Source organism: Pterocles gutturalis, unplaced genomic scaffold (assembly GCF_000699245.1).
Source record: "Pterocles gutturalis isolate BGI_N339 unplaced genomic scaffold, ASM69924v1 scaffold33054, whole genome shotgun sequence".
Taxonomy (NCBI): domain Eukaryota; kingdom Metazoa; phylum Chordata; class Aves; order Pterocliformes; family Pteroclidae; genus Pterocles; species Pterocles gutturalis.
Window position 1 is genome coordinate 1 of NW_010137004.1, and position 58034 is coordinate 58034.

Here is a 58034-nt window from a genome sequence, read left to right on the forward strand (position 1 = left end):
CAAGCTGATTTTCTAACCGACTCTTACACTTATACAGCCAGATGATTAAGCAATCAGTTATTTTTACAAACACAACTCAATCCCCTTTCAGTGCTCACTGCCATGTTATCCACCTTAGCAAAAATCCAACTGATGTTTTGTTAGACTGTAAGAGAAAAATATTTGGAGACAGCACAAGAAATCTCTTATTAAAGTGGAAGGTGAACTGTTCACACATGGAAACTAGAGGAGATATTTGAGTTTCTCATGTGAGATGCAGTTATCTCCAAAAAGAAACCAATAGCCTACATGGCATAGCTGGCACAGCCAGCTACAGCAAGGAATGTCAGTAGGTGTAAACACTGTCTTGACACTTCTGTTTGTATTGGAAATGTATTGGAATGTATTAGAAATGTGTGGTCAGCTACAGTTTATTCAGTGCTATTTGAAGTAGCACAAATAATATATTATGTTGAATATAATAGGTGAAAAAGATGTATCTCTTCAAAATTGGGAACATTGTAGTGAATATAGTCATTCTGTTGAATGAATTTTGAGGTAAAACTAGGAGAAAGCATTTATCCTATTATAAAGTAAGGTTACTTTATACCACCAAGTTACTCCCATTAAGTTCCCTCTGTCCCAGGAAATCCACACTATGGACTGATACAGCATGATCAGCCTCTCTGAAAAGGATAAGTACTCAATGGTAGCAAACCAGAACCATAAATAAATAGTTTCAATCTGAAGAAGTAATGCCTAGCAATCAGTTGTGGCTAAACCCTCCGAATCATTTTTCCCTATACTTCTACTGTGAGCTTAAAGTTGTATTTCCTTGGGTAGTCTAGGAGTCATCTGTAACAAACCAATGAGACAAATCTCAAGCCTTAGTAGTTTTATGCTGAAATTGCATGACTAGGCAATACTTAGTGCTCAACATCATTCAGGAAAAGCTGTATAGCAATTTTATGCTGCACATCTTTCTTCCTAGTCCAGTTCAGAGACCATTAGTCAATCACAGGAAGCCACTAGGCTATTATCTTGGGGAGAAGCATATGAGATACTACCCTTGACTGACAGTCAGTCCTGGTGGTCAAGCCAGCAGCACTGTTGCATCAAGGCTGCATTGGTCAGATAAAGTGGGCTCCTGATCTTGTTCAGTCATTTCACATGTTCCCAGGCAACTGGCAGATAAAGGTATATGCAGCCCCTGAAATATTTGTCATAGGGTTGTTTTTCCCTGTGTTTGACACACAGGGTGCTGCAGAATGGGAATATGATGCCTAATTGGAGCACTCAGCTGCTAGTATAAATATTTAGCATAACAAAAATGGTCTGCCAAATATTCCCACACATATTATCAAGGTTCCCAGACTTCCTCTTTCCACTCAGCAGTCTGAGTATGACATTGTTGCCCATTCTTGCTCTCCTTCCACATTAGGTCAGTTCCAAACAGCAATTCTCACTTTCTGGGTTTTAGGTGCGCATATCAAATAGTCCAAACACTCTGGGGATGAGGTCCAAGTTCTCATGAGTCCTTTTACCTTCTGACATGGTTCTCACCCATACAAAATTTACACTGGAGAAAGAACCTACTGTAAGCAGTTTACAGAGCAAACAAGGGAGGCAAGCAGGCTAGTATCTCAAAGTCTGCCATTGTGTGCTTGTAAAGAGAAGTCTAGGTGCAACCTCTGTAATCATGTGACCTGTTCCAGTAGAGTTCATTCAGGCACTTCTTGTGTGCTCAGTTTGACCAATCTTAGCAAGAAGTTATGCAAAGACATGGGTTTTCTTTTTCTGATGATACTGCTTTCTCATTTCCAAAGAGATGTTAAAGAAACAGGTATTAACTTTTTGGTATACAAACATCCAGCTATTGCTAACACTTGCAGTATATCTCATCTTGTAGAAATCAAATTTCTGGGTGGCAGTTTGTATTATTTCAACAATATAAGGAATCTGGTTAAGATAACTAGAGTAGGTTGACTGTAGCATTCATTTATAAAAGCTATTCCGAAGACAAATAGCAGCTTTAGCGGGCTTTACTGTGGGCCAGATCACCAAAAGCAAGGCAAAGTAGTGTCTCCCATGGAGCTACATCCTCAAAACCACAGTTTGCCAAACTTCTCCAGAGTACAAATCTTTTTTGGCTTATTTGTCTTCATATGACTTCTTGCTGATCTAATAGCAGGCAGAACTTCAAGGTGGAAGAACAAGAGTCATATTCACTTCTGTATTTGAACTTAACACCTTTAAGTTCTTTCATGACTGTGCTAAGGAGCAAAAAATTAGAGAAGCATTTTTTTTAGATTATAAATGTGTAGCCTCCAAAATGGCTGCCCTTGCTCACAATATTGTCATTGAAACACAGCACAAAGAAAATAAAGAACAAATAAAGCACATACTATTGCCAGCTATAATTATTATAGAACTGTTTTTCAGAGTGTCCAGCAAGCTATGTGCTTCTTAGAAGATCTTTTGGTAACTTTAATACATACATAGACATCCATATTGAAGTTTCAACAAGACTACAGAGCTGAAAAGACTCATCAGAACCAATTTAATTTTTGTCTAACAAGACACTACTTTGTGTATTTTTGCACATATATATCATTTAGGTTTTTTGGTTTTTTACTTAGTACTTTTCCTTTACTCTCCCCAGCAGAATAGCTGAGTCCCCTTGTTTGTACACCTCACAAAAAGAGTTCACTTGTAGAAATATTTTCTATTTTAGAATTGTTTTAGTGATTCTTTGAGCACACTTCTACGCTTTTAAAATCTTTTGGTCACCACCTTCCAGTATTTTCACTATATCATCAAATACTAGGGGGAAACCACAAAAGTACCTTAGAATAATCCTGCTGTTCTGTACTGAGTTCTACAAGCTTTGCTTTCACAGGGAATTATATTTCACCCCTCAAGAGGGCAGGACTGGCTTAGGCTCTCAGAAACCATTGCAGAAAAACCTGACTTCATAAACTTGAAAATAAACAACAGGTGGCTTGTGGAATAGTGCAATTCTCTTTATTTTCCAGAGCATTTACTTGTAAAATCAGGACTCTAATCAGTTCTATGACAGAGAACCATGGCATGCATTAGCATTTCTGAAACATTCAAAGACAGAAGTTGAATGCCTATTTCTAGTCATTCATTAATTATCATTAGGAAATATGGTTTCTACGTACAGTGACTACTTTGTGTATATAACCATTAAAAAAGGAGATTTTTGTCTTCACAAACAGCAAAAACTCTTTTATGTTTCAAAAATCAACGCTTTGTAGCGTATAGTTTGATCAAATAATTTCTTCATTTCTCATTTGTAGAAAAAAAGAAGGCAGAACACCTCAAAAATTAATCACAATCAGGTCTCATATCTGCACCAGGATTTTGTGGTACGCATTTCCTTCATCTTGACTTCTTGACCATACAGTAATTGCTCATATTCTTCACTGTACTTCAGATATAAAAAAGTCCATGTTATCAAGTATCTAGTCCAGATATGTTAAGGAACATACCAGATCAATCTTCCATTTTTAAAAAAGATACTGGACTTCCAAGAGTGAGATATCTATTATGTCTATCAGTAAAAGCAACAGGTTTGACTTTGACAGTGTAATAAAGTGTTCAAATGACCTTTATATGGAAAACTACATGAACTGATTAATAAAAAATGAGAGGTTTAATGACACATTTGTGCAACTGTAAGAAAGAAAATACTGTAACTTTTCTGTATGACTTAAAATTACTTTTAAAAACCTTGTGGGATCTGTCTTTGAAGACAAGTTGAACAGTGTTGATGTCTGCGGATTTTTTATTCAAAATTTGATAATTTAAAAGAGGCTCCCGTGCAGACCTAGTGGATTCATTTTAAACCAATCCTAAGTATTGCACATTTCTCCAGGATAGATGACTCCAGTTCCAATGACTCAAAGCAAACTCCACCAAAACAAGTCTGCATTGTGATAGAGATTTTTCTAATCTCTACCATTACCTTAGATTTGTCTTTCTACTAGTTATTTCAATATTAGCCAGTTCCGCTGTTTAGTTACTACAGAATCACGGAATCACAAAATGGCTGGGCCTAGAAGGGACCTCTGGAGGTCATCTTGTCTAACCCCCTGCTCAAGCAGGGTCACCTAGAGTCACTTGCCCAGGAAAATGTCTAGACAGCTCTTGAATATCTTCAAGGATGGAGACTCCACAACCTTTCTGGGCAACTTGTGTTACCCTCACAGTGGAAAAGCGTCTCCTGATGTTCACCTGGAACCTCCTTTGTTTCAGTTTGTGTCCATTGCTTCCTGTTCTGTCACTGGATACCACCCAAAAGAGCCTGGCTGCATCCTCTTTGCACCCTCCGTTGGGGTATTTATACACATTGTAGCATCTCCTCTGACTCTTCTCCAGGCTGAACAGTTCCAACTCTCTCAGTCTCTCCTCATATGAGAGATGCTTCGGTCCCTTAATCAGCTTCATGACCCTTTACTGGACTGTCTCTGTTAGCTCCTTATTGCTTTCGTACTGGGGAACCTGGAACTAGACACAGCACTATAGGTGTGGCTTACCAGTGGAGAGTAGAGGGGAAGGATCACCTTCCTCAGCCTGTTGGCAGCAATCCTCCTAATGCAGCCCAGGACACTGGTGGACTTATTTGCTGCAAGGGTACATTATTGGCTCATATTCAACTTGGTGTCCACCAGGACCCCCAGGTCCTTTTCTGCAAAGCTGCTTTCCAGCTGGGTCAACCCAGCACATATATTGGTGCATGGGGTTGTTCCTCCCCATGTGAAGGAATTTCCACTTCCCCTTATTGAACTTCATAAGGTTTCTGGCAGCCCATTTATCCAGCCTGTTGAGGACCCTCTGGATGACAGCACAACCCTCCGGTGTATCAGGCAGTCCTCCCAGTTTTGTGTTATCAGCAAACTTGGTGAGGGTATACTCTGCCTCATCATCTAGACCATTAATGAAGATGTTAAACAGGATCTGACCCAGGTTTGACCCCTTGGGTACACCACTCATTACTGGCCTCCAAACAGACTTTGTGGTGCTGATCACCACCATCACGGGCCTGGCTGTTCAGCCAGTTTTCAGTCCACTGCACTGTTTGCTCATCCACTCAATTTTTTTATTGATTAAGTAAATCTACAGTTTATTACTCTCCTTCAGTCACTCTAAAGTTTCTCATTCTGCTTGTTTGCCAGTAACTTTAAACAACGTGGCACAGATTTTTGCATCTCGTAAGTTTCAAATGTAATTCTGTGCTTCACAGAAACTTTACAGAAAAGCTTATAGTAATAAACATTGCAGGAGTCTATTATTTGTGAAATAGGTTGGAATATATCCCCAAAGGAAAATTTTGGACAACCTTCGTTTTGTTGCTTTTGGTTGGTTTTTAAAAAGACATTCAGTACTTTAGGAAAGAGCCACAAAAATACTTTTGGATGCAAGTCTTCCTTTTACATAACCTTTGCACATTGTCACATTTCTTATGAAAATTCCTATTTTCCTCTTTACGTTATTCACTTCCTCATTAAGGAGATCTCCATAAAGAAATGTACATGTATTGCATGCCCCTCAAGGCCCATTGCCTCCTCATTTTCTCTCACATTAAAAGTGACTGATCTTATTTTTCACAGCAATATTTTCCTGTCTTGGGAGGTTTTCCTTATGGGAACATGATTTTCATCAGGACTATCTGTCTATTGTAAGATCTAGCCAGTCAGTGTTTAGATATCATCAAAAAGACTCTGACTCAGCCAGACCGATAATAACAATTTGAATAAATTACATACAAAAGAGCTGTCAAAGTATAATCTGTTTAATGGTAGACTATTTGAAAACCAAACATTTGCTGGGTAAATATGCTTAAACATGGTTGAATTTTCAGCACCTCTGATAGTACCTTATTTACAGATTGTTGTTTTTATTATAACAATATTTGTGTACTATTAATGTTTAATGAAGTGTATCACCTTAGGCATCATAGATTTTATTTCACTACCACTCTTGAGATGTTGAAAGGTTGCAAAAATATAATTTTTCAAAACTGAGCAAGATCTACCATATTTCTAGAATTTTAAGAGATTGTGCACTTCATTGTGGTTTTAACTATATTGTTAACAAATGAGATCACACTTTCAGAATGGTTTTGTGGGTCAAACTGCATGGTCTAGATTACACTTCAGCCTGGATTCTTGCTCCTACCACTCCTTTGTATGAAAATTCCTTCATATGGGAGAAATCCTGTCTGGACCTTTTTCTCCTTTCTTCCTCCGTACTTTGCTAACATGGTGGAGTGTTTTCAGTAGATCAGAGTGATCCTTGCAAACTCAGCAAGAGGAAGAAATGTAATGGTTACACTAGACACAGTCTGGATGTTAATTTGAACCAGTAGTCAAAGTAGGTTTCCTTTAAGCATCTTGCTTCCAGCACTAGATATCAACATCTGAGTACGTTAACTGAAACATTTAATTACATGTAGTGTTGTTAGTTGTCGTATCTATCTACTGATCTATAAAACTGCTTAACAATTAATGTTAATTGCCTACTTAATTATATTTGCAGTCCCTTAAGGTCATGAGTATTTACTCACAACTTATATTGTGCATCTGTAAAAGATAACTGCCAAGAAAAACAGTGGTCTGCTTGTAGAGGGACAGCTTAAAAAAGTGATTTTACAACTCCAGTCTTTGGAGTCAACACATTCTCACTGTTCAGTTAAAATGGCTGATCTTGCTTATAGAGCACTAGAAATTTTCAGGATGTTATTTGGTTAAGATTTTTACTTAAAATCTTAAGGCTAGAGGGGAACCGCAGTCTTGGTGGTGTTTGGGTTTTGGTTTTTTGTTTTTGTTTTGTGTTGCTTTGTTTTTTAATTATTTAATGCAGTTCCTACTTCCAAAATTTCTCTTCATTGTTTTATTTATAACTTTTTCTGCACTGACTCAATCCTGAAACAATAAGATCAGTTCCATGAGCAGACTACATAGCTCAAACTCTGCTTTGATTTTCCTCCTGCTCAATCACTTTGAGGCCTGGGCACTATGTATGTGGCTCAGGAGAAGCTTAATGCAGAGTGTTTGTATATAACTGTTTATCACTCTTTTCAGAAGACCAGATACTATCAACTTTCCAGAAAAGAAGTAAAGGCCAGTAGATTTCTTTCTTTATTTTTTTTAATGCCTAAAAAGGAGCAAAACAGTGCAGAACATTAATTTTAGTTAGAAAAGCAGTTCAAGTGATAAAAATCTCCCAGACAAGACCAGTCTATTCTGGAGAGATCATCTTGAAATTCTTTAGTGTCTTTCAAATTTCTAGTTTTGGACAGTATCTTCAAGCTGGGACAAATTTTTTGAAATCATGATTTGTCTATGAATAGCTGTCTATTGAATCACAGGTCTAAGACTAAAGTAATTTCATCTATGTGTTATACCCGACTATAAAAGCATGATACAAAGCATCTCAGACAGTAAACATAATCATGTTTATCTGATTAAAAATAGCACAGGTATTAGACTTATTGTCCTGTTAGCACAAGGAATTCCATAGTAAATCCTTATGGTATTTATTCATGGTATTTATTCCAGAAAGACAAAATACATGTTTCTGACAATGAAAGTGTCTCCTCTTTGTCAGTAGGGATGTCAGAGTATTCATAAACCCAAAATGAATTTTAGATTTCTCTAGTTGAGTGTTATAATCATACTGCCAAATGCAAAACAGGCAAAAGAATTCTGAATGGATCTGTCAATATATCCTCTTACACTAGACTGATGTAGTAAAATATCATGTGTTTAGCTGTGCAATGTTCTTGCTACTTAGTGCATGGAAATATTTTTGAATTCACTCTTCTGAAAGAAAAAGATAGAGAAAAGCAGAATTTCATAACAGAAAAAAAAAAGAGCTCTGTACAATAGTATCAATAACCTCTGCACTAATAATTAGTGTGTTGACATAGTTTTGAAATATATCTCATTTCCAATAAATAAATGTATAAACATATCACTGAAGTGCATTGTCAAATTTTAGCACATTGACATTATAATCCAAATATTGAACAAAACTGATTTTCTCTTTCTTGTTTTTTAAGATCCGGATTTTAAGGACCTTGGCGTTTTGAAACCCTTGCCAGGTTGGTATGTTGTTTTTTTTTTTTTTTAACTTGGAGGCCTGTGCACTCTGCTGTAGTAAATATTTTTGTTTGCTGTTCAGGTTTCATTTTTTCTGGTATTTTGTTATTCAGTTTGTGAGTTTGAGATGGGAGGACCTGAAGGAATTGTGGAATCAATACAAATTATCAAAGAAGGAAAAGCTTCTGAAACTGAAGCAGTAGACTGTAAATGGTACATCCGAGCACCACCCCAGTCCAAGGTCAGTCCTTCTTCCACTTGCTGATTTCCCATTTATTTTAAGAAATTGACTTTTTAAACATGTTGTGCATTTCTTAGTACAGTCAGATCTTGTTTAATAGCTTTACAGCTTGAACCTGTAAACTATTTTTTTCCTTCTGCTGTCACCTCAGAAAAAATAATCTTCTTTCTCTATAAATAATGATGTGGGCAGTGTCAATGTGCTTTTTGTGCAGTAAGTAATTTTCTCAATTTAATCTTTAATTTTGCTCATATTTTTTAGGAAACAATGTGTTTTCTTAAGCAGGAAGTAATCTTATGACTTTAATTTTTAATATATTTCAAATACCTAATATAGAGACTACTAAGGGGACACTGCTGTCTCCCTAAGGTCATCATTATTTCTCATCTGGGAACTGTGAAAATGGAGCCAAGGTAAATTCATGTTCCTCTGTATGACGCCTTTAGTTCCTTTGGTTTAGAGTCACAGACAAAAAGAGACAGTGTTCTCATTTCTTCCATCACAGTCAGAAAGCCATGGTTTTGTGAAAAACAGGAGAGGGCTGCAATGAATTTAACAATTTTTTTTCTCGGATACTGTTTGAGTTCCTCTCTTATCAATGGCTTATCAGTTATTATATGGATTAATTGTTGCTGGCTACACTATCATTTCTCCTCGCTTTGCAATTGGAATGGCTTTGTGCCTCCCACCTACTTCCATTCACTGTGTTAAAGACAACTCCACTTTATATTTTTTCTAGCTGTCTTTTATTGGATGAGAATGGTTTTACAATGTAGAATTTATGTCCACTAATCTCTGCCATCTTTAAACAGATAAGGGTTTTTTTGTATAATCTCAGAGCAGACTGTACTGAGTATATCTAACTGTTCCAGCATTTGGTATTGAATAAGCAGGAGGAAGGGTTTCCAGAAGAGAAAAACTCATTAGTATCAGCATTTTTCTACTGTGAAAGTTTAGGAGAGGAGTTGAATAGTTGGCTCATAAAGACTACAGAAAAAATATTTCCAGAATATACTTTAATCTCTCTCTCTCTCTTTTTTTTTTTTTTTTTTTTTTTTTTTGGATAAAGTCAGTATTCACAGAGGTTTTCAATTAAGTAGGTGAGCTTCCCACTTTGCTACAGTAAGTAGCTATAGACATGAAATGACTGGACTCATGCATGATTATTGCATAGTCTATATACTTAGGTATTAGTAGAAAGAAAATGGGTAAACACAAAATTAGAATTGTGCTTACTAGAATCAGCACAACTAAATAAATTAATAAAATTTTCCTGTAGTCTTAGTTTCAGTTTATGCTTGGTTAGTAGATAATGTCATTGTGATAGTCTCACTTGATCTGACTCTAAAGTTCTATATGATTTGAAGTTCTGCTAGAAATCCCGTATTTACTTACTCGTAGGATTCATCCACACTTCAGTCCTGACGTAACAATACAAATTGTGTTGCTACATAACCATAAGCTCGGTGTGTAACAGAAGAATGTCACACTACCATTGTCAACAGAGGATTAAAGATTGTTTCTTCATGAACTTCTATATCTGCATTTAGTTATCTTGCATTTCAAAAAGTGTATACCAGCCGAAGCTCATCTGGAAGACAGAACAGAGAGAGAGTTCTAGAAAACCTGACTAGAAGTTATTTAATGTGATCTAGAATATTTTGTGAAGGAGTATGATACCAGATAGTACAAGGCTTTTACAATGAGGAAGGAATGCTCTGATGTCCATGTCTGTAGGATAAGTCATGGTCCTGCACTCTGAAAGAAAGATTCAGGTTAGATACTAGGGAAGAGAATTTCAAGCAACAAGAAGGGTAATATGAATGATTGGTTAAGGAAGTTTGTTCAACCAGCATTGCTAGTTGTCTTAAAGTGCAGGTTAGGTAACATCCTATGAATAGTGAGAGAAACATTACTAATCCTACCTTTAGGCACAGGGAAGGGCTGGGTCATCTCTTGTCCAATCTTGCTGCTTCCATATTACAGAATTCTCTGGATAGAGAGATAGGACAATATAAAAGCATATAAGCCAGTGTTTCCTAACGTGACGTTGAAAGCTTTTTCAGCAAGCTAGGAAAAAACAGTTTCCAAGCTCTATTCATCTTAGAGGGGTAAGTCCAATTTATCACTGGACCTTTCTTAGTGTGGTTTTCACATATATATATATATGTAAACACAAAAATACATAAATGTATGTGCACACACACACATGCTATCACCATACTGAGACAAGATGAAAAAATTTCAGATATTAAGGAAGGAATTAGTGGATAAAATTTTAGAAAACCTTGTACGGAGTAAGATTTATGGTAAAATGGTTTATGGGCCTGATTCAATTGAACTGGATTCTATTGTCCATATTTTCAGTCAGTTTCCTTTGTGCATATCTAACCTTGAATTAATGACATATTCAGTACAATAATTCAGTGATATCATTCTAATTTATGGCAGCTTGCACCTATGAAAACAGGCTCTCCTGCTAAGAACAGTAAGAACTCGGCAGACGTCTTTAAATCCACATGTTCCTGTACTCTGGGCTGCACAGTTTGTTACTGGGAACTATGCCTAAAAGGCCAGAGTTTCTCAGACAGAGTTTGTGTTGGATCTTTACATCTTTAGTTTCTTAATTAAACTGTGCCAGAGTGTGGGCTGCTTGCAATTTAATTTGGCTTAAGCTCATCCAGTCTACACTGTCTGCAGAAGCAAGATGCAAGTCCTTGCCTTGGTTTGCAATTCCAGATTCAAGCCAAGTCTGAGCTCAACGTATGAGCAATGAGATCAGTCAGGGCATATGGACTTGATATCTCTAAGCCTGAGCTTCAAACTGACAGTCTGCATGTAACATTGTTGCTATGCTCAGAAAGCTGGAATGGGACAGAGAACAGCTAATTTCTTGCACAATCTTAAAATAGAGCCATCACTGAGTATCCTGTAGAACCAAAAGTAAAATGCTGAAAATTCATGCAGAACTGAAGCTTTCTGGAAATGCGGAAGACAACAGAAGGCAGTTTAAACACAACTTCAATCTACAGGCAGACCTGGAGCCTTATATTTGACAGTGACTGGTTGCAAAGTGTGCCTTTCTTGTAATCACTCAAAAGTCAGCTCCTGACGAGTGTGATAGCTATGAATCTGGAGTTCAGAAAGCCTGGGGTTCTGCACTTTGTATAGAAACAGACTTTAATCAGTAGAGATCAAGAATGGAAAATGCAGAAGAGAGCTGCTGACCAAACGTGCCAACCTACGCAAAAAATAGTAAAGAGCTGGAGGAACCTCCCCATCCCAAATTCTTCTCTGTAGAACAAAGCCCAATGGAGGAAGTGGATAAGCTTATTGCAGCGGGGTTTGAAAAATTTCAGAGATATCATTTGTTACAGCAGTGGATAAGCAAAGAATCCTCTCTTTATGAACAGAAAATAAGAAAATTAAAAGAATCATAGTATTTTCTCACTTTTTGTTAAGGGTGAAACATTAGAGAATAATATTGACAGCAAGGGGTTTTCTATTTTGGATTTGTCAGCAGAGTTTAATAAGGAACCCCAGGAAGATGATGCATGTTTGTGCTCAGGTAGCACTCCCTTTGGTGGGTAACTTTCCCAGCAAGGTACTGTTGTACCATGCTTTATCCTTGAGAGGTTTTGTAAGGAAAAAAGGGACAGCAGAAATTAATGATAGAAGTATGATGTTCTGATGGTGTCAAAAAACAGTAAGCAGTGCTTATAATCAGAAGCTCTGGTCAGCTCAGGAAAGAGCATCCAAACTACAGATAGAGAAGCATTAATTTGAAACCAGTCCAGTGGAATCCAGTCATTTAGACTGGACAACTAGTCTAGACATGCCACAAGAAATAAAATGAAGTTGTAGGCCAGTTAGGCAATGTCCAATTTTCCCACCCCACCTGAGCACACTACTGGGCAAAGAAATCTTTACAGGTTATAGGATGCAAGACTTAATAAAAATCTTAAGAAACTGAAAGAATTCATTAACGAGTATCTTTTTTTTGACAAATGATTGCAGTATGTGGTATCCTTAAATCTGAGCTTCCTATGGGTGGTGACGTTTGTTTCAAACAGAGCTGTTGGGGACCAGTGGGAGAGGGATGTGCAGTGAGGGCAGCGTGAGGGTGGCCATAGGGCCAGGACATGGCTGATGAGGAGAGCTGGGCAGGCCTAGCCATGGTGGGTGGGGCATGGCCCTGGATGGGCTCATCCATGGCCATGGGGCCAGCCATATCTTGAGCTGTGGTGACAGCTCGGAGAGGCAGGGCTGGGGCAGTGAAGCTTGAGGTTGGATGTGGACCAAAAGCCCAGTGGAACCAAGTCACTTGCATATTTACAGAGAATAGGTATGGCTACCTGGTAGAGGTTCTAGATCACTTATTACTGTTTTCATGGTGGACCTTGTATCCATGTACCTGATCAGAGAAATGATGCTTTCGGTTCCAGGCACTTGACTTCCAGACTGAATGTGGTCTGGAGAGCGAAAGGGCCGTTGCACACACTTTTCTGAGACAGTTAGGAAGAAACATGTGGTGAAGCAAATTGCAGAGCTACAAGTCTGTATAAACCTGTCTAACTACCGCAAAACATTTTCTGATCTCAGATGTGAAGTGGAAACTCATGCTCTCAGATGACATCTGCAAGAAAAAATTAAGCTGTCGGCACTAATGGACTAGCATTTCCCTAATTTTTTGAGGCTTCTTAATTAGATGAAGAAGAGAAGCTTTAAGTAGCACACTAAAATTTGGTAGGAGGCATTTGAGTTGTAATTCCTGAAATGTTACAGAAAAATGAAATTTAGAGACTGAAAAACCTAATAGCCAGAGACACTTTTACAGGCTTCAGATGAGCTCCATCTCTGAAGAAGCTCTGAAGCTTGCTAACATACAGATAATGCACATAATATTATGATGAAAAAAAAGCCAACACATCTATATCACGTCCCTGGAACAAGGTGAACATACCACATTTAAACAAGTAGAAAATACTGTTTACCTATGTTAAAATCATGTATTTGACAGGTTTTTTTAGATGAAGATGCAAAACAAGCATGTGTGTAGAATTGTGTGTGTAGAATCTCTTCTAGCAGGCATGGCAACACACATGCCAGAGTAACACTAACAAAAAACCCCCCAGTTTAAAGTTAGCATGAATCTGTTACATTCAGGTATAGAAATATAACAAAACTCAGCACCCTCAAACCCAATAATTGTTAGGAAATGCAATAAAAAAACCTATGAAAGTAATAAACGTCTGCCAAAGAGAACAGCAGAATCAGGATATGATGTATAGTCTTCAGTGTTAAAAAGCAGAACAGCACCAAGGAGCTGTAAAGATTGTCACTTTCGAGCATTTTCCCACTGTACAAGAGGATGACTTGACAGTTAGAATGTCAGTTACTGGGGACTCACAGAAGTCTGAACAAACAAATAGGACAAAGCAAAGAAATCTGAAGAGCTTCACTTGTCCAGGAAAATGGTATTCTGATGTCTGAGCCTGGCTGTGAATCACAGGGTGTTAGAAGAAGTATGATAGAAGGTTGTCACCTTTGAGAGTATTCTCCAAACCCCAGCAGAGAGGAAAATATAAGATATGGAGTTCTCTGTTTGCACAGCATGGTCCTGGACTGGTAACAGGAGGCCCAAAAATGTAAAAAAACCCCAAACAATCAAAAAACCAAACAGAACAGGTATTGTTAGTGCTTTCGGGCTGAAGTAATGTTGATTTTCAAAAAAACAAGTATAGGATTCAAGCAACAGGACAGGCTGCTTTAGAAGACAAATTCAGCATTGTTAGTAACATGCTTTTCAGGCTAGTATGCCTGTCATCGTTTGCCTTGAAGGAGATTAATTAGTGTTGCACAATCTGCTTTAAAAAACTGGGCTTCCCAGGCCTAAATACTGGAAGTATCATCTTGAAAACTCACATAGAGCTGAACAGGATGCAGAACAAAGCAAACACTGTAACTGATCACTGAGCAATGGGGAAGAACGTTGGACCATTTAACCCAGTCCTGTGCTTACAAGAGAATTCACTGAAACTAGAAGCCAAATATGCAAAATATGGACATCAGTCCCTGATGAAGAGGAGATTTTTGTCTTACATTTAAATTACTTTTGACAGTTGAATGATGGCTTTTTGTTTGTTTAGTTTGGGTTGTGTTGATGCATTATAAAGGACTGAATGTCTGTGCACATATATTAAGTCTGATATGCTGGGATACGGTTTGAAGCTTTTCCTGACTGGCCTGATCAATCATGTTGTCAGCTCTAACCTTCAGTGATTGATTAAAAAGCAGAACTCATCAAAAGTGATTCACTATGAAGAGATTATAATCTGACCATTTTACTAAAGTGATATATTATTCATAGTTTACAACTGTACTCTTTTTTTCTAATATATGCAGAGATTTCTGTTTTCAAATTTAAATTAAAAAAATAGTAAAACTTATCCAGCATTTTATTTTTCATTACTATGATGACAATACAAACCTTAAAGGTGACAAGACAATTATTTAAATTATAATGTGACTGAGTGTAAATTATACATGCCACAGTTGCACTGAGGCTTTATCAGTTTTGTTGCTAATGGCATTGGCATTTGCAGTGACATCTCAAAGCTCAGTGAAAGCTAATACTTGTGCACTAGGAGTCTGTTCTTTTAAGTAATGTGGAACTGATGATTTGTGGAAAGTGTCTTATTAAAATTTTACAACAAAAATGTGAACAAAGAAGATATGGCAGTTATACTGCTTCTTTCAAATAAGTTATTCTCTTCAACAAGAATGTTCTTATTATGTTAATATAACGTTAACAATTACCTGCAGAAATGTTATCATTCTAAAATCTACCATTAGTATCAATAAAAAAGGTCTATTGAAGGAAGATGGTGGCATTTGAGTTTGTGACCATTGTTTTGTTTGTTTTCTTTTGGGAGAGCAAAATTTCTTATCCACTGCTGGTAGAAGTAATGACTAAGATCTCAGGAAATGAAATAACCAGAAATATTGATAATTTTTCTCTCACTTTCTGCTTAACTTCTTTTAGCAAGACCCGCATCAGTGAAAGTAATGACAATATTGTTACTGATTTCAGAAAACTATATATCAGGAACATTTTGCATTAGATAAGAGTTTGCCATGTAATCAGTTCTATTCTTTCCTTGGGGAACTCAATTTATTAGTCATTTTCTTCTGCCAATGTTGATCTTACAGACAGTGACAGGAACAATAGCAAATATATAGTAATAAAACCATAAAAATTGGCAGAGGTGTGCCAATGCAATTAAATTATTCCAGCTCTTTAAAATAAAATCTGATTCAATATCAGGTTGTCAGTTTGTGTAATCCATTTCCAGTTTTTAAAAATGCACTGCAGTCTTAATCCATAGGTCTGATCCAAATAAACTTAAGTAAATTGAAAGATACCCACTGATTTCAGTGAGCTTTGGATCAGGTCCTCATTACTTTATATAAAGTTCTGGGAATAGACATCTCCAAAGGAGACTATGAGAATGAAACTCCAACTCACCTCAGAATATCAGGAATTTATTTTCTCTTATTTATGAAACTTCATGCCATTGGAGAAGGTGTCATCTTTCTTCTAAAGGATGGACATAGATTTTAAAGCCAAATATTTCTTCCCAGTGGTTCCAGTACCTATCAAGTCTATATGTGTTACGATCTTAGCTGAACTTAAAACACAGAGAAACGAACCAGTTTGATTGACAGCAGAATTCAGGCTTGGGAAGATCTGAAAGTGTTGGCTTCTTCACTGAAATATTCAAAGTGAAATGATAAGTTATTGTTCTCTTGATTCCCCCTCAGCATTTTTAACTGCTACTTTAAGAAATATTTTACTATTTCATGAGGCTAGCACGCCACCAGAAACTAGAGAGTGTCAAATGATGGACTATGGACTATGTCAGCAACTAGCTTCACAGAAGAAGCTGGGTGCCAGGGCTTCACAGTGCCTATGACGCTCTTGTTTGAGCAGGAGTGGCTGGTTTCTAGGACACAGAAGCAGCTCTCCGGTGTGTCCCAGCTATGTCCAGTTGCTGTGCGTGGGTATCAATAGCTCTGCCTCTTCCCATGCTTCCCTGCCTCACACATGATCTTGCTCGGTCAGGACAACGCCATGCCTGTGCCAGCTTGACCCCAGGAGCTGCTAATACAAGAGGGTCTTATCAAACCATGGGAGTGAGGAGTAAGAGCCCATCTCACACTGCCCATCCCAGTTCTGCATGGCTGCCTTCATCACTGACTGGTCCAAAATTCTTGCCTGCAGCTCTCTCATTAGCCTTTCACTGCTCAGTTTTGCTTGGTTCCAGTTAATTTCTGCACATTCTCATACACTTCCTATCAGAGGTGTAACAGTTTCTAGGAAGTATCTGGCAGCAAGGGTCAACCATCTGCCTGGTGACTGTGGAAGTAGCTGATGCTATATGAATAGAAAAGAGCACGAGCCACACTGAAGACTAAGAACAACTGAGGGGCTCAACTAGTCAGGCATCAGCAAGACAGAAATGTTCAAATAGCTGAAGAACACCAAGAACAAGGATTTGGAGTACAAGAAGGAGTAAAGGGTCAGGTGCCTGAGCAGCTGGGAAAGGGCAGAAGAGAGCAGAGAATGAGAGACTTGTAAAGGCATGTAGCCAGTGCAGAGGAACTTCAGAAATGCATTTTCTGCACTCAACAAAACTTCAGAATTCAAAACAAGCTTTTAAGTATGACTTCATCAAGGAAGTAGATGACCTGTTTTAATGGGAATGGAAACTGCATGTCCTCCAGTAGGAGAGGAAATGGCAAGATATTTCAAAATAACACATTTATAAGAAAAGGGGGATACTGTGAGAAAATTTCAGCAATGCCCAGTGACTTAACTCTACCAATTTTTCATGCCATTGCAGGGGTGGAGCAACCAGTAAAATAAATTAAAAACACTTAAAGTATTCCTTGATAGAAGATATTGCCATTATTTTGTGTATTACTGTTAACTGTTCTATATTGTAGAGACCAATACGAGAAACCTCCTTAATTTATAGTATTTAAAAAACCAAGATACGTGGTGAAAGTAGAATTCCCCTAACTATAATTTAATTGAAAAATATTCCTCTGAGCTCTTCTGGAGGATAGGAATACTGGAACATAAGTAAGGATTATTGTAAGAAATAAAATACTAGAAAAATGTTAGGCAAGAGAAATGAAACTTAACATACCAAGTTTCATATACTAGTAAAAATAATTTTACAAATATTCTTTTCAGAAAGACCAGTTGCAAAGCATAACAAGGAATGAAAATGTACCATAATACACTACCTGAAAAGGCTCATTTAAAAATCTGAGCTATTATTAAACAGCAGCAGACTGCTTATAGCACATAATTCTCAAACCATAAGAGCATTAATATATAATGAGGTAAAGTGGTGAGTCCTGTTGTTGCTAGGATATGTTGTGTTTGTGTACTTTATGCAAATCCAGAGAAGCTTTTTAAGCAATTGTTCTGTGCACGTAAAAAACTACTTGAAGTCAATAAGATTGTTTGTAAAGAAGTATATCTCATGTCTAATACTGTGGAGTTTCTTTTTGGTTATTTTTTCAAGTAAAGATGCATATAGCTGGATGCTGGATATATTGACTGGTTTTTTATTCTATTTCTACCTTATTTCACTTTTCTGTATCATTCTCCTGAAGTCTGGGTATTCTTGGCAGTTTGATTATGTATCATGTGTCTATTGAAAACATTACTTAGCGTCTTTGTTACTGGAATATTTGATGTTGCTTGTATTAGGAATTCCTTTTAAAATGAGTGGTTTTCCCTATTAGAAAATATAGGAAAAAAATTAGTCCATATAGAGTTGAATATCAAACGATACATTTTCTCCTCACCCCTGCTTCTTTTCAGGTAGATATAAAGAGTTCTTTGCAAAGGGCAAGATATCTAATTACATTTATGAGAGAACTCAGCTGGTATGTGAGAGACATTTCCTGAAAAACTTTCTGGGTTTCTAGCAGTTTCCACAAAATACACTTTATTTCAACCCTGTTAAATTATGAAGATATATACTATAAGGCTTTGTTTAGAGAAGTTGACGGTGGCCAAATTCCTTTAAGAAACATAAAGAGATTAATGATTGAATTCTGCCTGGCTCCCAGATTCTCACTTCCTGAATCAGTGTAGCTGAGACATGTCACAAAGATGACACATATTGACTCTGGGGAGGGAGTAGCAATTATTTGCCTTATTATTTTCTATGTCAGGCAAGTAATAGAACAATATTGTGCCAGCCAGTGAAAGAAGAAATTTATAGCTTCTCTGTGTTTCATCTTGAAAGACTGTTGTACATACTTCTCAAACACAGGCATATATTTGGAAATTAGGACCTTACTGCAAAGAAGAACAAACATGTCTAGATCTTCCAATGGATTCTACTTTGAAGCAAGACAAAATACCGGGAAATATAAACAGTACTCAGTTTCCATATTAATGCCCTTCCAGGGATATGGTCTATGGATCACCAACTCCATAAAGATTATTTTGATGGTGGTGGGTGTTGTTGTCTAGGCTTTCTCCCACAAGGTAGATCAAAGGTGTTTAATGTTTGTTTAGTCATTCTCAAATGTCTGTACCTGTTGCCTTTGCTGTTTGTTTGTTTGTTTCATAGATCTATTTGAGATTCTTGGACTATGAGATGCAGAATTCCAATGAATGCAAAAGGAATTTTGTAGCTGTCTATGATGGAAGTAGCTCCGTGGAGGATTTGAAAGCAAAGTTTTGCAGCACTGTTGCTAATGACGTAATGCTACGGACAGGTCTCGGTGTAATCCGCATGTGGGCAGATGAAGGCAGTCGAAGCAGCCGGTTCCAGATGCTCTTCACGTCTTTCCAAGAACGTAAGACCCTAATTGCTGTGTCCATCTTCCAGTTTGTTAGATGATACAAGTCCCAAAAAGCATTAATGTTTTCTTCATTTAGAGAAGTCACTGAAGAATGTTCCCAAACAAGCTATAAAAACATTCAAAACAGTTTTTATTCCATTTATAGTGTGCAATAGTTTCTAACACAGTAGGTACAGCACAGGATTCAGAGACAGGAAGACAGGAGTAGTCACAACCTGTCCAGTCATATGACCACGACTTTTATGTGATTCCCAAACTACTGGGCTGCTATGTCTCAGTTTTCCCTTACACAACATGGAAATTAATAGACCTCTGAAGGTTTTCATCAAGGCAGATCCTTTTTTGTGAAATTGATCTTTTAGATTTCATTATGACAGGCATTTGAAAAACACCTTATGATTACTTTATCACAGGTGATGGGTGTGTCTATGCATATTGCAGAATGCATATACCAATAAATATATATGTCATATGTTGTTAAGCAAAGAATTTAGTTATTTTTTGTAGTAACAGAAGTCTCCTAAAAGCTTTACATGATATTTTGGTTAATATTCTCTCTATGCACCTTGCCTGCATTCATCTGTTTACACCATTTCTGGACTCAGATAATAAGCAAAACAGACTTTGAAAGAAACAAAAGGTAGTTCTAGACAGTTTAAACAAAAACAGAAGTTTCCTAAAAGCTTTACATGATGGTTAATATTCTCTCTATGCACCTTGCCTGCATTCATCTGTTTACATCATTTCTGGACTCAGATAATAAGCAAAACAGACTTTGAAAGAAACAAAAGGTAGTTCTAGACAGTTTAAACAAACAAACAAACAAAGAAACAATGAGAAACATTTAACGAAACCCAATAATCCCCTTCACTGAAAATGATTGACTGAGGTAATCACCTGTGAAAGATATCGATTTGTTTTCTTTGATGAAAATAATACACATTTGATCCCTTGAGGAAGGAGTACATGCATTTATTTTCACATGCTGATTCATGTTCATTTTTAAAGTATTTTTTGGTTTGTGCATCACATGTCTGACAGGAAGACTTCTGTGTGGCTGTCAGTGGTTGGAATGAAGGTGCAATCCTACAAAACACATTCTTCATCTGTATTCTCTGTGTGTGTGTACCCTGCAATGAGGCAATGAGACTCTGTTGAGAACAGCCTCCGTAATTCATTAATTATGGCTCTGATTAAAAATTTCTGACAGTCTACATGCCTGAAATGGCATAAACCACTGTACTCTCACACTGCAGCTTTAGGGTGGATTGTTTTTTTCTTGTCTGTAAATTAGGCCAGGGTCTAAAAGATGTTGAGAATTCTTAGTTGAGACGATACTGCCCTTTTCTCATTTCTGCAACTGGAGACGTCCTGAATATTCAAGATCTGATGCATTTTTTTCACAAGGCATCCTGATCTGTTACCTTAGAAACAACTGCATAGACACTGGAGGTTTACAGTATATAAAGAACTGGAGAGTGAAGCACTGTGATGGCTAACTTGAAATGAAGGTTTGAATAAATGTGTGTTTGCAAGACTTTCATATTTTAAAGGAAAATAAGAGAAAATGTAGTTTTTCTCTTAGAGTATTCCTAATATGTTTACCTGATATGCTGAATCTTATAAACTACTCCATTCTCGTAAACAAACGATATTTTACACTGCATGGTATTCTGACTGGGAAATTGAAAATATTAGCATGATGTGTTTTCTGTAAATTTATTCCAATCAGTCACTGCTAGCTAAAAGCTGAAAATTTATTAAGGGCTAAATTGTGCTTTGAGATATGTTTACACAGCCTGCTCATAAATAGTAGAAGAAACTGCATTTGTGTTTCTAATGCTTGAAATTGACTTTGAAGATTTAAAGGTGATGCAGATTGCCCTTTCTGTGCCATGTCTGTTGTCTGTTAGTGCTGCTGCCCTATGTCGCAGAATGGTGCTGGCTGCCAGAAGTCAACTAAAGCAGATGTCCAGTGTGTGCATTGCGAGATACAGCACATAGCATGGAAACTGCAATATCTTTCAGCAGCGTGTGGGAATAATTAGATCATCTGCATGGAAGAGAAGGAATGTCAGGCCTCATTCTGGGAGATGTGCATCAGGGAACAGCCACCGTGTCTCTACTCAGGGACAAAGAAAGAGGAATAAAGCTATTTTGTTCACCTAGAGCTGAGAAAACAACAAAGTAGAAGATGACATTTATGTTGTGGTTATGTGCTAAGAAAGAGAGACAAAGTAAAATTCCAGTATTTACTGTTGCTGTGGGAATGACCAGGAGATCTGTAACTCCCCAAGTTCCTCTCCTTGGTGTGCAGTTAAGTTGTTGAGATTGTGAGTCTTCCCTTACACAAGGCTCTGTGAACTGGAAGTGTTTTTTTGTAGAAACAGGCTACCTAGACTGAGGAATGTTTTCTTTTTTTGCAAGTCTATTCAGTGTTAATTCTTGTTATAGAGCCATTTTCTGGGATTTGACATTTGTGTAGAACAGAGAAATCTGAAAGAGATTTCTTATACATTTTTCATAGAATGGTTAGAGTTGGAAATGACCTTAAAGACCATCGAGTTCCAACACCCCTACCATGGGCAGGAACACCCTCCACTAGACCAAGTTGCTCAAAGCCTCATCCAGCCTGGCCTTGAACACCTCCAGGGATGGGGCATCCACAGCTTCTCTGGGCAACCTGTTCCAGTGCCTCACCACCCTCACAGGAAAAAATTTCTTCCTAATATCTAATCTAAATCTACCCTCTTTCAGTTTATAACAGTTACCTCTTGTCCTCTCACTACACTCCCTGATAAAGAGTGCCTCCCCATCTCTCCTGTAGGCCCCCTTCAGGTGCTGGAAGGCTGCTATAAGGTCTCTTCGGAGCCTTTTCTCCAGGCTGAACAACCCCAACTCTGTCCTCATAGGGGAGGTGCTCCAGCCCTCCAACCATCTTCATGACTCTCCTCTGGACTCACTCCAATAGGTCCACGTCTTTTTTATGTCGGGGCCCCCACATCTGAACACAGTACTGCACGTGGGGTCTCACAAGAGCAGAGTAGAGGGGGAGAATCACCTCCTTCTACCTGCTGCTAATGCTTCTTTTGATGCATACGGTTTAATCCGTGTGCTCCAATTATGTTTGAAATAAGTATGTCTTTTTTTGTTGGCATCTAAAATGTGGTCTTACAAGTTTCCAACCCTCTACCAGTGGTGATCTGCAGAGCAGCAGTGCTATAAATCCATGTCCTGGTTTCAGCTGGGACAGAGCTAACTTTCTTCGTAGCAGCTAGTGTGAGGTTATGTTTTGGACAACATGTTTGAAGGAAAGGCATGCAATCCAAGGGGTTGTTAAATTTCCTATGCCAGAAAATCAGTAATGATTCTCACATCATCAGAATAGTAGTAGAGCTCTAAGTAACACTTAATAACCAATTAATTCTTAATAGCTGATAATTCAGAGTAGTGATCTGGTATTTTCTCATCAGCATTATTAGCTATTACAACTATCATTATGGGTTTTGTCCGTTTATGTCCTTACCTATTTAATCTTTACTATATCTTCTAAGCATATATACCTAATACTATTTTTGTGTACAATATTCACTGTCTACAGTAGATTTCAAATATTCAATAGATTAATTTAATAATCAGAAAAAGGAAGACAAGAAAGTTGTTATCTTCAAAAGGTGTCTGTTCATTTGGTAAGAAGACTTGAAAAATGAGTCTCTGTTTTTTCATCCGCTGACTAACTGTTCATTTAATTTTCCGTGACTGTGAGAGTCATCTCCAGCCTGATTAATGACAGATGTGCTACACCTACAGTTTCTTCAAAGAGCTGCTCCTGAGCAGACACACCTATGCTTTAACCTAAAAGCAGACTCATAGAACCAGGGCATATGGGATAAGAGAAAATCCCTCTGTATGCACAGCAGGCAAGATGTTTGTTCTCTCACCTCTGACTGCTATTTGGTAGCACTGCTTCCTCCTCCATCCATAACCCTGCATCACAAACCCCAGACCAGAAAAACTTAATTCCTTCTCCCATTTTGTTGCCCCTTTGAGCTGTAAGCCTGTTTTGAAAGCCCTGTCACACCTGGCTTTCTTAAAGGAGCAGAAGTTTTATCATCCTTATTTTATTTTCATTAACAAAACGTTTATTTGGATAGAAATCTAGGGCCATGTTTAGAAGAGTAGTGCACAGCTTTATCGAATAACAGCATTCAAGTACTTGTTTACAGCCAGAATCCCTGAAGATGATCACCCCAGCATGCGCAATTCTCTAGTGGGGAAAAGGCACTGCAGGTATGCAGTACTAATGACTGCGTTTACTGTGTTAATGCAAAGGGAACTACAGAGAAAGGGAACAACAAAGAGATAAGGGCAACACATGTGAAGAGATGTCTTCCCTTTGTAAGAATTTAGGAATATTAATACATTGCAGCTTTGCTGTTTTTTCTCCCTGCTTCCACACTAATATATAAAAAAGAAAACATTGGGATTGCTTCCTCAGTGGTGAGCACTCACCTGTGATTTTCTGCCTCTCTGTGCTATTTGCAGCTATCTCTAGTGAAAAATCCTCACTGGCTAAACATCCCAGTGCCTCTCCGCCCCTTGACAAAATAGGTGTTTGTGGTGCCTAGAGTGTATAAACTGAACACAGACTGGAGCTCTGAGCAGATGCTCCTGAGCTGCCATTCTCTGGTGAGTTCATATTCAAAAAAAAAAAAAAACCACGAAACCTCTCATAAGTGTTTTTTAAAGACCAGATTATCAATGTGTATCTGGTATTAACTATCTGTAAAGGTTACATTTATGTGGAACAGAGCTGTCTGAAGTTGGCTGAGAAAGAAAATTCAATATTAAGCACATTTCATTTTCATGTTTCTAATAGCCATATTTTAATAAGATTTTTTTTCATTAGTGCCAAATGAAAATATAAGTAATTTTACTTTAGGTAATATACTTGTAGTGTACAGCACTAAAACCACCTTTATGATTTTATAATTTCAACAAAGTGAAACAGTCTCTCAGCTTGAGTGATGAACTGTTCCTTGGAGAGGCTGAGAGAAAACTTCTTCCTCCGTTTCAAGGATGATTCAAGGAACATCTGAAGAATTTAATTTTTCTTTCTCTTGTGAAGGAAAGAAAGCTCTATTTTTCAGTAAGGAACAGTGGGAAAATCCAAATGATCTATGCTTAAAGGATTCCTGCACAGAGCATGATGCAATGAGCTATCCTGAGCACGTGAGGAGTAGGTGTGAAATGTCTGATGGCTTCAGTGTAAAATGTTTCTCACATGTAACCATTATTGAGATTTCAGAATTTTCCCATTCACCCTCAGGAGAAAACAAGACCTCTTGAAAATGTTTTGACAAGAAGGGAAGGGAGGAGGAGAGATAAGACTGAAAATGGCAAGTAGGGTAGGGCATTAATCTAAGATTAGGAAGTCCCAGACTGAAACTGCTGTCTTGAAACAGGTTCAAAGGGTAAATCCACATGTTCAGTGAAGTAAACGTAGACAACTCAGCTAGTTTGCTCAGAGCTAGTTCACATCCTAGAAGCAAAGGAGTTTCACTAACTCTTCACAGTGCTACAAAACTGTAAATACACTGGGGAAAGCACTGCACTGAAGTGGAACAGCCAGGCTTCACATCACGTCTGTAACAAGTCAGTTTTGACTTCATTTTGGAAAAATATTTTGACCTGGCCATGTTTGCATTTTATACCAAAAGTATCCTGTAATGCCCAATAAAATGATGCTCAACACACAGAGATAAACTATTTTATTGTTAATGTCATAACATCAGAATAGTATAATAATTATTAGTAAGACATAGAAGACATAGAAAATTTAATTGCTATAGTGCGGTATATTGTTATCTTTATAGTATTTATTTATTTATAGTGCATGTATTACTTGTGATTATTTATTTTACTGACTCAGTGAAAGCAGTATTTATTTTAAATATAAAATATGGCTGGGTTTTTTTTTTTTTTATGTTAGTTTGTAAGCATGGTGTATGGAAGAACTATTAATGCTCTTTATGTTTCTCTGCCTTAGAGCTATTGAGGATTAAAAGAATTTATTATGATTTTGCATTAATAAATGAAAAAGTATAGATTACAGGCTCCATGTGCATTTCAAAAACCTTCCAATAGTAAGAAAATATAGACAACTCTGTTGGCTCAAGTTTTATAAATTTTGAAAGCAGTAACCTTCAAATACTAAAATCAGGCTTTTTTGAGTACTGTGATGGTAACCTTCTGGAAATATGATCATTATAACAATCTCCTAACTTGGACTAGGAACAAGATATATTTATATTTCATATAACAGAAATAGGGTTATTATTATGGATTTTTTAAAGTATAGGTTTCCCAAATCTGAAAAAGACTCTGGGATACTAGAGTCTGTCTATTCCTGTTAACTCACTTGCTTATATATCTTCTAGGATAAGGGCACCATCTTGTGTTCAATATAAATACTTCTTGCAAAGCAGAAGACATTAACATTATAATTCCACAAACATAAAATCTGTTTGTACATTAAGATGCAAAGTATCCCTGCATATAACACCCAAATTTTTACAAAGAAATTATTATTTCATTAGAAATAATGTAGAATGAAAGTGTTTGAAATTTTTTGTTTTGTCCATAATATTTTATAAAAACTATGTAGTTTTACATAAAAATAATTATTGGTTCAAATCCAAACTGGAATGAGTTTAATAATAAATTTTTCTCTTTAATTGATGACTTAATTTAAATTATAGTGTTTTCATGCTGTAAAAATCCAAACATTTATCAAAAACTTAAAGTTATTAAAATACATCAGGTTGAGTTATATGTACAGTTCTAATTTGCTCACTTGTGTTATAATCATTATGAATTGTTCATTGTGCTGAACAGGTTATCTATCTCACTTATTTCTAGGCCAGTACCTTGGCAGAACTTGACTCGAGGCAGCTTTGGGATGCAGGAGAAGTTACATAACTGTGTGTTCCCAACTGTTATTTTAATCTAATTATGAAGCCTTCTTTTTGGAAAGCCACAGAGGAGTTGAGGTTGGAAGGGACTTTGGGATATGGTCTAGTCCAATCCTCCTGCTCAAAGCAGGGTCAGGTACAACAAATTGCTCAGGGCTGTGTCCAGTTGGGTTTTGAATATCTTCAATGATGGAGACACCACAACCTCTCTGGGAAAACAGCTCCTGCACAGTGTTTGACCATCCTCAAAGTAAAAACTTGTTCTTCTGTTTAAGGGGAATTTCCTGTATTTCATTTAGTGCTCATTACCTCTTGTCATGTCACTGGACATTGCGAGAGGAGCTTGTCTCTGTCTTCTTTATTGCCTCCCATCAAGTATTTGTACACACTGATGAGAGCCCCCCCTTCCTTGAGCCTCCTCTTCTCCAGGGTGAACAGTCCCAGCTCTCTCAGCCTCTCCTGATATGTCAGATGATCCAAGCCTTTAACGGTCTTTGTTGTCCTTTGCTGGACTCACTCCAGTATGCCCATGTCTCTCATGTGGTTGGGAGCCCAGAACTGGACAGACCACTGCAGATGTGTCCTCACCAGTGTTGAGTATAGGGGAAGGATCATGACCCTCAACCTGCTGACAATGCTCTTCCTAATGTAGCCCGGAATACTGGTGGCCTTCTTTGCCACAAGGGCACATTGCTGGCTCCTGATCAGCTTATTGCGCACAAGCACCTCTTCTGCAAAATTGCTTTCCAGATGGTCAGTCCCCATCACGTACTGGTGCACAAAGTTATTCCTCCTCAGAATACTTTGCATTTCCTTTTGTTTATATGCTTGAAGTTCCTGTTTCTCAAGCCTGTTGAGGTCCATCTGTACAGCCACCCAACCACTTGGTCTTATCAACCAGTCCTCCCATTTTTGCACTGCCTGCGAACTTGCTGAGGATACACTCTGTCCCATCATCCAGGATATTAATGAAGAGGTTAAAGAGTACCGCCCCAGTACTGATCCCTGGGGTACATCACTAGTGACTGGCCTCAAGCTGGAATGATCACAAATTTTTGAGCTTGACAGTTCAACCAGTTTCAGGGTCACTGAAGCTTAGGAGATGATATATACGATTTTTCCAAAAGTTGAACAGTGAGCAGAAAGAGTTTAGCTGATGAGTCTTCCACCAGCTAAGAGACAGAGCATACATATACTATTATATCTGAGTGGATGGTTGTGTATTTGGGGGTGTGTACAAGTTTTGATGATGTTTATCATTTGTTTAACACACCATGACTGCTCTGAAGAAGACATTATAGTCAGTTATGGATATCTGAACTTCAGCACTTATTGAAAAGTGGATTTCTTGATATGATATATGGAGTCGTTAAGTTCTGCAATATAGATCCTTTGTACTCTCCTTAGTTAGCAAACCACTGAAGCAGTCATCTGCTCTGAACCAGTCTCAGCGTTATGCATATATGTTGTCATAGGAACTGTTTTTAAAGTTGCAGAGAATAAAAACTGCCATGAAGCATCAAATTTTAAGTGTAAATAAAATTAACATCATCATAATTCCTTTCTGGTTTGTTAATAGTCTTAGGTTATTTTTTAACTTTCACCTAAAAAAAAGTATAATAATGCTTTTGGGTTGTTTGAGCTAAAAAAATACATGAACGATACATTTTTACTGACTTAACACTGATAAAGTTTGTAGCTCTTTTTCTAAATGATGAAAAATCTTCTGGATTGATTTTAACAAAATAAATATGAGGAGTAATTTATCTTTACTATAGTATATAGTTTTGGAGTAGTAACTTTAAAACTCGAACACCTAAAGATCTCCCAACACTCAAGTAAGCAGCACAGTTTAGAAGAGTGTACAGTTCCTTCTGATGGCTTCCAAGCTGCTTCTTCACAGTAATAGTACATAGTCTTCAGTAAAGTCTTCATCCTGCAGCTTTAATCTACATGATTCTCCTAGACCACGGGCTTCAGAGACACTGAAGACTGTTGCTTTTTGTTAATTTCACATTTGTTATCGAAGAGGTACTTTTTTACTGTAGCCTTTCTTATGATCATGAGGTTTTAAAAATAATTATATTTCTCTGTGTATATGGGCACTAAAGTACATATCTTCTTTGTATCACACAAGTTTTCTTACAAAACTGGAGTTTCAGCAACAAACTTTAAAGCAAATTATTTCCCATATACCAGGTCTGGCAGGGATATGGTTAACTTTTTTCATAGCAGCCCATAGGGTGCTGTGTTTTGGATCTGTAGCTAAAAGTGTTGATAATACATCAACAGCCCCCTATCAGTGTATGGGAATCCAACCCACTACAGCCATGAGAGTCAGACTATGGGAAAGTCCTAGACAGAATTGAAAATCTCTTGCCATAGAATAATAAACAGTGTGTGACTTGAATCCTCTCAGTGATATGTGTAGAATATTAAATATGCTCAAAGAACTTGTGTTGTATAGCTTTCTCCTATTACAGATTACATGATCACTCCTAGATGTATTTGTTGTGGAGAGCTAAATAATAAAGCTTAATATCAGCTTTTTCTCTTTTGTTTTTAGCCCCTTGTGAAGCCAACACATTCTTTTGCCACAGTAATATGTGTATAAATAATACATTGGTCTGCAATGGACTCCAGAATTGTGTATATCCTTGGGATGAAAACCACTGCAAAGGTAACGTGTAGAATTGGAAATGTCAAGTCACTTAAACTGCGTGGGATACAGCATATTATGTTTAGTTTCTTGTTAAGTATGTGCCAGACGGGTCAAAGCTCAGGAAGAGTAATTCAGGGAGAGCTTACATCAAGCAACAGAGAAAATGAAGAGAGGTAAAAATACAGACGGATTTTACTTTCAGTGTTCACATCTGTTTTGCTTGGTGTTGATTTACGTTGGTTATGTCCTTCTGGTTGGTTATGTTCTTCTGGCAGGCTTTCTGATCACTTGGTCTCTGTTTCCTGTACAATCTAAAATGTAATTAAAAGTCATATTTTGGTCCCTTTGTCACAGTTACCTTTGTAGTGGCATAACATATGGGTAACAGGTGTCTTTTAGCTGTATACCATGCCCATAATAGCCCAGGTGGACTAAAAAGCCAAGGTGAAGTGGAATTAACACTAAGAAAACAACCAAATCGACCTTTAATCAAGTGAAATTGAAAAGCAAGGAACAAGCACAGGAAATCAAGCATGAGGTCTATTTCATAGGTAGGGACTGATGTTCCCAACCAGGTGCTGACAATGATATCTAAATATTTCTCTGTGTTTCTGGGGGAAAAAAAAATCAAATTCCATTCTGTTTTCAGGGAAAAGAGCTTAACTAACTTACATTGCAGGCTAGGGAGACAGTTCCCTCCTGCCCTCCCCTGCTACTGCAGATTTGTTCCTGGAAACATGGGGTATGCCAAATTTAGGAACCAATCAAGAAAAAATTCAGAATGAGGTGGATTAGCAGTCAGCCCATAAATCTGCTGAAGCCTGTAAAATCCTGACAACCAGTGCAATAAGGTAAAACACAAGTGAAAAGATACTTCAAAAGAACACAGCAAAACTGTGACATGGAATAACATTCTTCAAAGAAAGTAAGCATACAGCTGGGAAATAATTATCTGTTCTCTACATCTTGAGCACTGAGGAAAACAGAAAACCTTCCCCTCTCTTTAATTTCCAGAATAATTTTCTTCTTTTGTTTGCCAAGTACTTTTTTATTGGGTCTTGTGTGTTTATCCTCTCTTGTTTTTCTGACTAGAAAAATGAGGTTTGCTGATTCCAGCACAAATGTTGTTTGCTGCTGTGTTGCGTTTTCTAACTCTGCTGCTTCTCCAGAGTCTGAGTCAGAGAAACCCTAGGTGAATCTACAAGAGTGGGCGATGGGGAGTACTGAAAAGTTGATTTTTGATATCTAGGAGATTATGAAGAGATGGATGTTATTGTTTTGGTGACAATAACTTTCATTTCAAAGGCTTTTCATTGAAGTTCTTTGACATGTTTTAGGTTGCCAGGAAAAATTAAACTAAACTGTGGTTGAAACTTAATCACAGTTGTCAAGTCTTACTATGCCTGTGAGTGACTGATATCAATGTTTTCAGCCCTGATTTCTACAAGACTCAGTCACCATCTCGTGTGTCTGCAGCCATTTGAAAGCAAATCACAGAGAAATTATTTTACTGCAGATTTTCTGGTTTGTTTTTCTTTTTCTTTCACAATGCTGAATTTTCTGTTTAACTTTCTAGAGGCTCCTGAGTACAGGATTGTAGGTAGGATCAGCTTTTGGATTTTTACGGGTGTCTAGAAAAGTTCTGGTAATTAATAGGTCAGGAACAAAAGAAATAACTTGCACAGCTTTTCTTTTCCTTTCTTAAACCTCAGTTTGAATAACTTTTCTATTTTCTCCTGATTTACCTTTTTTATTGAGTACTGTCAACAGTCCCCGTTAGCTCATAAATATTAGGACTTCACTGAAGCTCCCAATGCAAACAAGGATTTCTTTTTAAATCCTGTAAAGTCTCACTCTTTCATTGGCCCTAATGTCCTAGTTGCATGTATTTACTGTAAGAGACAGAAAGCAATGAAGAGAACATCTGTAACAGTCTTGGGGGCTTTAGCAGGCAAGTGGAGTTCAGAGGTGACACGAAAGACATCTGCTTGTTATGGTGGTTGCTTTTTATAAAAAATGTAAACAATTTTTTTCATCTAATTAAGCTTGTAATATACCCTGAATAAATCACTTCCCAAGTGAATAGGCACACAGAGGACCTGTGTGTTGTTTATTTGGCTTTCATAAATACGTGATTGCTTCCTTTTTCCTTTTTGTCAGTGAGATTGATTAAGTGAATTCAGACATAGACTAGGCTCAGCTTTGCAGTAATCTGTGAACCCATCCTGGTCGTTTCTATTCTTGAACTCCAATTAACGCTGTGCTTTTTTTTTTTTTTTCTCCTGTCACACAGAAAAAAGAAAAGCTAACCTATTGGACCAACTTACCAATACCAGTGGGACTATAATTGGGGTGACTTCTTGCATTGTGATCATCCTCATTGTTATCTCTGTTATAGTACAGATCAAGCAGCCTCGTAAAAAATTTGTCCAAAGGAAAACAGACTTTGATCAAACGGTGTTCCAGGAGGTGTTTGAGCCTCCTCATTATGAGTTGTGCACCCTCAGAGGGACAGGGCCTACAGCTGACCTTGCCGATGTTGCAGATGACTTTGAAAATTATCATAAACTGCGGAGATCATCTTCAAAATGCATTCATGACCATCACTGTGGATCACAAGTGTCTAGCATTAAGGGCAGCCGTAGTAACCTCAGCACAAGAGATGCTTCTGTCTTGACAGAAATACAACCCCAGCCTGTAAAACCACTCATTCAACCCATGAACAGGAGAAATATCCTTGTCATGAAGCATAGCTACTCACAAGATGCTGCAGATGCGTGTGAGATAGACGAAATTGAAGAGGTACCAACCACAAGTCACAGGCTGTCCAGACATGATAAAGCTGTTCAGCGGTCAGTATCAATAGATTTTTGATGAAGACTATTGTGTAAAGACTTGATTGCCCAAACATATTCACTCTTCATTCAGTAAAGACAGATTTTCTTTCTTCTTTATTTGTTGTTTAAATTTCTGCTTCCTGATAGCACATACCATTATATTACCTCTCTCTCCCTGTCTCTCTCATCTCCACTCCTGTTTCCTGAAGGATCCTGTATCTCAGTTTTACCTTTCTACTTTATATTTTTCTTTTTCTTTTACTATTTTACACATATACACATGCATACACACACAGGTCAACAGAGAACAAGTAAAATTTTTAAAAACCAAAGATTTGATGTGAATCTAGTTTTTGAACGAGCCACTGGCATGTGGTTTCTTGTAACTAAGAGGTGGCCTTGAGTATCGTCCCATGCTGGTCTAACATCTCTAAATCAATACAACAATAAATGAAAAATACATATATCAATTTTGATGCACGGCACAATAACGAGAAACACAAAACTGGGGTAAGGAAACCCCTTCTCTCACAAAACATTATCTTCTGTGTAATGAATGACAATATTTGCAAAAATTTACTGTTTCTGTTTCATTATTAATCATAGTATCTTGACTTGTCATATTAACACATACATATATTGATCAGAACATGAGACAGCATAGTGAATAGCGAATACTTATGTATTTACATGTAAGGATATAGTTAAAAGGAATCTTTCTAATCAATAAAAAAGTAAAGGTAAAGTCACGCATGATATTTTTAATGAAAGAGCTATTTCTACTGTATATTGCATTTTGAATGACTGTAAATATAAATGATTAATTGTTTACAAGTAAAAGAAAAAGAAAAACAGAAACATTTATGAACCATTTATTTGAAAAAGAACACAGAAACTTTTTATATGTATTCGTGTTTTCTCTTGCATGCATTCTTTATGCACTTCTTATGACTGTTTACATGCCCTCCATACTTTCTTTGCACATTAAGGCATTTCTGTCTCTTAAAAAAAAAGTGATTTTAATATTTTAATCTAATTGCATGCTAAGGTAAATTATTTCATGAATATTGATGAGATTATCAAGGTGTACTGTTCGTTAAGTATCTATATGCATATTTTTTTTTCTATGTAAACATTATTATTTTGAATGAAATAGCCATAACATTCCAGGTTCTGCCTCATTGGGTCTCTAAGCAAACATGAGTCTGAGTACAACACAACTAGGGTCTAAGAGACAAACTTGAGGTAAGTAAACATACCTATATAGCAATTGAAACATGTGTCGCTTTCCATTTTATTTGTAATATTGCTAAAATGCCTAATTCTCAGGATATATGTTTCTTGTATGGGGAGAGCCAGCTTTGAATACTGAAAGACAGATGACAATTTTAACATTGTAAACTAAGGAAAATCTATTAATTCCTTATTTTTGACAGCATTATAATCATTTCCTAGCTAAAGATAATCTTAATTCTAAAAACATTATAAAGATGGATGCTTTGCGTGGCTCTGGTGTTTCGTTTATTTTTTGACTTATGAAAATAAAATTTAGAGTCCCAGCATGTGAAATAGCATGTAAAACTTGGCAATCTAACTGAAGCCAGGAAGATGTGGAACTAGCTGCTTTCAGTTTATTTTATTCATTCAACCTTGTGAAGTGTCGGGGGAAGGGTATGTGGTAGTACTGATAAATGTAGAGATTCTGTGGCACTAATCTTAATGTTTGCAAATTAAACTTCCTCTTTTTTGAGTCTTCTCCTAGGCTTTTAGTTTTGTCTAATTTGTTACCAACACTTAATCTGAATAAACATAATCACAGATGTTTATAATGAAGTCATAGATAGCTACTAGTCTGTCAATTTATGTATGTAGGTGTATATATATATAAACATAGATATGTGTATACACATGTTTATATGTACATATATATATACAGTAATTTTACTGAAAAAGGATCCATTAATGCTTTTATTGCTTCTAGATAGTCTAGGTAAATATTTGCCTGTATTTTTCCTCATAAATAGAATATATTTAACTCTGTTTTGCTTTCAGACAACTCATCATGCAGTCATGCACACTCTGAATGGAAAAACCTATAGTGAATTATTTCAGATGTCTGAAAAAAGAGTGGACATGTTTCTAATTTAATTTAATTGCCTTTCTCTAAACCTAAGAAGTACATACATGTCTTGCTTCCTTAGCAAGATATTCCCATTGCACAATAATACGTTTCTTTTGTCATTTGGTTTCTGGCCACCAAGTGCTCCTTAGTTTTTAAATACATTTGGAGATTTTCTGCAAACTTGAAGAAGAAATTATCTCCTAACTGAGACTGTCCCCTTTTTCTTTTTTTTTTTTTAAATCTTAGTTTTGCTTCAGTTGATATGTTATATGTCTGTTATTTATTTGTATGTTGTGTGATATGTGGAAGAAGATTTACATTGAACTTTTGCTATATGTACGTTGTTTTCATTATGTAGACTGCTTGAGAATAGCACGCTCCTGGGTGATTTTGAACATGCTACAATGAAATGTGAAACTATCGACCTTGGAAACACCAGCTAGAGGTTTTATGGACTACCTGACCAGCTATTCTCATATCATAACAAAATTCAGCAGTGTTGAGTAAATTACTAGAAGGCAATAAGACTTTGGATATTATGCTTATTGGTCATTTCACTTTTTCTTTTTCTGTCTTCTTTTCGTTGCAAGTTAAATTCCCAATTTCAGGAACAATTTATTGAAATCAGGTATTTAGCCATTCATAATCACTTCAATAGAAATGTTTGTTGGATAAGCATCTAGCAATATGACTGAATTTGCATTGAGAAAATAATCTGCATGTATGTTACTGAGTATTTGAGTTGGAAAAAAATCCCTTTACTAGACACATTGTAAAAAGCATGCATTCACAATTATTGCTGTTACTGTCCCATTTCTGTGTCATATGCTTGCTACTTGTAACTTTTTTATATAAAGATACATAAAACAATGTATAATAATTTCTTACCTTGAGTTTAATGGTAATGTTTTCTTTTACTAAATTTACAAATCTTGTGCAATTCAGGAGATTGAGCTCAAAATGTAGCTTCTAGGAATGTAAAACCCAGATACATCAGAGAATCAGCTGTCTTTCATCCCTCACCTATTGAAAAGGAAAATACATTCATTTCTTAAGATTTAAATGAATTCATAATACACAAAGTTCATCACCTAATTTCAGTTAAAAGGTTTGTGATAAATTTTGGGTTCAACTATGTATTTATTTTAACTCTTAACTATTTTATTTCCACTGCAATTATTAGGAAGTTTGCTTCAGTGTAGCAGAGTAGCAGATTTTTATCAGCTTTACAAATGTTACAGCTGGGCTCCAGTTTTAGAGATACAGATATAAACTACTTCTTCATGCAAACTGATATTCATAATTCAAACTATAAACATTTGTAATCAACACCAAAATCAAACCTGAGATGTTAAGTTATTAAGGAACTATTGTTGGTTGAAAGGCCACAATTATGTAAAGTTGCAAAGCCCTCCATAAGCATACATAAAATCATAGTTTCATTATCTATTTAAAGCGTTATATTCCAAACTCTGTTTCAAAACAAACCACAGTTATTTCTTAAACATATTGTGTCAATTATGGTTGTTAGGTTTTTCTGTGAGAAGAATTCCATGGATCTTCCCAAAATATAAATTGATGAGAAAAGAGAAAACCTGAAAGGCTGACATAAAAAATAAGGTGAGCTGTATCACCTATTTAAATATATAGTATATAATTTACATCATTAAAAATACAGGAAATCTGACTTCTGCAGAACATTTTCTACAAGATGTGATTTAAAAATGACATGAAAAGAAAAAAGGTTTCAAGTATTTTGCCCCCTTTTTTGTACACTATATTTGCAATATATTTTACATGATTTGATTTTAGCTTGGTTAATTTGTTTGTTATAATATATTAGCTGCAAAAAACTGTCCTCCCTCCTCTGCAGTCACTGTGATTCATTGGGTCATCTCTCAGTTACATGGATTTTTCACATGCAATAGTAGTTCATTTGCAGATCAGTATCTTTTTACAAGTTCATATACTTTACCGCTGTATTTTTCCTTAGTCTTTCCCAGTCCTATCTCATGATCCTTTCTTAACTATATTATGCTAAGGTATTTGCCACACCTATGCTTAAAATGGATGCATTCATGCATCCATTATAAAATCAAGGAAGAAGGAAAGACTTGCTGAAGGAAATGCATATACATGCACACATACTTATGTATATTTATAAATATTTGCTAACGGAGAGAGTGTATAAATAAATAAATATATAAAGAGAAATCTAAAAATGGGAATTTAGCTTTGAATTAATTATATTGGTCACCTAGAGAAAACCTGAAGCCTTGGATTTCGAGCAAGATTTTTGCTGTATCTTTAAGTGCCTATATCCCACTGAAATATAGAGTTGGTCTAGTCCCTCCTAGACATGCACACAGTGAAATCCATGCTATAATTTTTCCAGTGAAGTAAGTGTTGTCTTAGCATAACTGGAGAAGACTTGGGTATCAATAATTATGTTACATGCACATCCTTTCTTTCTGGAAAAAAAAAAAAAAAACCAACCAACAAACAAAAAACCAAAAAAAACAAAAAACAAAACACCCTAATTGTGTCAGGGAAAATTAATGAGAAACATAAAAAACTATGTAAATAAAGCAGGTCAAGCAAAGTGAGAATCATAATGCTTGCTTGATCCTGGAAACTCCTTTACAAGCTTGTTTTCTAATAGCTAGGCATACCTTTAAGCAAAAACACCATTGTAAGTGACAAAATATGTATATACTTGGAGAACAGGGTCAAATTATAAAATCACCTATTAAAAAAATAAACAACAATAAATTCAAACCCAATCAAAATATTATAATTGAAATATTTTGTTTTAAGTAATTATATTCTATATATAAGTGTAAATATTACCTTAGGTCACTACACTGCAAACACTAAAAACTTTTGCTTGGTATCACACAATAGTAGGGTATCTTAATGTAACCTATAAAACTCAAAATATTAAAATAAAAGGGGTTGTTACTGAAAGTAAAAAGTTTGGCTTTCCTATGAGTATTTTTTATTATTCTGAAACCACTTTTTTAAAACCAGAAAGCAGTTCAAGCAAGCTAGTTCAAGGAACTTCAAGGTCATGCAAATTTGATTAGCTATAAAGATAATACCCAAAACTGGTATTTGACCACATAAGTGAAGTTTAACCTATTCTCTTACACCTTTTCCATTGTATGGAAAGAAAGTTTGTTTTGTTAAATTAACACAGCTACATTTATCCTATGTGACAACTTATTAAATTACTTTGGATTAGCTGAGTTGTTAGTGTTAGCTTCATGCATTTTATCTCATTTGCCTTAAGCTGAAACTAAGACTGGTAGTTACTAGACCATTTTGGTTTGACTGGTGCAATGTGTGTGATGTATAGACATGTTGACAATATGCTCATTTCTTATATAATTTTAAAGATGAGCTTTTGTTATCACAGTGCATTGCCATGTTGTTCATAGTTATGCTTTTTTTTTTTTCTTTCTCCCGTGGATACGGTGTTATGTATATACTTTTCTTTCTGGATAACAGTGTGAACAACCACTCCCAACCATTTTTTCTCTGCTCCAGGAAATACGGCCTTTTCAGTTTGTGAAGTCTTCTCTGCAGCATCATTTAAAAATCTCAAGAAGTCAATGTTTTAAAAATCCCAGTGTAAACCTTTTCTGTCTTCCCAATTATAAAAACAGCTTGAAGAAAAAAAAAAAAAAGTTGTAAGAAATGTTAGTACTAGTACCTTATCTATCTGTTTTTCTCCACTTTTATGCTGGAGACATTCTCTTGACCCTAGCAATGATGCACCAACAGGAGGGAATAAGAGAAAGTACAAAGGTTTCCTGCTCAAAAGAAATTGCTAGAATCAAAAAAAAAAAAAAAAAAAAAAAGGCAGACAGAGAAAAGAAACAGGGAAAGGTATGCCAATTAGAAGACACATTTAAAACATATAAATTCCTTAACCACCAAATAAAAATGTACTGTCAAGGTTCAAACCCCCAAAATAGCTGTAATACCTGTGCTATATAGAACACTGTCCTGCAAACAAGAAGTTGGCCTTTTGTGATCTCTTCTACATTATGTGCAATTTCCCTGCTACCACAAAGATGTTCCAGCTGAGGGAGCACAGCTGAAGAGCTAAGTGATACAAAGCATGAAAATGGCACCATTCAAAACTTTTTTAACACAGAAGCCTCTAACTGATCTGGAAGTCTCTTATCTCCTCACTTCTGACTCAACATTTGATGTGAAGTTCTCGACTCTTGGTTCTACTGCTCTTCTTCATCACTACATTATCATCATCGCCCTTTACTCTTTGATGATCATTTTACATCTTTATCACTGTTGCTTTTCATTTCTGTCCACAGTGAGTTTAATTCTGTTCCTTTTTCTCCCCCAAATTCTCTGGAAATGCTGAAATTCTATCAGCTCACCAACCTTGTGTTAACCGTGCATCCCCCTGGCTCTTTCCCATCTATTACTTCAGAGCCATCTTAACCTTACCTTGCCTATAAACTGCAAAATGAAAACGTGATCACAGCATAACTTAATCACCTTTAATTTATGCAGCTCAACGAAAGCTATGAAGATGCATTGGGATGGACTGCAGCATGGGCTTATTAGGGATACTGGATTTGTATTTTAATGACTGTGCATCAGTGTTGTCTGGGCTGTCTACCTCTGAGTTGGCATAGTCATGCCTCAATGTGACACAGAGAGAAACTCACCTCCATTCCTTTTCTTCTCCCATTGATACCTGCACTATTGTCAAACCAAGTTTTGTTTGAAGAGCTTCTATGTTTTCTGTGTTTGTATTAGTATTTCCCTTCACACAACGTAAAACCCTTTCTTCGTCTCTTTCTTATGCCTATTAAAACACATTTGAGATGCGTAGCCTGGCAAACACCTGCCAGTAGTATGTCAGAGCTATCATTAAGAAGGTAACAATCAGCTATCAGGAGAAGCAGGAGTTGCTGTTCTCCTCCATTTTCTTTCCCAGGAAAAGGAGATCTGCAATCTCCCAACAAGGTCTCTATAGGAAAATGGAAGCTGCCATCCCTTTCAAGTAACAAACCATAAATAGGAGTAGAGAGACAATCTAAGCAGCCCATGATAAAAAAATGGAAAGAACAAGATTGCTCAGATTTGATTATGAAAGTAACAGACCTAACCAACACCATGCAGCAGCATTGCATCTCTTCATTCTCAGATAAGGGAAGACTGAAGTACAAATCTTCTTCATCCCAGGGAGCAGGATACCTCAGCTGTGAGTACTGATTCTGGTCAGGGTTCTGGAAGGACTCAACATCTGCTTGCATAACAGTAAGCAGACAGGGACTTAATGAGCCTCTAAAGGCAGTCTCATGTTGCCACATGCAGTGGACAGCTCTGCAATATCTAGTTACTTAAAACTTTTAAGTTTGCCACTCCAGTCTGTCCTCCTCAGCTCCAGTGAGAGATATAGTAAACACAATCAAATACTTCTTAAATGGTGACTTCATTGAAAAATGATTGCTTGTCATTTAATTTACTTGGATGTGAAAGGCATCCATAGAGCTTGTTGCAGCTATTGTAAAAAAAAAAAAAAAATAAAAAAATAAAAAATTTGGGTTTTTTTACAGATCCTAGATACATGTATCTGGTTAAGTGATCTGGGATCTGCATCCCTAAATGGAGATACCCTCCGTCTGAGGTTTTGCTAATAAAACTGCAGGGTCTGATTCATGCTCCATTTACATAATTCCTCTAGATCCTACCTTTTTCTGAGTTCAGCGAAAATCTTAATTAGGAAAAATCAGTTTGTTGAAAGCAAATGGCTTTCACCATCTTTAGTGAAGCACAGAATGCAATTTACTTTGGGGAAGACAGTTTCATTCCTTATTTCCTTCTTAGTGTTAGAGGAGTTTTCAACATCAGTGAACATATAGGTGAGTTGCTCTTTCACTTTATTTGACAAATCAATGATTCAAAGCAAACTTTATGCTCTCTACTTAACTGACCTACGTAAGTTAAAAAAGGAAGTAAGATAATGAAAGAGAACATGAGAAACCTAAAGTAAGCATATTTTCCCAATGATCAATGCAGCAAGAATATTTTTAACAGTTACAAGACTAGCAGCTGAACACTTGGTTACTACACAAATGCAATCCTCACTTCCATTTTTCTAACAAATTTAATATTAAAAAAATAAGTTTAACTGAGGAATACAAATGATTTTATATTTGTATACCAGTTTAAATGATAAATCTAACATTTAAAAATCTGTAAGAAGGATCTGATATCCTTTATTTTGGGACTGACATTTTGAATACAAATGATTTTACTGGCCAGAAAAAATTATTGTCTTTTTTTCAGAGCCAAGTCCCTGTATTTTGAGTTTCTCTTGCCAAATGGAAGAAATTTTTAATCCCTTTCCAATTTTTTCAGTCCTCAATTCTACTGGCTGTTTGGTGTAGAAAAAAAGCCAAGAGGTGGTTTTGTTTGATATTCTGAGTGTATCTGGCACCTCTTTAGTAATGAAACAGCTTTGCCTGCAGGAGGAATTTCTTCAACTGTTGTCTAAGTTTCATGGCACAGATCCAGGCCCAGAGACTTGTGCTGTAATTTGAGAGTAACTTAACTAACACAAAGGGTCTTGTTAACTTGTGGTACACTAGTGGAAAGTCTACTCCAATCTAGGCAAATATTGAACATTAGTTAGCTAATAATAACTTAAATCTTAAATTATTAGAAATAATGTTAATACAGCATCTCCATTTGTTAATATCACCATCACATTGGTGATTGAAAGAGAGTGATATTAACATGGAAATCTTTCAGTTTACAGTGGAAGGGAGCAAAGATAATGTGACATTGTTATTATATATGCTAAGGTTTTCAGCTCTCATTCTTCTCCTTAAATTCAGCTAGAATTCTTAGTTTTACTCCTCCCCCTTTTGTAACGCAAATGTTGTACACTGTATATGTCTTGGATGAACATCTCTTTCACAATTCAGTAGCTTATCTTAGTGGGGACTCAAATGGAAAAATATTTACTGTGTTAATATATAATATACAGCTTTTATGAGTTTAGCTGAATCTCTTAATGTGCTGCTGGAAAATGATTAGATCCAAGATGCATAAAAATCAAAATAGGAAAGTACTCTGGAAGTTCTGCATTATTTTAGTTCTCTAAGATTTTATTATTCAACTGGCTTTGATCAAAAGACAGAAATCTCAACAGGCATAAACTTTTATGTAAATCTCAACAGGAAAATAAACTTTACGTAGCATAAAGTTTTAAGCACACATCTGTTTGGAGTATATGGAGAAAAGAAAGGAAATATTTAGGAACTTTCTTAATGGTTCGAGAAACCAGACGTAGATAATGGTAGTGAAAGTGTTTAGAAGCATGGTGTACGATTCTGAACCTAGTAAATGCTACTCTGAAATACTGTAGAACTTAACATTTCCCTTTGGTTTCCTTACTATACAGCTTATGGTTTCAAGCTCCTACACACCAAGGGGATAATATCCAATGAAGTTACCAGGAAACTTATTTTCTTACTGAGGCTCTTGTCTAGTTCCTGAATCAGGATCTTGCCTTCCAGTCTGTGAGGGTGGGATCACCACCCTCTGTTGCTGATGACACCGAATGTCCTGATTATTCAGAGGTGATGCTCTTCGTGACAGACCTGTTGTCATTTTTGTTAGCACTTCAAGTCCCACCTCCAGCTATGACGGTAATAAAAAAAGTTGGTGGGTGATGGAGAACTTGGTCTAGTTAAGCCTTAACTATATATCTATATCATCTGTATCTCTCTCTATATTTTAGTACTCAAAGTAGAAATAATGGGGTAGCTAATTTAATTTAAAATATATTCTATCACTTTGTTTGGATTTTCTTTAATGTTCTTGAGACATGTTCATAGATAACCAACTATCTGAAGTATTTCTTGTTGAACGCCACGGCTCAAATGACATTTAGCTTGAGCACGAAGCTCTGAAAATCTAAATTTTTGTACTCCCCGCCCCAACAGTTTTTAATATTTTAGAGCTCTCCAAGCCTCTCAGGAACTGTTACACAGTTTGGAGATGACTTTTGCCGGTGATGAGTACTGCCTGGGTCAGAAGAAAGAAAATCTTTGCATTTGAAGATTGATAATATATTTTCTCAATGTGAGGAACAACCTGAGTACTGTAGCTACATGGATCCTCCTACTGTTACAGGGAAAAAAACCTAAAGTTCCAACTAGCTAGGTTTATGCCATAACTGTATTTTCACCATGTGGAAACAGTCTTTATTCTTCTAACTTTCAAAGCACATAGAAGAGAATGTGGAAAGCAAATAAGGCTGCAAAGAAAAAAACTACATCCCAAACCCCAACAGTGGTAAGTAAATAAATCATTGTACAATTGTGTATAGAATTAATGTACAGCATACCATGAAGTGGAACCACTTCTGTTCCTTTTGTATAAATTGCAAATCCTCTACTGAGTTTATGGTGTTTGCTTTTCGACATGGATCAAGCATTATCTGCTAACACTTTAGTTATGTTTGCTTTATCTAGCTCTAAGAATTATGAACCCTCTATATTCCTAAATACTTTCAAAAGCTGTTCACTAGACAGTTACAACACCTTCCCCTGCTCTACTTATTTTGTAGATCATTTAGAAACAGGAACTATGCTATGGAACTCCTGTTGAGCCTAGAAAAACATTGCATAACTATGGCATCTAGCCAGTACTGTAATCATAGCGCATTGTTTGAAGGGGAAAAATGCAATGACGTAATATAAGATCACATTCAAGGACCCAATCCACAGAACCCTGGAAAAGGACCTTTTAGTGAAAAGACAATGCAGAGTAATTTCCAAGGAGCTTGAATTTCTCCTTTTTCATATGCTGATGTCTAAAATGATAATAAGCATTATGAAGGAGAAAAGGAGAATAAAAGCATAACCCAGACTTTTTTCTTTCATGAGAATAGTAATGCTTATCTCTTCATCTACTGCTTGGGTGATGTATTTTTTTGGGGAGAATTCTGTGCTGATACAGGCTTTTGATCATAGCATGTAATGCTGATGCTTATGCAAGCCTCCCTCAAGTTTATTATTGAAGTTTAATAAAATTCTTAAAACCAATAAACATGATATGAGAATATTACAGCATTTTGCCTTTGCTGTTTTCAAAGGAAACACATTCTCTATTAAAAATTTGCAGGAAGCTCAAGTTTGAGCAAAAGTAATTAATTCCTCCCCTCCCCCCAGTCATGCATATAGTGGAGTTAAACACAGACTAATTTGTAAAACTGTGGTGCATATGCTGACATATGCAATCAATTTTATAATATGGCATGCTTTCCATCACTTAGTATGCATTCCTCCCAGGTACATGGATACTTTATTATGAACACAAGAGCTTATATGTCCCCAGACAGCAATAAGCAGTCATCAGATTGCTGAAAACTGAGAATGTGCCCAAGCTAATGCTGCAAGTATTTGGACTGATATTGCACAAAGAAATTGGACAGAGAAATACAAAGGAAAGTTCTCATCCATTTCCAGAACATTTCATGCTTGGCATTACAAAATGTATTTCAATTGCTTTGATGATGAACATAAATTAAACAGATTTATCAGTTTGCTTTCTGAAGATGCTCATAGTGTTTTATTCTGGGGGGAAAAAAGATGTAGATAAAATGTCATGATACTTAGAAAACATCTGTTCTACCAAATCATGACTAAAGACACTCCATACTTACTTTATTTGTGTTTTGGTATTGGTTTTTATGTCTTTCAATCACTCTTAATCAATGTTAAAAGCTCTTAGTCAAAGGTATGTAATGTCTCAAAACTGAACCTTGCTTCAAGAAGATCTTGGATGGTTTAGACCTTTACTGGAATAAATACAGCAGGAGCCAAAGGGAATGATGGGTACCTGACACTTCCTCAAGCCAGTGCCACTTTGGGGAGAGTGAGGAAGGAAGCTGCCTTGTCTGAAAAACTTCTAGAGGTTTGTTGGACTCCTTAACAAAAACACTGTAAATAAAGTCCCTCTTCTGTAAAAGTACTTCTTTTGCTGACATCAAAAAGAATATGAGAGACAGATTCAAGCTATCTGATATTCTTTTAATTTATTACTAGGTTATTGCTCATCTGCATTAGTTTTCATTAAATAGAATTGGTGTCTCCTTCTGAAATTGATCTGGGAGGTTACAAGCTTAGTCTTCTGCATGAAAAAAATGGCCTCTAACCGCTGGGCCAAGGAGTTGGACTCTTCCTTACTTCTCTCCCTTCACTTTCCCTCTTGCTCTAATGAATGGTTGTCTTTAAACAGAAAAGGGATAACTCTCACAAGAGTAATTTAGCAGAGAACTACACAAGAACAGCTACAGTGTTGCACTTCCAGGCAATTAGCTTTAGAATAATTCCTTGTTTCTGTTAAGTTACTTGAATTCACAGCTTTAGATAACACTACCTGAAACCTTCCAGTTGAAGGGAGGCTCTGATATTGCATCTATCTTTCCATGTTTCAGTTCTGCTATTCCAGTAGAATTTGTAAGCTCCTGCTTGGGAGTGCTGGAAGAAAATCCCTACAGAAGAAAGGTTACTCCCCAACGTACGCCTTCGGTAGCTGAGTCTCCCTCTCCCCCCCTACCTCAGTCACTCTCACAGATGACCAAGGTCAAAGAGGTGGCAGCAACCAGCAGCAGCTGGAGGAATGAGATCCTGAGGTGGTGTTGCTGACAAAGGGAAACTGAGGTCTTTTCCTGGCCTATTATTGCTGCTCTTTCACCAGTAGCAACTGATAAATCATCTTGCATGCAGTAAAAGGGAGTGAAGGTTTCTTTGGGCAGCTCCTTCTTACATGAACTTACACCTTATGAACTAACAGCAAAGTGCGGGCTGGCAGAGGGGACTGTAAGCGTGAGGGGATGTGCCTTTTTCCCTCAAATAATTCTGCTTATTTTTTTTCAGAGAAAGGTTCAATATTTATTGTGTTTAAATAGAGCGACCTTATCAGCAAGGCGTTTAATCACCTCAGGGTTTAGTGCAGGCCAAGTTTTAGACACTTCAGTAGGGCAGTCAGTTTTTATCGGAAAGCTCAGTGTCCAGCATTGTTATGCCAATGAATTCATGGCCAAAGTTATTTTCCTCATGAGTACTTAGTTCTTCTGATCCAGGTCAAAACATACTCAATTACCTGCCTCCGTGACAGATTTCAATAAAACTTGTTTCTTTCTGCTAGAGTGGGAAAGAACGTAACGTATTTTATCTGAAGTCAGTTCCTAATTCAATTAGAGCTTTATCTTGGCCTCATTGAACTCACCAGGCTTTTTGCCACTGACTTTAATAAGGTTAGAATCAGACTCATAACATCCAATTTCTTATTTCTTCCAGATAACCAATTAAAATATTAAATATCTCAGGGTGAATTCTTCCTTCTTGTCTGCCTATACCTTGATACTGTGTTATTGCTTTTTCTTTTGTAATTCATTAAATTTTAATTAAGAGTTCCTTTGTGTGTAGGTAAAGGAGGGATGATTTATTTTAAAACTTTTCAGTATATGCTTCAGTGTTGAAGGTTTTTAAAGAGAGAAAAAATTTTAACATTTTTTTCCAGTGGAGGCCTAATTTACCAAATGTGCTTGTCTGAGGATGAATTGGGAAATTAGATGATAAATAAAGGATATGAGAGCAAGCATGCACTCTCTCTCACCTTTTAATTAAAAAAAAAAAATGCATTTAGTAAATAAGAATCCTGGTTCTCATCAAGGCTCTCCAGAGAAAATAAACCTCCTTTCTGTTTCACAGAACATCCATTATGAAAACAAGATTAATATTACTGATGGTCGGTTTCATTTCTGGAGCCTCATTACATTCTTATCCATTCATTCTTCTTTTTAAACCTGTCAGGTCAGTGTTTATTATATCAGTGACAACTAAAAGCAATGCCTTTTGGTCCCATTCGTGGCATTGGTTGCTATGACTGACAATACAGGTGAAAAGAATGTGATACTAGGGACAACAGATTCAGATAGGAGCACGAAGGAAGAGATGTGGGCAAAGCAACATCTCTAAAAAATACTCAAATGCTGGTATGTTCTTCCACGAAAAAGGAAGATATTCACTTGAGTGGTGGAGAGAAGAACGTAAAGAGAAAGGGAATGGTTTGGCTTGATTTTCGTTCAGATTTGTTCTAGTGACCATGTACTCATCGGGTTGCAGTGTATGTACCAGTAGCACTGCCTGTGTAATTCTTGACTGAATGTATATTGCCCCTCTTTCAGGCACATATTTGAAAACCGTAACTTTGGTTTAAGCAAAGCTTTTGCATAGCAGTTACTGACTTATGCCGTATGTGCAAGGCCGAAAAGATACTATCTGTCTTCTGTGAGGGTACACACCGTGTACCGGTACATGCAAGATGAGAGTGGAAGATCTTTGTAGAGCATCTGAAATTAATGAAAAATTAAATAAATTTTTACTTGGATTTAATAACTGTAGGCAGGTAGAAGAGGAGAAAGTAAGATTCTGTCCAATCTACTGACTTGCCAAGTCAGTAAGAAGTTATTTCTAATGCTGTGCAATGTAATTAAGTCTACCAACTTTTTTCATTCTAAAAACCTGAATTACACAGCCTAGGGTGTTAGATACATGTTAACAATTCCCACTTCTTGTAAGAATTAAACTGTTGGCTGCTAACAAGGTTTTCTAATGACAAAACTGTTTTGCAAATTCATTATGGCCTTGTTTATCAATTTCTCTAGGTCTTTAGGGAATATTACAGACTGATTGCAAATTTCTGTCTCAGATGTACATTGAAAGACTTAGAACTGCTGAAAAAAGTCTACTTAGTACACAAATGCCTTTATCTAATTGTTGACTTTAAAAGTAGCTTAAACAATATATTGGATGTCATTATGGCATTGACTTTTCACTGTGATGAGTGTTTGAGCGTCCTCCCACATGCTTTAAGTTTCTTGCTGTGGATGCAGTAAGGGCAACAACAAATTTTTCTCAGTGCAGCATTGTGCTGTGAAATCCTCTCTAAGAAAGTGTTTTGTCTTGACTAATACTTTTTATTTCTGTCTGAAAATCAATGAGAGGTGTTTTCTATGCACTGTACATCCTGGACAATTTCCAGGGTTTGAATTTTGACTGGTGTCATTGTGAAACTCTAGGGGCAGGAATTTAACATCTGTTTAGTTAAATGAAATGGGAGTCATAGATCAGGATGTTATTTATAATCTGATGACCCAGGCTAATTTTAGTAGCCAAGCTATATATGCCTTGAGCAAGCAGTTGCTAAATCTTCCACAAAGAGCTTTGATGTCTATTGATCTTGCTGACTATAGCCATACCTTTCATCTGTAAACAGAATATTGGAGGTCCTTGGATAAATTGAAAACCACATCAAAGCAAATTAATGCCTTTTATTTAAACAAATAGATGTGAAACTTTATCTGTATTGGTTTCAGCCAACAGAACATAAAAAGCATTAATTTTCTTCTTTTTTTACCTGATCCAGGTGATGGGAGGCTTTCATTTTCTCCAGCAAATTTAAGAGATAACGGTTTGAATGTAACAATACTGACAAGAAAACAGTTTAAACAAGAATGAAGGGATGGAAAAAGTTATTGCATCAAACTGAAAACAAGCCTTGTACCTCAATTGTTCAACAGGCTTGCATTTGCGTTAGCTTTTGTGTTACTAAACACTCAACTCTAAGCTGAAGTAGTGTATCTAGCCAAAACTTGTTAGATGAAAAAGAAAAAGCAATAAATGCCATAGACGTCTATTTCAAATCAGGTGTTCCTTGATGTCACACAAGATTATGTGAGTTTTAGATGTGATTAAAGTTATGCTGTAGACCAAAGTGAATTTTGCTTTGCCAGAAACTGGCAAGATTTGTAAAATGATGTTTGTTTTACAGCAAAATAATCATTATTTTTTTTTTAATTCAAAAAGGAAAAGAAAGACATCCAAACACACCATTTTTTTACAATATTCAGGTGTTTTGGAGAGAACTACATGAGTCTGAGGTGATTCATGCCATGGATCCAAACCTGAAATTTTTCTGTATTTTGGGAGAGTCCTTGGATGACCAAGTTTGTCCTTTTCCATATGAAAAATAAATCTATTCCTCTGGAAAACTGGCATATTTTGCCATTAGATGTAGAGATTTAAGACCCACTTCCTTTGTCTCTAAAATTAATTAGTATAAATGTTATCATCAGGTTTTTGAGTTGCTTAATGCTAAATCTGAGTGGTCAAATAATATTGCAGAAATGGATCCGGTAAAATACCTGAAGTATAAAATGAAGGCAAAACCAGTTCTTCTTCAGCTCAAAACTTAGCTTATATTGATCTATTTCACTGGCATAGTGGGAGTATGGTGACATGACTGAATGTGCTGATTTGTTAATAGTAAACCTTATTGAAATTACTGTAAACTTACATTGATTTTTTTTTTTTTAAGTACTAGAATATGACTTTAGGAAGATCTTTATTATAAAGAAATTTTAGGTGGAAATTTTTCACTCAGATGGTGGTGAGGCACTGGAACAGGTTGCCCAGAGAATCTGTGGATGCCCCATCCTTGGAGGCATTCAAGACCAGGCTGGATGGGACCCTGGGCAGGCTGCTTTAGTGGTTGGCAACCCTGCCCACAGCAGGGGGGTTGAAACTAGATGATCTTTAAGGTCCTTTTCAACCCAGGACATTCTATGATTCTGTGATTCTGTGATTCTATGGTAAAGTTCATGGCAGCTTGGGTGAGATTTTTTATGGAACAATTATTAATCAATTACAAAAAGAAAAAGCTTCAACTTTTGAGCTATTTTTGTCAGTATGAATAACCATGGTAAAATAATAAATACTGCTAATGGCAATTTAGTGAATGTGAGCAATGGATAATGCTAGAGGTCTTTTGGAAAGGCTGATCTGTCTAGCAGTTTATCAGAAATATACTTTTTTAAACAGTAAAAGCACAAATGATATTTGTTTCAGATTTTTATTTTATATAAAAATGACGGTGATACAGATGTATTTTTATATCTGATTTAATAATTCTACAGCAATTGTATCCATTTACTGTCTATCAAAGTTTGTACTGATACAACATCCACAATTCACATCTGCAAGTTCAAAGAACTTAAGCATGGTATTACTATTTCTAATGTTGATATCTTTCTGCCACTTTTCATTATTCATGAACTGGTTGTGCTTTGCAGTACAAAATGAGAAAACACTTTGAGAAATCTTGTATCCCACCTTGTCTGTCAGTTTAAAAACAAGTACAACCAACAACCTTATACAATTGGCTGTGCTATAATCTTTTTTTTTTTCCTGTGTAGTCAGGCTCTATGCTGATCTCTCCAGAAACATCAACGTGCATCTGTTCATTGATCAAATTGGAGCCTACACTGTGTTTCTGAAGCATGCAGTGCACTGAACAACAAATATTTCTTTGTCTTCAATTTTTCTTGCTGTTTTCTCATTAGGATGTCTCAGGATTTTGATTGAAATGGTGGGATTGTATATAACTAGGAACTTAAAATGTTCCCAGTTAAGGTATTCTTGTCACTGAAAAAGACCTCAGCTTCACCTTTCACATTCCAGTGGATGGCAACGTAAAGTTAAATTGTTCAGCTGAAATTGCTGGGACCTTAAGTACTCCAGGCTACTTGAAAGACATCTTATTATTAAGCCTTCATCAATGAAGAGATTGGACTTAGGACATGATCCAGAGCCCATTGTAGTCAATGGGAGCCTTTTTCCATTGACTTCAGTCGGGTTTGGATCAGGTCTTTACTTCTTGAAATGAATAGACTCTCAGCAAAAGTCTACTGTAAACAAGTGGCATTCTTTCCTGAGGTCTTGGAAGATGCTGAAGATGACAGTATACTCATACTTCGCTCATGAGTATGGCTATATGTATGGCTTACTGCCCATGGGGAGCATTCAGTGTATCTTGAAAGTAAAGCTAAGTGTTGCTGGTCACATTCAGAATATTTGATCTAGAAAGCAGGTATTTATGTTCATATAATAAAATGGTAAATCATGAGAAACAATGCACATAAATGTCTTAGTATTTCTTAGTTCCCAAGGGAAAGGAGAGAATTTAAGTTCCAGAACTCTAGTATGTGAATCCTTGACATTCAGAAATAAAAAGGAATGATATCTCTTTTTGTTTCAATGACTAATAAAAACTAATGGTAACAATATAAGATCATCAATTTTTCCATAAGGAATGACCATTTTCAAACTTTCTATAAAAAGGACCTAAGTATGCTACAAAATTGAGAGAAACTAGTGGATATCTTTAAATAGAACAAATTGTAAGGGACTACAAAGTTCCTATTTTCTTGTTGTTGGTGGTGTTTTTTTCCTGAATAAGTTTAAAGAATTTTCCTAAGTTGAAGAGCAAATACAAAAAATTTAAATCCTCCCTTATGTCTTGAACCACGTACTTTCTAAGGAAAAAGTTCCGTTTCAAGTCAAGTAAATGTCTGAAATTCTGAATGTCTGAGAGCACAGACTGAGCAATTGCTTCAAGGCTTTTGGCTTCATAGTCTTGATTAGTTACGTGATGTCTGACTTAGACCTCTGCAGGACTGTCTCTGTGTCTGAGGTAGTTGCTCAAAATTTCCTTTACAGATAGCCCTTTTGTAGCAGAAATCTTATCCTGCTCATGCAGTTGTTTGAAGTTGATCTAATGAACTATGGCCCAAAACTACCTCTATCTCTCCACTGATTATGAAAGGAATAACTATGACAACTCAAAAATACATGTATACATTTGAACATATGATTTCTTTCTGCCTCCATCCTCAGTTGATACAAACTGACAATCTTGAAATCTTGTGATGAAGACCAACAAAAAGTTTGTAATCAATGCCAGGGGTTCAAGAGTGAAGTGGCTGAGAATGCCTTTGGACTTCCAGCAATCCTTATAGTAAAGAGTGAGAGGATCTGGACACTGCCAATTGCAATTTCCATAGCTCTAAAACAAGTGATTTGCAAAGGGAAGAAAAGGGAGTCTGAAAGATTTCTGTCAGATGTCCAGAGACATCTCAAGTTCCGACACTCCTGATACCTTCTTCTCCTTTTTCTCCTTTTCCTCCTTCCATGTGAGGGTGCTCAAAAGCCTGAAGCAATTACTTTCTGGTACCTTGCAGAAAATTCAGTCAAAAATTGTCATTTTTTTTCACAGGGTTTTGTCCTCCTTTCCTAGGCATAATGAGACACAGAGAGAGAAATAAAGTGTCTCTGAAATTTTTGTTCTGACTGGCACCTCTGAACAGAGTTATCTGTAGTGTTTAATTAGCATAATCTTTGACAAAACTAATCACTTCTAGTACAAAAATAATATGGGGCAGATTGTTTGCGCTTCTGAGGCAGTTTCATCCTCTACAATAATTCCATAGAGTCCTCCAGCTGACTGCAAAGGGAATGGAAATGGAGCTGCTTGAAAATGGAAATGGAGCTGCTTGAGAAATCTGTTTTGGAAGCAAAATGATCTAGGGAATTTCTCAAGAATTTTTATTTTTATATGTACTCCAAATGTATTTACCTATTACAAGTTGAATGCATTAATCTTGTCAGTTAAAGCAAATTTTACAGGAAACTTACAGTCAAAATATGTATCATGATTTGGATCATTATTTCACCTGATAATTTATCCTCTTATAAAAAGTTACATTTCTTACTAGATGACTCTTGTGACAATTCATATCCCCCTTGATTGACGTGACCCTATTTGACCCCATTTGTGAAGTTTACAATATTGTATACGTCAAAAATTTGAACACTGAAAAGGTGCACTATTAAGTTTTAGCATGACTGTATTTATAATGTAAACAAACTGTAAATCTGTATATGTAAATTGTAAAAATGGTCTTGATGTTGACTTTGGGTGACTGATTTTTGAAGGTTGCTCTTTTATTGTATAGTTTCCTAATAAATATTACACTCGTTCTTTTATTTGATATGGTCTCTTTACTTCAGTTTACCATTTTCTTATTGCTAGCTCTTAGACTTCGTCAAAGAACACTAATTAAAACTGTTAATATATCGCCTGCTCTAATGAATGTCTTTTCCTAACTTCAGAGAGAATGTTGGTAGTATGCCTCTTTATATTCTTGTCAAAATACTATGATAACACTGCTAAAAAGTTTTGGAATTGTTTTCCTTGATACTGTGTAAAATTATTTCTGTCATCTATGTTATTAGATTTTAATTCAGTAAAGCTGAGCTAACAAACTATGAAAGGCACAGACAATAAACCTTTCAAGAGCTCTGGCAAGAAAAGTCATGCAAGGAAAATACGTGTGCAAATGTGAATGGGCATTTGGAGGATCAGCTGTGGGAGTGATTGATGTTATAAAGGAAAGACTGTATTTAGTATTCTAAATGATTGTTTACGTCTTCGGCTTGAAAAAGAACCTGCATATATTTTACAGAGTGTGATAATTCAAAGTGACCAAATTACAGGGATGTCAATAAACATTCTTTCCTGGTGTCTACCTAAAACAAATCACTTTTATTTTCTTTTCTTCTTCTTTGAGATAAAACAGAAATATGAAATGCAAGAATTCATTCACTTATGCTGCTGCGGTGTGGTAATTAGCATATTGTCCCAGCTCAGACAGTGTTCTGCAGAAACTTTACATTATCTCTAGAACTTTATGCATCTGCAGACCACCTAAGAGTGGTTGCAGACTTATTTTTAAGGATTGTTTAAGAGAAGTTAGCTATGTAACTATCTATGAAACTATCACTGTTTTGAATACATCGGGAGTATCTTACTGCTAGTTTCTAGTATCAAATTAATGTGTGTGCATTAGCTGAGAATAGAGGTGAAATGTCTGAATATCAGAAAATCATTCTGATGGGCAAGTTAGCAAAGAAAAATAACCAAAAATTATGTGGAATTTAATGTCTATATACATTTGTTTTATCATTGATCAAGTTAATTTGGGACACATCTCAAATGTGTACAGAAAAACTATTCATCCTTTCATATATAAAGAGAAAAAATGGACACTGATATGAAAATTAATTACTTAAATAGCTATTGCACACAGGGTTATTGAATGAAGCACTGTTGTTGGCAAGCAGTATTGATTTCTTTATGCTGGATGTAATGATTGAAATAAGGCTATAAAACAATCCATTGGTGTGGAGAGACATCTTTTATGAGTACTAGAGAGTGATAATGTTGATCTTGTACAGAAGGGATTCATATTAGAAGATAAACCATACCAAGGCCTCTTCACTTGAGAGTTTACACCCAGAAAGCAGACTAACCATTTTGATTCACAGTTGACAGTCTCAAATAGGTTTACGTCATTGAAAATTAGTTTCATTCTCCAGAGCTGCTGTACCCCAGAGTACTAGTATATAGGGAATCCTGAGTCTTGAGAGCCTGAAAGGAAGTCTCAGTTGCCCCGCGCAGCTAAGCATAGAAAAACTACTGTTCCTTAGCTGTGGAAATGTGCTACACACAGACCAGACACACAGACGTTCAGACACCCTCTTCACAGGCAGTTGATACATCTGCTATTCACTGTTTTGATGACTCAATTTCAGTACTTCTGGTGTATTTTATTTTTGACAGAAGTTTTTGAAAGAAAATTTTGCATAAATTATATGAACAGCAAATAGAGATATGATTTTGGCACACATGAGAACAAAGTGTAGGAATAGCTTTTTTTTTTTCTGTAGTATACAGTCCCAGAAACACAGCTGTGTGATAGTACAGGCTCTAAAGATGACCTGCAGATGTTTATTCAGCCTGGTAACCTGCATTGCTGGCTTTGTTAAATCTTTCCCATGCACACAGATCAGAACTACTGTGGATCAACCGCCACCTCTCTGTTTTGATAGACACACAGGCCTGGATGTTTCAACAGATCAATGTGCATAAAACTGCATCCTTTGTGTGATTCCAGTGGATGTCTTCTATTTTTCCTTTAAACACTGAAACTTTCAAAAGTGAAATATCCTAGTATTACTTTCTTCCTTATCCTCAATAAACCGTTATCACTAATAAATTTTGGAGCTGATGTACTGTATTGTTGTCAACTGTTATAAACTACCAAATGAAGTTGAAAACTGTAAATGTCATGTGAATATGATGTTGAAGAAGACAACTGCTGCAACTATAAATTTAAAATTCAAATTATCTGTTGTTGGCATTCAACTATCACTTAGTCTCCCAGACTAGCACTGAAGGTGTGATGTTTTGGCTTTTTTAAATAGAGAATGACCTGACCACATATTCTGTAGGTTATATTAGCTTGGAAACAAAGACGATTAGGGATAGTTTAGGTTTAGACTGACAGACCAAAACATTCTGCAGCATTAAAATCCTAAATCCGGAGCTTCTAAGGGCCAGAGAAGAGAGAAGTTTTTGATAAACTACTTTATTTTTAATCCACTTCTACATATCACACTGAAAATACAGAACATAATTTTGTAAGGAGAACTGACAGGTGAGCTATCAAAGCTATCTTTTGCTTTATGTCTTTCATGATCTTACCAGGTAAAACGGAGGCAAAGGTTTCAACAAGGCTCCTTCATTCTGTCAGGTACTTATCTGTTTGTGTGTCTTCTTTAATTTCCTTTTTTGTAGTTCATGGCACTCTCTCTTCCAGGCTTCTCATTTATTTCTTTTCCAGGAGTGACCTAGAGGTAAAACAGCAAGATGGATCTGACTTTGCATATTAATTGTCAGAGCTCTAACATATAAGAATAGGTGTTTCTATTGTTGTAGCAGATAAAACACATCCTTTTGCCTTGTGGATATATTGAAAGTATTATATCCTTTCATGATACCAAATGGCTTCTAATTACTAAGGCCCTTGCCTGGAAGACTGTTTTTAGTCACTGACAAACTCACATCCTATTTGCATTTAAATGTCTCTCAGATGTACCTAAGAGCTTAACAATACACTGTCAGTAGGGACACAATTGTATGTTCCAGTTCTACACAGTGGCTTCGCTGAAGCAGCTACTAGCCTGCTGCCTGTCTAGAAAATGAAAATTTTGGATGGGGTAAATATCTGTGGGTCTAGTGTGATGACTAGTTGTCTTTTACTTGATTCTTCAGAACAGGGCTTCCCCAACCCCATAAATAAATAAACAAACCTCTGTCTTTAGTGTGACAATGTCTTACATCCTTTTCATTATAAATTTCCCAGGGATAATACAGTCTTCCTTAATGAAGTTAATTACTTCTGAGTACTACAGATACTGCACCTGAAAATCTTAATTCTACTCAGAAAAAAAAACGAACCAAACCAAAACAAAAAACCAACACATTTCTCTATGTAAAGCTTTCATCATAGCATTGCCAATGCAGAGTCATTATTGCATTTAATGTAAAGTTGACCGAACTTTGGTTCAAAAATAAATTCTATTCAATGCAGATTTACTTATTTGAATAGATTTCACAAAACTGTACTTTGCTTCAAATGAAGCAACTTTTCTGTGCTGCCTGTGAATCCTGTGTTGGTAAAAATTTGTTTGGAGAATATGTGTTACATAAAAATATAGATATTTAAAATAGAGGCAACAGCTGTGTTATCCCCAAACTTGTACACTGCTGATCACTGCCATACAGAAACTTTTCTCTGACTATTGTTTCAAATACTGTGCTTTGGAATTTGATTATTCAAAGAACAAATGGGCAGAGAGAATTGGTTTTTTATTTCTATAGTTTAATGAAGGGGATAGGGTGCCTATTAAGTGATTATGTGACTCTGTCCCCATGAGAATATTTGTTCCCCCTTAGAATTTTTCTATATACAGAACTTTCATTTGTCTACAAATTTACCATAAGATTTTTTAAAGTATTTAATTTTTTACATTAGAATTTATGAAGACGAGAAAAACACTAACTCCTTATAGTTCCATTATCCCAGCTAATGGCGTGTACTATTAATTTCTGCAAGCTCTTTCTTTTTAATTTCCATTTCAGTGATAGCCCAATGTTTCTATCTATATTGCTATAGCAGGCTTACATATCATTGCTGTTGAACAACTGCAACTTCGGCGAGCTGCAGTGTCAGACTATCATTGTCTCAAACGTAATGGAAAGAGACGTCTTATGGACAGTTTTGTGAACTGTCAGCTGAGGTGAGCATGTACTGATATTAAAGGAATTGTAAGATGGGCAGTTAATTGTTTCTACGTAATGTATTGCTACTGTATGTACATTGTGTAGTCTAGGGTTTTAGCCCGCAAAAAGAGGGGCCTTTCTGGGACAAATCCTCAGTCCTGCTGAGGCTAATGTTAGAAGGCTCACTGAGCTCAGCAGGCTAGATTTCACCTCTGGTATTTACATTTACTGTACACCAAAGTAAAAGTTGTTAATAACTCTTCTGTATTGCTCTGCTTTTTGGGGGGTGAGGGTGTAAAATCAGTTAGATATGAATGCAGACAGTCGGGACAGGATTGTTTTTATGAGTGAATAAGCATGAATCATCTTCTGGATCAGGAAAACCTACTGCTAGAATTTCCACCACCCACATCTTTAAAAGAAATACATACTTTGCTGAGGCACATTATTATATAACTGGTGGCAGTAGTCCTGCAGCTGTCAGTTCACAGGACAAAGGATGGAGGCCTGATAACAGCTGACAGCGATGGGAATTTTTTCTCTCACTTCAGTATGACTCTGGAATGAATTGCTGGCCCTGTCTATAGTTTATCTACATCTTGTTTTGCTTGGTTCTCCTTGCAGTCAGCGGGGAGGTATAAGCCTCTCTAGATAGAGTGATTCATTCCATCCAAAGGTAAGTGTGAAGAAGTATATGGATGGTGATTCACCTGAATTATTTTCTTCCATCCACTTGGAAGGGAGTGAAAAACATGACTAATATAGGCAAGTCAAATATCCAGATCTCTAATGAATCTTCTAAATGGGATCTTCAAAATATCATGTTGAAAATCATGACTAAAAATAACAGACAAAAATAACTTCAAATTTAGTTTCAAGACCCACAGTCAAATTGTGCTCAAGTTTTCTAGCTGAGCAGGAGAGAAGGTTGAAAACAGGTTTCCTTGTTAACTCCTGTCTGCTATATAATGAGGTGCTTCCTACAGTGCAGGCTGTTTCCTCTTCTGGTAGCATTTTTAGAGTACAAACAGGAACTGTCAAGGACAAAACTCCACTGGTGTCTGCCAGCCAAACTGGGCAGGCGTATGCTGTATATTGCTGGAGGGATATAAAAGCAGGCACGATCCCTCCCTGATCTCTGGGAAGCGAACATGCCTAAGGATCTACATAAAAACATTGTTTACCCAGCATGTTGGTATGACTCGCTTGGTTCTAATAAAATCTAATTTTCAACTCAGTATTGTGATGGCTGCCTTTATGGAGATATGCTTCTGTAACAATGCTGTGGCAGAAAATATTTGAAATTGATCCTGACTTGAATAAATAATGTCAGAAGCTGTGCAAGCTACATCTATTTTCTGGTGCAACCACTATTGCAAAGCCCACTGCCCAGAGAAAGGAGAAGATATTCTGGTAAGTACTAAATAAGCTGTGGTAAGGCAATTAGAGAAAAGGAAAGGAAATGTGGACCCTAGATCCAGATCCCACATCAGGAAAGCACCTCTGTCCAGCAGCACAAGCTTAATGTATGCCTTTCATCTGCATGCACCCTTGGCAGGGCTAGGTGCTTAGGAGGCATTCATAGGAGCGCAGCAGCTCATCTCTTGGGAACTTGCATCAAAGAAGAGCAGAAGAAGGCTCTGGGGAGACCTCATAGAGGCTTTCCAGTACCTGAAGGGGACCTACAGGAAAGCTGGGGAGGGACTTTTTAAAAGGGCAAGCAGCAATAGGACGAGGGGTAATGGATTCAAACTGGAAGAGGGTAGATTTAGACTAGATATTAGGAAGAAATTCCTCACTGTGAGGGTGGTGAGGCACTGGAACAGGTTGCCCAGAGAAGCTGTGGATGCCCCATCCCTGGAGGTGTTCAAAGCCAGGCTGGATGAGGCTTTGAGCAACCTGGTCTAGTGGAGGGTGTCCCTGGCCATGGCAGGGGCGTTGGAACTCGATGATCTCTAAGGTCCTTTCCAAACCAAACCATTCTATGATTCTGTGATTCTATGATTCACTGGGGTTGTTCTGCTGAAAAATAGCCAGAATGAAACAAGCCTTTCCTCATACTAGACTGGCTTCCTGCTGCGGGTAATGGAGAATCTGAAAATTTGTAGAGG

At 36.6% G+C, this 58034-nt stretch overlaps 1 protein-coding gene across 1 annotated transcript; it reads left to right on the plus strand.

The window, feature by feature from the left end:
* Positions 1-7022: 7022 nt before the first annotated feature.
* LOC104459825 (neuropilin and tolloid-like protein 1) lies at positions 7023-34720 on the plus strand. Its single transcript, XM_010082502.1, has 8 exons — positions 7023-7056; positions 8069-8110; positions 8222-8349; positions 19011-19239; positions 28786-28899; positions 31175-31733; positions 32889-32963; positions 34199-34720. The coding sequence occupies exons 1-7, from the start codon at positions 7023-7025 to the stop codon at positions 32947-32949; spliced, it is 1167 nt and encodes a 388-aa protein (XP_010080804.1). The 3' UTR covers positions 32950-32963; positions 34199-34720.
* The last annotated feature ends 23314 nt before the right edge of the window (positions 34721-58034 follow it).

What these genes read in the sequence shown, in the direction of transcription:
- LOC104459825 (XM_010082502.1), top strand. Translation starts at nt 7,023, where the DNA reads ATGTATGTGGCTCAGGAGAAGCTTAATGCAGAGT. An exon ending in CTTCACGTCTTTCCAAGAAC is followed by an intron (nt 19,240 to 28,785) that starts GTAAGACCCTAA and finishes TTTTGTTTTTAG; the next exon opens with CCCCTTGTGAAGCCAACACA. An exon ending in CATGATAAAGCTGTTCAGCG is followed by an intron (nt 31,734 to 32,888) that starts GTCAGTATCAAT and finishes ATAACATTCCAG; the next exon opens with GTTCTGCCTCATTGGGTCTC.